The 70,642-nt window shown below is 41.3% G+C and overlaps 7 protein-coding genes across 13 annotated transcripts in view; 1 reads left to right on the top strand and 6 right to left on the bottom strand.

Annotated features, from left to right (window-relative positions):
- ccnjl (cyclin J-like) overlaps positions 1-3,257 on the bottom strand; it is a 21,457-nt gene extending 18,200 nt beyond the window's left edge. Inside the window, exons 1-2 of one of the 4 annotated variants that reach the window (XM_079510614.1) lie at positions 3,148-3,257; positions 1-71 (exon numbers count right to left, since the gene is read on the bottom strand). The exon at positions 1-71 is cut by the window's left edge and continues 41 nt beyond it. In XM_079510614.1, coding sequence (XP_079366740.1) covers positions 1-37 — 37 coding nt within the window. In that variant the 5' untranslated portion in view covers positions 38-71; positions 3,148-3,257. Of the gene's footprint in view, positions 72-773; positions 1,080-3,147 lie in introns of those variants that run through there. The other 3 variants (XM_079510612.1, XM_079510611.1, XM_079510613.1) reach the window with 3 other exon arrangements.
- Positions 1,949-3,983, bottom strand: c1qtnf2 (C1q and TNF related 2). Its single transcript, XM_079510642.1, has 3 exons — positions 3,789-3,983; positions 3,148-3,408; positions 1,949-2,995 (listed from the first exon to the last, which is right to left on the bottom strand). The coding sequence occupies exons 1-3, from the start codon at positions 3,814-3,816 to the stop codon at positions 2,352-2,354; spliced, it is 933 nt and encodes a 310-aa protein (XP_079366768.1). The 5' UTR covers positions 3,817-3,983; the 3' UTR covers positions 1,949-2,351.
- Positions 3,984-11,836: 7,853 nt separating this feature from the next.
- On the bottom strand, positions 11,837-21,909 carry slu7 (SLU7 homolog, splicing factor). The gene is made up of 15 exons (XM_079503533.1): positions 21,734-21,909; positions 19,741-19,907; positions 18,179-18,332; positions 18,014-18,094; positions 17,735-17,899; positions 16,507-16,569; positions 16,153-16,284; positions 15,731-15,828; positions 15,578-15,645; positions 15,147-15,286; positions 14,674-14,835; positions 13,823-13,927; positions 13,651-13,728; positions 13,102-13,224; positions 11,837-12,319 (listed from the first exon to the last, which is right to left on the bottom strand). Exons 2-15 carry the CDS (start codon positions 19,893-19,895, stop codon positions 12,140-12,142), a joined length of 1,704 nt encoding a protein of 567 aa, XP_079359659.1. The 5' UTR covers positions 19,896-19,907; positions 21,734-21,909; the 3' UTR covers positions 11,837-12,139.
- Positions 21,910-23,393: 1,484 nt separating this feature from the next.
- On the bottom strand, positions 23,394-27,694 carry LOC306939532 (large ribosomal subunit protein uL24-like). Its single transcript, XM_079524123.1, has 4 exons — positions 27,535-27,694; positions 26,198-26,369; positions 25,783-25,923; positions 23,394-23,568 (listed from the first exon to the last, which is right to left on the bottom strand). The coding sequence occupies exons 2-4, from the start codon at positions 26,363-26,365 to the stop codon at positions 23,440-23,442; spliced, it is 438 nt and encodes a 145-aa protein (XP_079380249.1). The 5' UTR covers positions 26,366-26,369; positions 27,535-27,694; the 3' UTR covers positions 23,394-23,439.
- Positions 27,695-29,957: 2,263 nt separating this feature from the next.
- LOC306920360 (platelet-derived growth factor receptor-like protein) lies at positions 29,958-34,699 on the bottom strand (the record flags this gene model as incomplete). Its single annotated transcript, XM_079497098.1, has 6 exons — positions 29,958-30,192; positions 31,132-31,271; positions 31,758-32,051; positions 32,435-32,586; positions 34,231-34,373; positions 34,532-34,699. The coding sequence occupies 6 exons, from the start codon at positions 34,697-34,699 to the stop codon at positions 29,980-29,982; spliced, it is 1,110 nt and encodes a 369-aa protein (XP_079353224.1). The 3' UTR covers positions 29,958-29,979.
- A 2,438-nt stretch (positions 34,700-37,137) lies between these two features.
- Positions 37,138-46,358, bottom strand: LOC306920354 (cationic amino acid transporter 2; the record flags this gene model as incomplete). The annotated part of the gene is made up of 11 exons (XM_079497083.1): positions 37,138-37,289; positions 37,409-37,517; positions 38,515-38,681; positions 39,066-39,193; positions 39,617-39,719; positions 40,101-40,237; positions 41,256-41,478; positions 43,432-43,568; positions 43,779-43,935; positions 45,136-45,291; positions 45,989-46,358. The coding sequence occupies 11 exons, from the start codon at positions 46,356-46,358 to the stop codon at positions 37,138-37,140; spliced, it is 1,839 nt and encodes a 612-aa protein (XP_079353209.1).
- Positions 46,359-54,058: 7,700 nt separating this feature from the next.
- The window catches only part of anxa6 (annexin A6), a 24,638-nt gene continuing 8,054 nt past the window's right edge, over positions 54,059-70,642 (top strand). For 2 of the 4 annotated variants that reach the window (XM_079499824.1, XM_079499821.1), the window contains exons 1-21: positions 54,059-54,178; positions 55,189-55,253; positions 57,720-57,804; positions 58,054-58,148; positions 59,726-59,839; positions 59,949-60,039; positions 61,212-61,291; positions 61,411-61,467; positions 61,760-61,853; positions 62,171-62,266; positions 62,400-62,458; positions 63,353-63,475; positions 63,724-63,782; positions 64,193-64,271; positions 64,861-64,942; positions 65,050-65,144; positions 65,654-65,767; positions 66,033-66,123; positions 66,389-66,468; positions 68,415-68,468; positions 68,572-68,665. In XM_079499824.1, the coding sequence (XP_079355950.1) occupies positions 55,251-55,253; positions 57,720-57,804; positions 58,054-58,148; positions 59,726-59,839; positions 59,949-60,039; positions 61,212-61,291; positions 61,411-61,467; positions 61,760-61,853; positions 62,171-62,266; positions 62,400-62,458; positions 63,353-63,475; positions 63,724-63,782; positions 64,193-64,271; positions 64,861-64,942; positions 65,050-65,144; positions 65,654-65,767; positions 66,033-66,123; positions 66,389-66,468; positions 68,415-68,468; positions 68,572-68,665 (1,645 nt within the window). In that variant the 5' untranslated portion in view covers positions 54,059-54,178; positions 55,189-55,250. Of the gene's footprint in view, positions 54,179-54,917; positions 55,027-55,188; positions 55,254-57,719; positions 57,805-58,053; positions 58,149-59,725; positions 59,840-59,948; positions 60,040-61,211; positions 61,292-61,410; positions 61,468-61,759; positions 61,854-62,170; positions 62,267-62,399; positions 62,459-63,352; positions 63,476-63,723; positions 63,783-64,192; positions 64,272-64,860; positions 64,943-65,049; positions 65,145-65,653; positions 65,768-66,032; positions 66,124-66,388; positions 66,469-68,414; positions 68,469-68,571; positions 68,666-70,642 lie in introns of those variants that run through there. The other 2 variants (XM_079499822.1, XM_079499823.1) reach the window with 2 other exon arrangements.

Here is a 70,642-nt window from a genome sequence, read left to right as displayed (position 1 = left end):
CCTTCCACCATTGCAACTCCCTTTCCATTTTTCCCATCCAGAGGAAGCTTTAAAGCGTCAAGTTTTACCTGCTGACACAAAGTGGTTTCAACTTAATGGCAGGAGTGATTAAATAATGACAATCAAGCGACTTTGAAAGTGTAAATTAATAGAAAGGAAGTGTAAATGAATTATAGAAGAAAAAAACATTGACCAATGACTAGGACACATTTCTTTACATGATTATTTCCCCCATAAATATTTGGTTAGGTTAAATAGACAATAAAAAACGCCAGCCCTACAAGTGAAGAGTGTAAACTGATATCGATCTCACAAAACATGTTGGGTTGAACTTTTGAAGATTTTCTTTGCGTGCTAGAGACTATTTTCTATGCATGCATGGGGACTTTAAATGGGGTTGTTAAATGCCCGCTCCAAAGATCTGCTCGTGGTTAATTCATTCTAGTCAAATAACCTAAAAAGCAAACGGACCAAAAAACATCCTCATTATTAGTATTATGTAGTAAAGCACGAATAAAGGTAATAAAGGTATTCACCATTGGTCATTCATGCGCGTATCTACTTAACTCGTATCTCAACCCACCAGACAGTAAGTAAATTGTAGTTGGTTAAGTTCGGTTGCTCAAGACAAGAGGCATATTTTCCCCCACCCATGCCATGATAGAGGCCAAAACATTCAAGCCAAATAAAGTTTTTTTCAACAGTGATGGTCCAGTTTTCTGATAAAGAGTACGTTTAAAAAAAAGGCCATATCTATTCCATGTGCCACTCACCACTCCGACGGGAATAACCCCAGAACCCCTTTGTCTCAGTCCGACATCCTGAATGAGAACAATTCCTCTTCGGTGAAGTTACCAGTCTTCTTTTATAGGGTAAAATTTCCACCGTAATCCTCTGCCAGGCTGACAAAAGGAGCCCACCAAGCGAAACCGGGAACAGGCTTTTAATTCCGTTGCTTTGCCAAACTGTTTACACTTTTTTGCCTACCGATTTCTCCTCGGCCGTTTTCCAGTGGAGCTGCGTTTCAACAAAGTGGCCTCCTCGTCTCCTCGGCTGCCTGCCTGCACCAGCTGCTGCGGCGTGAGAGTCCACCCGGACCTGGATGTTGGGATCTGTAGTCCTATACAGGGCCATAACTGTAGTCCTATACTCGGACCGGACGCGTGTAAAACTATTATTCATCAAAGTTAACTATGGTATTATTTATTACTATTATATTATTCTTTGTGATAGGATTTTCTACAAAAACAAAATTAAATAAATGTTAAAAAAAAAAAAAACGTTAATCTTTTTTATTTTTTTGCATTTGTCACTTGTAAGTTGTTAGTTTGTTCAGTAACCAAACCGGGGTCAATTGTATACTGTTCCAGTTACAAATGTATATATCTTTTGATTGATTGATTGAAATATTTATTAACAGTTTGCAGAATTACAGTACATTTCAAGCACAAACTCAATACAAAGACTGTTAACTGTGAGTGGACAACCCAATTAAGCATTACACTTGTTTACAAGAGGGTCCACCTTGTTCAATTCATCAAAACATTTAGAGACGTACAAATAGACACTTCTATAATATATAGAAGTGTCTATTTGTACGTCTCTGATGATGATGATGAATTCCTGTTCTGTTCTTTGACTATATTATAGTCAAAGAACAGAACAGGAATTCATCATAAGGGAGGTAAAAAGGGAAAAGAAACATATACAGTAAGGGGAAAAAGGGGGTGGGCGGTGGGGGGGGGAATTCAGATTTTACGGAGGCCAGTTTCGAATTGCAGCCGTCCGTAGGTGCCCTTTGAGAGCGGTTTTGAAGGAGTCAAGGGCTTTGCATGTCTTAATGACTGTTGGTAGGGCGTTCCACATTTTGGTGGCATAGGAGCGAAAATTATTTAGTCCCTTGTTTGTTGTTAGTAGTTAGTTTGTTTCATCACTTCAAATTTCACTTCTTTATTTACACCCCCTTTAAGTGTATCAACAAAATGTGTAAAAACATATGGGATTTTGTATTCTCAGGAGAACATTATTCTGCAAGACCAATATTACACCTTTTTATTTGTTCCAGAGACACAACACAGATGATAGCTGACTGCCACCTGGTGTCAGAACTTGTTACACACAGTTATGCTGGACATGTAAGTTTGTGTCAAAATGTATCTACTATACATTTTGTGTTTCTTAAAAAAATACAAAATACAAAAAAAAGTTGAAAGCTATGTTTAATTCATTTATTAAGTATATTTCCCACTTCCCCCATCCGGTCCTCTGTGACGGAGTGCGAGTGAGTGTTTCCTCTATAGTCTTCACTACCTGGGTGGCTGTAACTGGCTGTAACTAACTCAATTTTAAAGTTACTCACTGGTAGCTTTAGTATTCACTTTTCCATCTGCCCCATTGAGATAGTCCTGATCTGCATAGATAAGGAAACCAGTGAAGGTGCTGTCTGTCCAGAATGGGTCGAAGAAAAGCCCATTCTGTTCTGAGTAGAAGATCTGAAGCCAGACCTGATCTCCGCGCTGCAGGCGGAGAATGGTGGAACCGGACGACACATCTTGGTTCCCTGTGTTACCATCAAACGTCTTGATCTTGTACTGCCCGTTGTGGACTAGTCCGATGGCCAGGTGCTTGTTAGCTAGTGTGACATCATAGGTGAAGTAATACACCCCAGGAAATTCACAGACAAACTTCCCAGTGCTGGAGTTGTAGTGGTTTCCTTCATTCAGCAGGATGCGGGTGAACCGAATGGGCACACGTTCTTTGGGGTAACTCTTTGTCATCGCCACTGAGAAGGCTGAGCGGGCTCTGTTACCACAGTTACAGCCTCCCGGAGCACCTTGCTCACCCCTGTCGCCTGTCTCTCCCTTCTTGCCCCCAATTCCGGATCCCCCTGGGGTCCCATGAGGCCCCTTTAGACCCCTGGGTCCTGCCCTGCCAATAATCCCCTCACGTCCCTCAACACCTGGCTTGCCCTGGTTCCCAGGCCTCCCCGGCTCACCTGTGGACATACAGTAACAACAGTATGCTACAGTAAAAACACAACTACATAACAACGAACAAAAACAATACATCTGCCCTTGATATGAAGTAGCTTCCTTAACATGTGCAACCACCAAAGCAAGAATCCAGTTACGTATGTAAAATAAGTACCATGGTCTCCTTTTCCTCCTTTCTCTCCATCCTTTCCATCCAGGCCGTCCTTCCCCGGGGCCCCCATGGGGCCCATGGTCCCGGGAGTTCCTGGAAACCCAGGGTTTCCTGGTGACCCCTGTGGCCCCGGCAGACTGCAGACAAGCTGGGATGAGTGGATTGTGATGTTGCGTCCTTTATAGATGCCGGAGGAGTATATCGACTGGGAGGAGGTGATGGACAGCAAACAGAACAGCAGGCATATGTGGAGCATGATGGACCCTTATAGGAGACAAGGGTGCCCGTATGATTCTTTGCTAATATCTCTGGACTGGCAAAACATCTTACGAAATAATATTATATAATATTCCTATTGATACATATTATGTATGAATATGTTCATGATACAGGGAGTGAGTCCATAAAGTGGCTACTGGCTAGGCTACACACATATTGCCTAAACACAACAAAGAATGCCTTGTAGATAAAGTAGAAACAGCCAACTGAAACACATGATTAGTTTCACACTATGACTCCATTCTACACAGATACATTTCTAGTTAATGTATAGCATGCATCAGATTGTAGTAGGCCAGGGCCTGCTGACAGCTTGTTCTTGTAAAGAGAACATTCTGGAGATTTGTAACGATCAAGGTACTCACCAGCTGATAAGTTATAGGCTGTGGGCATTCTTCTTCGCAACTGCACAGCTTCTTTTTCCACATGGGAACACACAAAAAAGTTGCCTACATGGTTTTCCAATATTCAGACCACATAGCACTCGTGAGTAGTGAAGCATAAATAGAAGTAGAAATCTGGTTTGGGCTGAATCACACGATCCATAACATCCGCCCTTGTTTAGGCGAACACACTCGGCCAAGGAATGCCTTCACAATGATGTAATTACATTACACTCAACCCAGTGCAACAGTATTGCACAACTGAGGCTGACACATAATCATTTGTTCCTATAACCGTATATGAGAAAATAGGACATTAAGCCAATTATTAGATGAAAAGCATGAGATGTAATCATAGCTTCATGTTTATTTTCCTGTTATAATTTATGTAAAAGACAAACATGATATACTTCCAATATGCTATATTTTATCTTTACACACATTTTATATTAAATTGTTGATTTATTTTTCAGTTCAGCATTGGTAAACAGAATTTCCGTAGAGTGATTTAATAAATGTTCAGTTGTTTATTTTCTTTATGCTTCAAATAGCTGATTTGGGTGAAAATGCTTTATGGGGTTATACCAGATGTGTGTCTGATCAATTCTGAGATGCAGAACCAAGACCAATAAAAGCAGCCCAGCTGTCGGGCGAGGCAGTGCTTTGCATTAAAAAACAATCTACAGCATTTGGCTGGAACTTTAAACATTAAACACATGCAAACACAGACAAACTGCATAAACTGTTTTCTTTGTGTGTGTTTCATTGATGAGACACAGCAGGCACAAAGTCGAGAGATACCCATGAAATGATTCTCACCTTTAATTTGTGACTTATTGTCTGTTTGGCTTGTTTTAATGGAGAATCTTCACTTTCGTAAAATATTTATTCAGATTATCAGATATTTATCTGTGTGATCTCAAGTTAATTGTAGCTTACATGTAAACAGATGCATTTATTGTACATACATCTGGCTGACTGGCTCTAACCTCCATTGGCATCTGTGCATGCATGGTAAACAGGTAAACGCTGTGGTCAGTTCCAGCTTTTATCACCTGAGGCTGCTTGCCAAAATCAAGTCTGTCCTTTCTTTTAACGATTCTGAACGTGTCATTTATGCTTTTATCTCCACTTGTTTGGACTATTGTAACGCACTGTATGTCGGCTTAATAGGCCTCCATGGCACGTCTACAGCTTGTCCAAAATTCTGCGGCGCGTCTCCTAACTGGAACCCGCAGGCGTGACCATATAACACTGTCCTTGATCTCATTCTGACCTCGGACAAATCCAGAATCTCCAAGAAAGGTGTTATTGTATGCAGGCTTAGTGATCATTTCATGATATTCTGTACCCGCAAAAAACAAAAACCAAAGTCTGGCTGCCACAAAGCAGTCATATGAAGGGACCTCAAAACCTACTCTAGTGAGGTCTTTAACCAAGAATTGGAGAGTCTGGATTGGTCCGATGAGCTTAACAGCACACTTGTCGAAGAAGCTTGGCTTGGCTTCAAAACCAAATTTACATCAGTACTGAACTACATGGCTCCTCTGAGAACCATCAGGGTCAAAACCCGCTCGGAGCCATGGATGAATTCGGACATAATGACTGCAACGAATGCCAGAGACAAAAAATGCTCTGAATTTCTAAAATGCAAGTCAAAGCTTGCCAAGCGCTTCAACAGGGGTCTCCAAGCTCAGCTGGACAACCTAAAAACCCAACGAAACAGGCTAAGAAATAATGTTACTGCCATGATCAAATCCGCCAAAAGTAACTTTATTAATAATAAAGCTGAGGAAAATAAAAACGATCCTCGAGAGCTCTGGAAGATACTCAACAACCAACTAGGCTATAGTCAGAAACTGAAAACCAGGTTTTCAAACATAAACATTAAAGCGAACAACACTCTCATCACTGACAAGCTTGATGTGGCCAACTACTTGAACATCTTCTTTACAAACATAGCAACAACGCTGGTTAACAATCTGCCCTCCCACTCTGGGCTCTGGGTGTAGAGCACATTAAAACCTTCTACAGAAACCTAGGTGTTTGTAAAGACGATTTTAAATTAGTTATGGTAACAACTGATGAGGTACTTAAGAAACTGAGTGCCCTCCAACCCCACAAGGCCACTGGCCATGACAATATTCCCTCCAAATTTCTCAGAGACTCAGCCATCTCTATAGCTCCAATCATCACCCACATAGTAAACCTCTCCATCAAACAGGGACAGGTCCCCATAGATTTCAAACTGGCCAAAGTAACCCCCCTGCACAAGAAAGGGAGTAAATTAGACCCCGGCAACTACCGCCCTATTTCTATTCTAAGCTCCATCTCGAAAGTGATGGAAAAAATTGTCTATGAACAGGTTGAAAAGTATCTTGCCACTAATACATTATTGTACGAGTTCCAATCTGGCTTCAGAACATCCCACTCCACTGACACATGCCTTCTCTATTTGAGCGACCACATCAAACAAGAGGTGGACGCTGGCAAATACTGCGGCATGGTCATGCTGGACCTCCAAAAGGCTTTTGACACCGTGAACCACTCCATACTGGTTAACAAGCTAAAAGCAATTGGTTTCGATAGCACATCAGTGAGCTGGATGCAATCCTACCTGGAGGGGAGAGAACAGATGGTGGAAGTGAACGGAACACTGTCCCCCTCCCCCTCCCAGTGAGCTGTGGCGTTCCACAAGGAAGCATACTAGGGCCTCTACTGTTCCTAATATATGTTAACGACATGACTTCAGCTTGTGACTGCAACTTGTTCCTGTTCGCAGATGACTCGGCCTTGCTGGTCTCGGACAGGGACAAACTGCAGGTTGAAAATGCCCTCAGCTCTGAACTCGGTAGAATCTGCACCTGGCTCGCTGATAACAAACTATCTTTACACCTGGGAAAAACTGAATCCATTCTCTTTGGATCTAATAGTAATCTCAGCAAGGCAAATGGCTTCTTGGTTAGAGTGGGTGACAATGTTATCACACGTAAAGATGAAATTACCTACCTAGGTTCCATCCTGGAGGCTAATCTTTCTGGTGATAAAATGGCCACCAGCGTAATCAAAAAAGTCAACCAAAGAACAAGATTCCTTTACAGGATCTCCTCACTGGTCGACAAAAACACCTTGAAGACCTTAACAGGAGCCCTTGTACAAGGCTTCTTTGACTATGCATGCACCTCCTGGTACCACAGCACCTCAAAGGCCCTTAAAACTAGGCTCCAGACCTCCCAAAACAAACCGGTCAGGCTCCTACTTGGCCTCACCCCCCGAACCCACCTCACCCCTGCCCACTTTGACAGACTGGCATGGCTTAGGGTCGGCGACAGAGTACAGCATCTTGCAATGGGTCTGGTCCACAAGATTCGATACTCCACCAAGATACCCATGTACCTGTGTAGATACTTCCTTAATGTTAACGAAGTCCACACCCACAACACCAGAGGGAGTGCAACGAACCATGTTCAACCCAGATTCGGCACAAACAAGGGACTAAATTATTTTCGCTCCTATGCCACCAAAATGTGGAACGCCCTACCAACAGTCATTAAGACATGCGAATCCCTTGACTCCTTCAAAACCGCTCTCAAAGGGCACCTACGGATGGCTGCAATTCGAAACTGGCCCCCGTAAAATCCGAATCCCCCCCCACCCCTTTTTCCCCTCACTGTATATGTTTCTTTTCCCTTTTTACCTCCTTTATGATGAATTCCTGTACTGTTCTTTGTCTATATAGAAGTGTCTATTTGTACGTCTCTAAATGTTTTGATGAATTGAACATGGTGGACCCTGTTGTAAACAAGTGTAATGCTTAATTGGGTCGTCCACTCACAGTTAACAGCCTTTGTATTGAGTTTGTGCTTGAAATGTACTGTAATTCTGCAAACTGTTAATAACATTTTCAATCAATCAATCAATCAATCACCTGTCCTGGCCTCTCTTCACTGGCTCCCCATGCGTTTTAGAGAGGTTATTGTTTGTTTTCAAATCACTGAATGGGCTGGCACCGCACTATCTCTGTGATCTTGTAGAGGTTTATACCCCCTCAAGGTCATTGCGGTCTGTAGGCCAGTTGAATCTTAAAGTCACAAAAAAGGCACGACCTAAAGACCAGAGGTGACCGAGCTTTTGCTGTCGTAGCCCCCAAACTGTGGAATGACCTCCTCTCCCATGTCAAACTGGCCCCCACCATCGAGACTTTTAAATCTCGCCTTAAGACCCACCTTTACACCTTGGCTTCTCTGTGTTTTTGTTTGGCTTTGTTATGTGTGTGTTTTTGCTCTTTTTCTGTGTTAGCTTTACAGTGTATTTAGCTTTTAACTTTCTGTACAGCACTTTGTAAACCCTGAGTTGTGAAATGTGCTATAGAAATACAGTGGATTGGATTGGATTGCATTTTGTTTACTCATCTAGTAGCCTCGGAAACCCAGACGTTTTTATTTACCTACTGTACCTGTCTTTGTTCCCTTATGTATAATTACACATTTTATCTTACAGTATGTTAGCATTTACTGTGTTTTCACAGTGATGATTGGATGATAACGTTAAACACAATTTTCCTTAAAAACAATCCATATAGGCCTAAAAGGATCCTGACTGGCCATGGTATTATTCTGTCTGGGCTGTTGGTGGACAAGCATGCAGAGATGGGGGGTCAGATTGAAATGTATAGTCAGTTAATTCCATGGCAATTTTTGTAATGATGCAACCTCTTGGATTACAACCTCAATGATTACAACATGGGGAGGGGGGGTTAGAGGTCCAGAGGATGAATTTTGGATTGGGACGGCCGGGGCCTGTATTGAGAAAGAGGAACCACGAACCAGACTGACCTGCTCTCGAGGGTGGGGGGTAAAAATTGCAAGTGCAGTGCCCGGTGTCAAGTCTGTCAGATACACCGTTGTCCAGAACCAGCACAAAAGCCTCTGCCCGGGGCTCTTGACCTGATCACCCCTATATCTCCATATATGTAGCTGGCCTGTTCTGACAGGCCAGCACAATGTTTGTTATGACATCTGCATAGACTCCAAATGTGAGCACTTCCAAACTCCAATACTTATGGGAAAAAAAGACCTGCAAGGAATTTCTTGACCGGAAGTAGCTCATAACATAACATAACATAACATAACATAACATAACTGGGACCTCCGAATTAAACGGAAAGAAATAAGGTTAATTGATTGTAATAAATAGAAACTGTTTGCATGTGAGTGAATGCAGGTAATTGCTAAGGAAAGCTGCAGCCCTAAATCCTCAGTCAACTTGCATTATTTCAACATTGTGTACTACTATCAATCCAGTCATTCTAAATGAATGTCTGGATCACTCAAATGTTAAACATACTGTAAATGAGGATTAGTCTACTCATTTGCACAATAGTTTATAGAGGTCAAGGATTTCAATTTCCTAAAAAGCAAATTAATAGATACCTCCTGGTCAAGGACTCTCCAACATATCAACAATATATCTAAAAATCTAATAAATAACTTATGAAGTAATTGATTTGGAACGGAAAAAAGCAAATGTACAAGTTCACCACTTTTTTAACAGTCGTACGATACAGTATAATTAGACAGGTTCATAATTATAAACAGATTGAAAAGAAATCTATTTTAAATCAATTCATCAGAAAAGTAATAGATAATCGGTAGTTACGGTCAATTATTCCTATTTTCTACACTGACCATTATAGTGCTAATAGTAATCAAATCTAATTTCTTCTCTCATAGTTTAAGTCTTGGGTAATATTAGCCGTTGTGCTTCTTTAATCACTCAGTTTATCAGGTAAAAACCTTCCAATCTGTGGATCCATATCATAGAAGACACCAATTCACCAAACATCCCATCATCGCTCTCTTGTCAGGACTAGGGAGGATGTGACCAAAATAGTCTGTTCCTTGGATCTTGTCCCAGAATCTGTATGGTAACTGCAGAGCGATCTGCAGGATGTTTTAAAACAATGTTTCATTTATTAAGTGACAAAGACATGGCAGGAAATTCACTGTGGTACAGTATATCTCAGAAGATCTGAAAAAGAAAAAAAAATAATCTGCTTCTGACACTGCTTTATCAAGCAACAGGATTTATACAATACAGCAAGTTTGAGGTTATGCCACAGTTACCAGTCACAGATTACAACATTTTGGATTATAGCTGGTGGTAGTCTACAGCCAGTAAAAATCTAAAATATTACTACTCACCGTTTCTATGATCCCTGCTCCAAGACTATGAATTGCCTTCAGCTTTCTTTCGGGAAATGGAGGATTGAACTGAATCAAATTATTTGGGGGGGGTTCCTTATACCCGTTTAGGTTCCCGTTGATATTGTATTAACCTGTTATGCTGTTTTAGATATATCCTATCTGATTGTTGAATCATGATCTAGTATATTGACTTTGCAGTACACTACTCAGTCTGACCTTGATGCGTCTTTAAAGGTATATTCAGTGATTTCACTTAATTCAAATATCACTTTTCTTTTTTTGGGGATAATCCTCTATCGTGTGCGCTGACCATATAAGGAGTTCCTCCCTGTCCCCAGTGAGCCCCTGGGGTCAAAAAACCCTAGTTTCAGTTTTGGTGGTGGGTGAGAAAGCCTTCATCCAATCAGGATGAGAGGGGCCTTCCTCCAATCATGATCGAGTGGGGGCGCAGTGCACGTGCTGTTGGCCTGTTGCACTTTCTTTGATTGAAATATTTATATATAACAGTTTGCAGAATTACAGTACAGTACACTTCCCCCCACTGTAGAGTGTGTGCAATGTGCATAAACAATGACCACTCAGCCATACATTATCCCACTTATTACACAGCTACTTTAAATTAATAAATTGACCCAAAGCGCAACAAAACGAGGTATTTCCTGTGTCGCGCTGGCCGGCGTCTGCCCAGCTGCAGCACAGTCGGAAAACAAGGAAGTGAGTTGATCAAATAGAATCCATTTTCGGGTACTGCATCGTCTATTCCTCGCTCAAATGTTTTCAAAAACATTTTGGAGAGCAATGTTTAGCTGAAAATGACAGTGTGTGTTTACATGGCTGTCATAAATAAATGAAATAGCGGTCATTATCCAGAAATAACAGAACGCTGAATTTTCAACCAAGTATAATGTAAATTAATTAACTTGCCGTTGTGTTCAGGGATTCACCCTTATATGATACCTTAGCTTGTTTAATAATGAATCTTTCAGCATGTTGGTTAATCACAACTACCTCTGCCTTTCTTCTGCCCAGAGCCATAGAAGAGTCGTGACACACTTTGATTTTGCCACAAAGCGGGGTGCTATGGGCTATTGTTCCAAACATTGGAACTATCCCATTGAGATAGAATGAGCACTTCCGCATTCCATTGTTACAATGGGAGTCAACGCTAGTGTCGTCACTCTCATACTAGATCACGCTGCTTCTGCCGTCCTCAATTTTGCGGTTTGGATTTATATTGATATATATATATTGTATTTATTATTTGTTTAAGATCATTTGGGAGCTTTTTTGCCTTTGATAGATGTACAGTAGGTAGACAGGAAACAGGGAGAGAGAAGAGGTCGTCGGGATCTGGACTCAAACCCACGGCTAGGATTACCAGCCTAGGTGCCCGGACTACTAGGCCGGCCCGGGCCATATTATATAGGCAACCACAAACCCCAGGATTACCTAGTCAATACCCGTATTCAAATTCCAACAATTGTTCCAGCCACCGTCACATGATCGGAGAATAGGACAGCTTGTTAACTTGTGACACATCATTCTGATCATGAACACACATGAAACTACGATAAAGATACCAAGGATGTAACAGTGATGTCATGGTTATGTAATACAGAAGTAAACCACAGTGACATAACATCACAGACAAACCCTTGGCATTGGTATCATGCAAGTGTGACAGAGTCAACTTCTCTCCGCTGGAAGGTTATAGATTCCCGGCCAGGAAACTGAATTCCTGACCACCTTCTTGTGTACCGGTGGTTGGGAACCCCTGCTATAGAGTAGTTTGGATGCTGGTTTGGATATAGAAGAGATGGATGCTGGTCTTGAGTCTGCTTTTTAATGGAAATAAATGGTATTCAATATTTACAGTTAACATTTTCATACCTAGTTAGGTATAAACACAAAAACATGCAGCTCACTTTTCATACAAAAGTATATGTGATGTCATGCCAGCTACAAAACAAGCTGTTATTTAAAAGTCGGGGCAAAACCACCGGTCAGAATCCTACTGACAGATTGAGTTCAACTGGGTGCGGTGGGAAGGAAATCATCATCTGATAATCAACAGCTCTAAAAGCAGATGAAGGAAAAGAATACAGGAAGTGGATGCAGAAGGCCAGGTCACTGCATCAGGAAGGCGGCCATGGGGTCGTCTTCCCGGCAGCGTTTCATTCTGAACGCCTCCAGCTCCTCCTCGGTGGGTTCCTTCACCTCGTGAAGGCTGCTGTAGGGTCTCTTCCTCTCATCCAACTGCATGAGGGCCTCCACCTCCTTTATCCTCTTGTCCTCTGCACTGAGGGCCTGGGAGACAGAGAGAATGAGACAAACATCTTAAGCGTTTGCCAATATGACGGATTACAGAAAACATTGCTATTGTATCCTTCGACACTGTTAATGTAAAGTAATTCCCCAATAGCAGAACTTTATGATGTCTCCATTGCTTTCCGTTTAATCCATGTTATTCACATTTATTCCAGTAAATAAACAGATGAAAAACGGGGGCCGCTAATTTGAGGGTAGTAAATATTGTTTCATTGGCAGCAGGACTGATTAAAGTTTAACGTGCTGAACCGGTATAACTGCCGCCAACAGATTTTATTGTCACCACCTCAGCCTGTGTCCCCTATTCATTCTACAAGGATTTCTAAATAAAAAGGAAGAGGGATGTAATGTGTGTTTGCCATTTAGATATGGCTGTCATTTGTCAAACTTGCACACTGTCAGCTTAATAATGCAGTGACAGCCAAATCAGGAAAATCACATCCACTGCAACAATGTTCATACAATGTTGGGAGTGCATGGAGTTACAAATGGAGAAAGAAGTTTATACCACACGTATTCATACAAATTGTATTTATAACTTTCAACATTTTGGGAGAACATAAAAAGTTGGTAGATATGCATTGAATATTTACACACACACACACACACACACACACACACACACACACACACACACACACACACACACACACACACACACACACACACACACACACACACACACACACACACACACACACACACACACACACACACACACACACACACACACACACACACACACACACACACACACACACCTTCTTCAGCTTTTCCTTCTTCTTCTCTTCATCCTCAGAGTCACTGCTGTCTGAGTTGCGTTTCTTCTTGTTCTTCTTGCTCTTTTTCTTCTTCTTCTTGTCTTTCATCTTCTCTAGATGCATCTAGTGATCAGAAAACATTTGACTGTTATATTGATGACATCAGGAAATGTTTATTCAAAGCTGGACGACTGCCTTAGAGGATGAAAACACAGAAATTACATATTGTATGTATCCCAGCTTTTCATGACTTCCGCAGTTGCTCTACTTTGAAATCAAACCCCAGTAGAGTATTTTTGGATGTCTCTGTCTCCAGTATTAACCTATTTTTCTACTCCTGTTGCAGCTGCCAGGTAATCTGATCTCCTCTGACTAGATGATGATCTCATCTGACCACCAGACCAGATGTCTAATAAGATCTTATCTGTCCAGACGAGATGTCTCATCTCATTTCATCTGACCAGACCAGACCAGACATCTCATCCCATTTCATCTGACTAGACCAGATGTCAAAGGAGATGTGGATGATCATCTCCAGGTGTCTCTTACCTCCAGCAGAGTCTTTGGCTGTTCTTCCTCCTGTGGTTCCTCCATTCCCTCCTCAAATGGAACACAAGCGGAGGTGCTCTATAGACAGATTATTAATGATTAACTATTAAGTAATCATATATATATTAAATGGACCAGAATATCTTGTTTCAAGTTATGTAAATCAACTCACCGCCGTTCTGATCCCCGCCTCTCCTGTGCAGTAACTCAGTTTGACCATTGAGTGGCAGCACTTGTATCCCCAACAGCCATCCCTCCAGAAAGAACCCCAAATGAACTGCAGAAGCAATTAAAGCAAAGAATAACTTCACTGCCAAGTATGAGATTCCCTCTACTCCTTAAAAACTGCCATAAAAGAGCACCTGTCTTGGGACTGGACCTAGACATGTCTTCCAGCTTGCTAAAATAAATGACCCCTCCCCCCCAATGTTTTTTGTAAATATACTTTTACTGCTCGTAGTATTGATGGTTTCTTATAGTATTATTTGTATGTCTTTATAAGTCTTGATGAATCGAATACATTGGACCATAATGGAAACAAGCCCTCGGGGCTTTTTGTGTTATCCTTTCAGCATTATCGTTTAACTGTAACTCTGTACTTTTAGCAAACTGTTAATAAAGTATTCAATCAATCAATACAAGCACATTTCTGGCCACAGATAACACCAGCTGACAGTTAAAACGGGTGCTATGACAACGTATATCATTAGGTTCCCAAGTTGCATCGTTTCCAAGTAGGCCGGTAGCCGACTGCGACGGGCACGTAAGGTCTAGTGTGGCCAATGTTAACTTACTAGCTAGTGATATTTTACAGTAAAAACATCCGGCACAGTTATGCTGAATATGAGCAGGCATGGAATCGCTCTTGACTGGAAATAACTGTTGTGTAATGAAACACAGGCAATGACTTCAAACACCAGCAGCAGATACTGCACAGTGCACATGCCGTACTACAGAGAGCATGCGTACAAATGAGCAGAAATAAATGTTATCAAACCACACTGCAGTGAAGAAACTGTGTACCATGTGGTTGTTGACGACGACATCCTCCTCGTACTTGGAGCGAGCAACGGCCTTCTCCTGTCCTTTCAGCACGGCGCCGTGTCGAGAGTACTCCACGTAGTCCTCTGTCTGGGCCAACAGCAGCTCACGAGGAGGAGCGTCCAAATGCTCCTCACCTCCGTACTGGTCAACACACAAACATCATATCAGCACCACAGGATTGCAGTGGTACCAGATCATTCTGATCTTGTTGGCTTTTGGTACATGGAACTTAAAAGTACCAAACAGGACCTTGGGAGAGGGATTAACCGTAGTGTATATCACCGATTAGGTTACACACCTACGTCATTCAAACAACTGATGGTGAAATGAAAGGGGACAATTGCACAATGGACCTGGCTGTGAGTCTCTGGATATGAAATTGCTTTTGTGATTGATTAATCAAGTCATTCATTCATTATTGCTTGTGTGACTATAACTGAAGTAAGGTGTACCCTTTCCAAGATGGTCTCCTTCTGTTTTTCTTTGAAATCCTCCTTTTTAACTTTAAAGGACTGGTGCAGCAGCTCCAGCTTGGTGGGGTCAGCTTGCAGATGCACCTCAGACCCTTTCTCATACGCCTCCCAGGCAAACACTAACACACAGGAGGAAGAGAGGCAACCATTATGGTCGGGGAAATTAATGTGATCAACCGACATGCCATGACTGAATCATTTTGGTCTGAACAGAACTTGTGTGATGTTCTATCCAGACTCAAACACACATATTATCAATATTATATTATTACAAAACAAGCGGTGAATAACCCTGACAATGATTTAACAAATATCATCTGGAGAAAGAAAAAAACTATTAGGAACATCTGGAAAACAGCTAAAGCAACATGTGAAGGAGAGAGGTGACGGTTATCTTGCGGAGTACTTACATTGTGTCTGAGCCATGGTAATCGTGTCCCCAGAGTAGCGCACAAAGTTGTCTCCAGCAAACCCCACCCTTTCAAATGTAAAAGGTTAGGATAAAAATGAATACAATTTCTTTGAAAAGGTGTCGATTTATGATGTTTGTAACAGTAACTTACTCATCATCTGCCATGCCAGTATTAGAATAAGGGTTCTCCCTCATAGCTCTTGTCTTGGGATCATAATAGGCAGAATTGGGATCCAGGTTCCTCAGGTACTAGAAGACAAAAGACACCACAGGTTGACTTTAGGACTAGTGGGCATCTCTAAATTAACAAGACTGTTCCTTCAGCTTGAATGCATTATACTGTAGGCCTACTGTAGGTACAATTGGTCAAACATGCATACATAAGCTTGTTTAATATACTGTATCTCCAGGCTGAATGCCTGCACCAGTGAATATAGAGACTAAAATAATTATAACAAACTTAAAGTGTCCAGATTTTCCTCTTCTGCTATAATGGGCCTAAATTGGTTAGTATTTTTACCATTTGTTTGATAAGACTACATACAACTATAACAGAAACTATAGCTTTCTTACCTTAGCAATGTCTTCTCTGATACGCAGATTTCTGACTGTGATTCGTCTCTTGGAATCAAAGTTCTGACCGGGCATGTCGACGTCATCAGCATATTTATCTTCATCCTCATCCTCACTGTCGTGTTCCCGTTCCTGCACAGGAAGGATGAGAAATAAATCAAAATCCATTGGCCACATCCACAGGTCATAGAATAATAAAATATTTTTGAGTGGTGCAACCACTCCTATAACCAGCCATGTCTGTCCCCGTCCATTGCGTGTACCTAAGTATGTATGTTTAGGGTGCTGTGGCACCACTCACTTCAGACAGGTCTGATTTTTATTAATAAGAGACATTCTAGAGTGAAGACTTACTTGTTCCAGTTTCCCTGAAGCCAACTCATCCTGCAACTTCTGGGCCTTCAATGTCCGTTTGGCCTGAAACGAGAAACAAAATGTCAGTCATGTACCAAATCTGGAAAAGGCATTCAACTAGGGATGTAGTGTATATGATAAAAAGATGATCAATTATTCTTCTTACAATGATCAAGTGCTACGCTCAATATAAACAATACATTTGGTTTCAGGTCACCTACATTCATGTTGCAATCATAAACGCAATGATTCAAATTGTCCACTAGATGGAACTGTATATTGATGGGTTAAACTATATCAGGGTAGTGCTGCACGATTCTTGCTCAAATGTGAATCTTGATTTTCCTCCACAAGAATCGAGATCACGATTCTCACACGATTCTAATTTTTTCCATGAAAATATTTATCGTCTTTAGTCTGTAGTTGCTGAACATTCAAAATGTTGCACCTGGAGCCAACTACTGTGGCTAAAGTGCTTGACTTAAACCTCTCAAAGTCTCTCTCTTGTATCAGAAACATAAGAGTAACTGAAAGGAATTGGACAGCCAACTAGTGCTGAACGATTCTTGCTCAAATTTAGAAATAAGATCTCATAGGTGAATCTAGCTTGCAATCTTTTTTCGATTAATTGGGCAGCACTATATCAGGGTTCTCAATTTTCTAAACCACGACCCCATTTTATGAGGGAAATCTTTTGGTAACTCTGGACATTTATAGTGCAGTTTCAAATTCAAAGTGGGAATTCTTAAAATAAAAGCACAAATTGTCGACCTTGAATATGAATATTTATAATAGAAAATGCAGGCAACCAAATGGATTTGATTCCATGAATACACTGAGTTACAAGTAAAGAGCCACCCGCTCATTACTATTGAACATAATCTCTGCTACTATATAATTGATAGTAATATATTTGTCGCAACCCCACTCCCCCCCATTTCTTTATATAAAAAAAACAAAAAAACAGTCACCTTCCCAATATACTTGAATGACTATTGATTAATCATTTAACATTAATAATCATGGATCAAAATGATTCATTTAATGTGCATGCCTATATCTGACCCATTAGAATTAGCCATCTCGCGATGGCTAATTTGAGAGTAGATGAAGATCCTTATCCTTATTAATATTTTCACTGAATGTTTGCCCCAGAATAGAGACACTAGGGTTTGTGATGTAACTAGAAGGATTGGTGAGACGAACCCTGGGAAGTTCCTTTGCTTACCAGATCTACTTTGGCATACTCTTCCACAATGCGCTCGTGGTCTTCAGGGTCGTATCCGTTCCAACGATCCCTCTTCCCATCATAGTCCAAGTCTAATATGAGCTGAGAGTGCTCGTCTGGAGCCATTCCTGTACCCGTGTACTTTGCTCCGACTTTTCTGGGCCTCTGATGGAGACAAATGCAGAAATTGGTGGTGACATTTTTTCCACGATTTGATATAGTTCAATTAAGTTAAATTCTACTGCGATAAAAGTTGTTTTAATTGTTTCAACATTTTACCTCTAAACAGTCTTTCTTCTTATGAGTCATTGCACCACAGTTTTCACACGAACCCTTCCGGAATTTTGTGCTGACTGGTTTCTGTTGAAAGGCAAGAACTCAAGTTCAAATGCTATTCTAATACACCACTGGATTATTTAGCTGAGTCACTGTGTGCAAAGTTACCTCCTGCACCCCTCTCTTGTACCACTCTCCAATGGTGGAGTACTGTTCATGGAGTTCTTCTTGTGGCCTTTGATGCTTTAGGGTGGGACGCTTGGAAGGGTCGATATACCACGGCACTGAACTGATATACTGTGGAATGTGAGGGTTAATATCCCTGGAAAATAGAACAGGAAACATGTTTTCAGTAACATTGCAGCAGAGCACTTAAGACTAGAAATGCGGTCAAATATCCATGATTTTTGGGTGGGTCAATATGATTACTGGGGAACACCGAACACGCAAGTCGGGATTCTCGGGAACAATGTAGTTAGTATCGCGTAGACAACTATTCCACAATTTCCAATTAGAAAATTGTGGGAGGCAACAGGCACCAGTCTGGCCACGCGAGACTAGGAACGATGCAAGGGAATGTATGCACCAGAGGCGTATCTACAATAAGGCGAGGGCAGGCGTCCAGGCCAGAAATCCATTTCTGGCCTGGCCAAAATCCATACAATGAGAAAAGAAGAGGACAAAAACAAGACCTGAGAACTATTAATGGACAGCTGATTGGCCGTTGCGGTAGAGCGTGACCCTCAATCACCCATGGAATGTAAATGCATGCCTTTCAGCCTTTGTATACTACTCGTCTGGCAGGTATATCTCTTTGAAAACCTTTAGTGCTACGATTGTGCACGAGGAGACGACAATTAACACATCTTGCCTGCCCAAAATGTAATTCCTGGATGTGCCACTGGTATGCACCACCCGGTTATGCAATGCTCATCATTGTACCCATGGCTACTGTACAAGCAGGCAACGCATCGCAAGGTGATACCAAACTGATGACGTATCGTCACGTATGGCAAAGCGTGATTGTATTGCTTGTATTATTATAAACTGCAGCAGTTAATGTGGTCTGTCCGCTTTGTACATCGCTTTGTACAGCTCACAATGCAATGCATTGTGAGCTTGCAGATCGGCTATTTCCAAATGCCAGAAATGTACAGTACAGTATAAAGTGTTTTGTAATTATATCAAAATCTTCAAAGTAACTAGTAGTAACTAAGTCTACAAATAATTGTAGTGAGTATAAAGTACAATATGTCTCTGAGATGAATATTGGAAATACTTTAGTAAAGTATAGGTACATCAAAATTGTATCTTATGTACAGTACTTGACTAAATGTACTTACTTTACACCACTACTAAGAAGCAGGGACAAGTCTCAGAGTCATAGTGTAACAGTCATGAGTCTCAGAGTCATAAGTCCAACATCTTAACCACTAGACCAAAGGGATATCCGTCTGGACCAGGGGAGATATTAGACGTTTGAGGCTACCAGGCAGAGGCTCTGAGCCACTCTGCTACACTCACCTCCCTTTTGACCTCCTCCCACGGGGAAACCCGATCCAGGTCACGGCACAAATGTAACGCCCGGGATTCGAACTCGGGCCTCCCGCGTGAAAGTCCAACATCTTAACCACTAGACCAAAGGGATATCCCTCTGGACCAGGGGAGATTTTAGACTTTTGAGGCCACCAGGCAGAGGCTCTGAGCCACTCTGCTACAATAACACTTACTTTCCCTCCTCGTCCACCTCAGCTGGAGCATTTCCAAGTTTTCTCTGTTCCTCGAGTTCCTTCTTCTTCCTCCAGTCCTCTCTGGTCATCTTTTTAGGTTCATCATTCAGGGGCGTGCCATCGGAGGGGCCCTGAATCGCTTCCTCCGAATCCATGACGACTGGAACCTGCGACAGTTGATTGATTGAAATATTTATTAACGTCATGCTACATTGACTTCCTTATTGACATCCTATCTGCGCGTCAGTCCCTACGTTCCTGCCTCTGATCTGCTCTGTCGCAGATAGCCAGTTCCGGCGCTGGAGGCGGTACAATGGGATGACAATAAGGAAGTCAAGGAAGGAAGGAAGAGAGAATTTCAGAGCTGCCAAAGATTAAAAATACTTAACGGCTTCTGCGCCAAAGGAAAGTTACATTGATGTTTCCGTTGTCTCCTATATGCTTCTTTTGGAACTATTAAACACACAGCGCAGCGCAGCGCAGCAAAGGGGTATGCGACAGGAATCTGTCTGCGTTTTATAATTAGCATGTAGCATGACGCCGGTGGGACGGGACCCTCCGGGTGGACGATGAAAAGAGCTCAACTGGGGGGTCCCTAGCCCGTCTCCGGACCCCCCGGGTTGAGCTCCTTTGGACCCCTACCACGTAGGGTCCGGTATCACCGGCTTCAAGCGACATGGGATGCAATCTGATTTACCCTGACTTAGCCCTGTGCTGCGGTGTGGGTGTCACGCTGACATATTCCAAACGAAGCATATGAACGCTATAGGAGACAACGAACCATCTGACCCCCCCCCCGCGAACGGGGGGGGGGGTACAAACATTTTTAATGTTTGTACGACCGTTTTGGCAGCTCTGAAATTCTCTCTTGTTGACATCCCATTGTACCGCCTCCAGCATCTCGGTTGGCTAGCAGCGCCTCCCTACGCGCCTCGTAGGCGCAGCTAGCCAACCGAGATGTCAACAAGGAGGGACCGAAGAGAGAATTTCAGAGCTGCCAAAACGGTCGTACAAACATTAAAAATACTTAACGGCTTCTGAGCCGTTCGCGGGGGGGGTCAGATGGTTCGTTGTCTCCTATAGCGTTCATATGCTTCGTTTGGAATATGTCAGCGTGACACCCACACCGCAGCACAGGGCTAAGTCAGGGTAAATCAGATTGCATCCCATGTCGCTTGAAGCCGGTGATACCGGACCCTACGTGGTAGGGGTCCAAAGGAGCTCAACCCGGGGGGTCCGGAGACGGGCTAGGGGGTCCCGAGCGGGGCTAAATGTTTTGATGAATTGAACATGGTGGACCCTCTTGTAAACAAGTGTAATGCTTAATTGGGTCGTCCACTCACAGTTAACAGCCTTTGTATTGAGTTTGTGCTTGAAATGTACTGTAATTCTGCAAACTGAATATTTCAATCAATCAATCAAACCGAGCCGTTTGCCGACAGTAAGTAATTTGCAAAATAACATTGAGAGGCAATCTTGTAGAACAGTGGTCGGTAAGCAACACCACCGAACAAATACTACATTTGAAGCCTATTTATATAAATATGCATTATACTCTTAGCAGATTTTGTATTGACCTGTATTTTCGTTGAACTGTACCCATTCTACAAACTGTTAATACAATTTTCAATCAGCTAGCGCTAGCTAGCTCTGTCTGGTCCATAGCATCAAGGACCAGAGCTAAGATAGCCCTAGAATGGCTGTGATGTTACATAGCCATAGGTCTACTAAATTCCAAATAGTATTTGAAATTCATTCATTCACATATATGTACGTAATAACATCTCAGCCATTCTAGGGCTAAAATAGAGCTAAACACCAATACATTATTCATTCTCTATCACCACCACGTTGAGACCGAGTAAGATTATCTGCGTAATTAGCCATAGAGGCTAATGTTACCGTACCATGGCTTTTCTTTGGTTTGTTTAATGTATATACAGCTATGTAAATAATGTAATGTTCAACTCGAACACGCCGTGATTTTGTTTACCTTGATCCACAAATGGAAACGCTGGAACTTGTATCACTATCTTCTTAACGCTGCTAGTAGTCTCCGTTTACTGTGTTTACAAGAAGCTCACACAGCCAATGTTTTTTTTTTGGCAGGACACACCATCTTACTTCCCCTGCTTTGCCAATCGCAAAGGTGCATATTGCCACCTACTGGAACGGAGTGTAGTATGTTTGGGGCCCCAGACCCCAGACAGACAGTAACCTACTAATTACATTTCACATTCCTTATTTTGGTATTTGATTTTCATTTTAAACGTGCATAGGCTCAACTTATGTAACATGTAGCCTTTTTAGACATAGTCAATATCACCATAAGGTACATTTGGGATTTTTTCCCTTTTTTTTAAAAAAGTTGATATTTTCCATTTAACTTTATACTCATTGTATTAAATGGATGTTGTACTGTTAGAAATGCATGTTGGTCAAGCTCCCACACTTTTTATGAATTAACTGCAAGCAGACAATGTACATGCAAACAGTAAAATATGTCCACCCTGTCAGGGACAAATTCGAAGCAGACTAAGTACATTGTAATTACATTGTGATTATAAAATGTACATTTTCAGAAAGCTATTGTGTCCCTTTCTCAATAATATATTTGAGTTAATAGGAAAAGCATTTAAATAATAATGAAATGTTAAACATTTGTTTCTCTATAAAATGAGAGTGGCACTTAATAAATAAAATAAAATCTAGAAAAACAAATTTGTCAAAATGTCAATCAATACTATTTAGCCCTCATTGGTTTATAAAGGAATCATACAAAAAGCAAAGCTAACTTGTGAAAATAATTGTTTATTTTCAAGAAAACACACAAATGACAGGGCTGACAACGAAATGACAGGGTGGATCGTAGGCATGACAGGGTGGAACTTTTGAACTGTAGAACTAAAATAAAGTATGAGAAATATATAAAATAATCTAACATAAATAAAATACAAAATAATATAAAAACAATACTGCAGGCCTGCCGAGGGGAGCTGCATGTGTCTGTACCCAGGTGATGGTCGTTGATGCTCATTAATACATCAAGGAAGGCAATTATGTTTCTGCACTGTCAAATAGGTCTACATCTATCCTAAGATGCCATCAAAGAAAGCTTTTTTTACATGTTAAGTTTGTTAACTCGACCTAGGTTCTAAACAAGAAAGCATGTTTATAGTTGTTGCACAAAAATAGGTCATTTTACATGAAGTAATGCTACTTTTGCAATGTAGCCTAATTAAATACGATAAAATTAAAACATTATATATCGATAAAAATATTGTGAAAAATATTATCGAGACCCCCCAGTGCATCCCCATGCAGTGTCCCCCCAGTGCCTCCCCATGCAGTGTCTCCCCAGTGTCTCCACAGTGTCACCCCATGCAGTGTCCCCCCCAGTGCATCCCCAGTGTCCCCCCGAGTGCCTCCCCAGTGCCTCCAATAGCAATACAAGAGCAAGAATCTTAAATTAATCTAATTAAAATTTCCGACCCGTGCCCAGCACCATGCCAAAGCTTTTTCCTTACACTATACCAGCCTCTCTATAGTGTGCAATGCGCATATATATAGCAAATTGTGTCTAACATTTTTGAACAGCTGTAATAATATAAGCTGCTTTCAGTGTACTTCTGATGAAAATACAACACAGACAATTTAATTCCATTTATACAATATTTATTGAATAGCAAAAGATTTGTTTTACTCCTGCATCTTTTCAATGGTCTCCTCCTTGTATTTGCCCTTCTCCTTTCCATCAGCGCGGGACTTAGCCTTGCGCTCCAGGATCCTCTTGCGGTCCTTGTCCATTTTTAGCCTGGTGATGACCACCTGAAAAGTAGAATAGATATTTTATGAACAAATCTACATGAAAAACATTTGTACAATGGTGTTTTGTAAAAATAGCGAGCAAGCTCACAACTATGATAGATCAGCTTTGTTGATTTTGCTGCACTCCTACCTATATTACCATTCTAGTCTCGCATATTCATGCCCCAGATGCTGGGGAAAATAAATGTTTCATGAAGGAGCAACAGTGAGAGCAAGATGGGGCCATTTCAATTATTCTAAGATAAATCATTGGACACTTCCAAATACTGGGTTCTCATTCTGGCAAAACTCTGCAACTGTACATAAAACAGCGCATTTCAATACATTTTACAACATTTGAGAGCAAGCATTGTCCTCAATAGAATAAAAAAGTATCAAGTTGCACAACACACACACAATGAACAGTGTAAAACACAAATGCACTTAGAGAATAATAAATTACACCCAGGCACAGATGAGAACCCCACCTCCTCACCCACAAGGTCGTCACAGAGACACCACAGAGCACCCGCCTCAAGTCACCACACAGGCCCAAAAACGGTTCCGCACAAAACCAGTTTGTCTAATTCAAGGCTTCCTGTGTGAAGGCAAGATGGAGGAACCAGTGGAGGCAGCAGAACCATCTAGGTTTCACCACAAGTCACAAGATCCAGATTTTCTTGGCTAGCCGCACCTCCCCCACGAGGAGTGGACAACCATCAACTGCCCGAGGACAGGTGTGGGACGTTTCGGTGCAGCAAAGCAAAAGTGAGGTCTCAGACACTGAGACACAGCCCACTGTGAATGTGGGGATCCACTACAGACTGTGGGACACGTGATGACCTAAAACCATCCCTGGGCCTGGTCAAGCATTATATATTTATTCATTAGACAATATAGAACAAATGCAGCCAACATATTTCCACTTAGTGGGGTACAGATTTTCCCAAATTTGTCTATGTACTTCTACTAGCCTACATACTTAGTTGACCGGGGTCCCCCCGATCTAATACATGGTACACTCCTTTCCCCTCTACTGCATATATCATCCGCAAACAGCCCATAACATGTCTACGGTTGATTTTTATGAAACAAAAGCTCGGCAGATTGAAAGAGGATAATTCAAGCTTGGCCTAGAGCTGCAATGTTGGTGAGTTTAACGTCGTTTAATACAAGCAGATCGCAAACGCAAAATGGATGAGTAGGGAGTCATGGAGGGTATTGCAACACTAGATTCATCCCATTATTTAAAATTGCGGCTAGGGTTTTCCAACATTATGTAGTAGGCATTCTATGATGTGCTGTACTTGCCATCCAATTTGAACATTCAAACAACTTACAATAATGTTCCACATGTGGAATACAACCAAAGACTTATCTACTAGAGAAAGCAAGAAATCTGTAAGCATACAGCACATATCAGAATGCTGGCAGTTACGCTGACGGCTGTAGTTAAAAGCAAAGTATTGCAGCTTCACAATAGAACAAAGCTGATAAACCATAATTCACTTGCCGTTTTACTGATAGTTTTGTAAAACTGAATCATACTTTTGGGCTTGTGAAGTCTACCGATATGGAGAGCATACAACCCATTTTGTAATTTGAAGATGAGCAATATGGTAGAATCTTTTAACTCAACAGGAAGTGAACGATGCCAGGCAGAGGCACCAGCACTGCACAAAACGACTCCGCAAATCAACCATGGTCATACTTACTGTAATTTGCCTAAGCTTATTTTGTATTAAGACATGAAAGCAATATGGATGCAAAATGGAAATGTGTAATAGAAAGTTAATCTCAATTATATTACAATACATAATTTAATAGAATAACCAATTTTGCATTGTGAAATGTTCAAGTGATTTACTGTCTAGTCAGAGCAGGGCCGGATCTACCATATGGGCACTTTGGGCACGGGCCCTTGGGCACCAGGGGCCCCTCAAAAAAAAAAAAAAAAAGGGGAAAAAAAAGATTTATTTTTTTAGCTCCACAGAAAATGTCCCTGCTAATCCAAATGAAATAAATGGTGTCTAAAAAGATTAGTGTTTTATTGTTGGTGAGAAGGGCAGCTGAAAAGTGCAATTGTGTGTAAAGCAGCAACAATGCACTAGATTGGCTGTCACTCTGGGGGAGGGAAAGGCGACCGGAAATAGGCCAATATAAGGACATAAAGAGGCCCCACATAAAGAGGCCCCTCAGAGGTGTTAATCCGGCCCTGAGTCAGAGACACCTCACCTTGCTGGAGTGGATGCCGACTTGGACTGTAGTTCCATTGGCCTTTTCCCTCTGAACGCGCTCGATGTAGATGACATATTTCTTCCTGTAGACCTGTACGACTTTGCCAATCTGCTGGCCTTTGTAGTGTCCACGGACCACCTTTGGATGCACACACAGAAAGAATAAAAGGGTTAACTTAAGCCTCATTTACAGCACACTGCAGTACACCTGTCTGTCACTTGCCAAAACAGAGCCGATCTAAAGTAGCCTGGAAGCCAGACAAATCTGCCAGTGGAAATAAAAACAAACAACCCTATGCCATGCCCAAAATACAGACACCAGGTTGACAGTGGTTAAGCAACTATGACAACAAAACATATCTACATATTCCTGCTCCATGAATCAATGTCTCAACAATCCAAAACATCCTCACCTGGACCTCGTCATCTTTGCGGATGGGCATGGACCTCACGTTGTACTTCTGACGGAGCTCCTTGGAGAGGGGGGAGGACATAATCTTCCTACGGATGTGTGAGGGGGCATTGAAGTGCCTCTTGCGGTTCTTGCGCCGCGAGGATGAAACCAATGGATTCAGCTTCATGATGCTGCAAAAGAAAGAAAATGGAGTGTGTTCATTAACAATCACATACAATTTAGCAGATACTTATCCAGAGCAATTTACATGTGCACGGCTGAATTAAATGGCATTAACTTACTTACAATTTAGGCATTTAGCCGAAAACGTGACATGGGCACTCAAGTTGGGAGTTAAGTAAGCTAGTGCAAACACTTTTTTTTATAATGGGATGAATCTAGAGTTGCAATACCCTCCATTGACTCCCCACTCATCCAATTTGGTTTGCGATCTGCTTGTCTTAAACGACGTTAAACTCAGCAACATTGCAGCTGTAGTCCAAGCTTGAATTATCCTCTTTCAATCTGCCGAGTTTGTTTTTCATAAGAAATCCAACGTAGAGATGTTATGAGCTACTTTCTGTCAAGACATGCTCTGCATGTGATTCTTTTTCTAACTGTTGCAGTTTGGAAGCACTCGCTTTTGTTAACGGGTCGCGCTGCTGCCTCCTGCATTATGTGCAAATTCGAAACAGGTGGTACGCAGGGCCATTCAGTGACATAAGACGAGTGCTTCCAAACTCCAGCACTTAGAAAAATAATCATCTGCACAGAATTTCTTGACAGAAAGTAGCTCATAACATCTCTACGGTGGATTTTTATGAAAAACAAGCTCGGCAGATTGAAAGAGGATAATTCAAGCTTGGACTACAGCTGCAATGTTGGTGAGTTTAACGTCGTTTAAGACAAGCAGATCGCAAACCAAATTGGATGAGTGGGGAGTCAATGGAGGGTATTGCAACTCTAGATTCATCCCATTATAAAAAAATCTAGCGTTGCAAATTGCGGCTACTTTTGGTCATGTAAAATATTGAAACTATGGATTTTATCAGCCAACGAGTTGCAAATTGTTATTAGGCCTTTAGCAAAAGGACTGGACCAGGCACGAGGACTGGACCAGGCACGAGTAGCCAGCCAGTCACAAACATAACAGAAGTTAGAGAACATAACCAAACTCCAATTCCACAACTTGTGGGGTAACCAGCTTTAAATATTATAATCTAACTGGACTAGCACGGTGTGCTACATCATGGTAGCATAACAGCACAGCTAGCTAGTAGCACTAGAGAACCTTACAGCTACTATTAGCACGGCTGCTAAGTACAACACATTGCACTATTGTTAAGTTTTGTTTACCGTCTTGTTTACTAGTTTGTGAACGAGGGCCTCTCGAAATTATCTCCGGAGCTTTTTAGCGCGTCGGACCGTCCCAAGCGCAATGACATGCGGGTACAGACACAGACTGACAACTTAAACCCTCCCAGTTATATGACCACTCTTCTACTTCCTTAATTGCTTCTTTCATTTGCCCGCCCCATTACATGCTTAACATTTTGTCTACAAGAAGCTCACACAGCCAGTGTTTTTTTTGGCAGGACACACCATCTTACTCCCCCTGCTTTGCCAATCGCAAAGGTGCATATTGCCACCTACTGGAACGGAGTGTAGTATGTTTGGGGCCCCAGACTCTATGCCCCAGACAGACAGTAACCTACTAATTTTATTTCACATTCCTTATTGTCTCCACCAGGCCGAAGGCATGGGGAGAGAGTATGTTTTGCACTCCGTCCGTGTGTGTGTGTGTGTCCGTCCGTCCGTCCGTCCTTCCTTCCGTCCGTCCGTTACCAGCTAATCTCCGGCACCGTTAACCCGGTCGATGCGAAACTTTGCACACACACTCCCTGGATGCCAACGATGAACCTCTGCCCCACATTTTCCAGAACGGCCTGTTATAGCGCCACCATGAGGCAGCTTTTCACATTGTTTACCTAAAACTGCACCGATCTGCGTGAAACGTTGCATGCACACTCCCTAGAGGCCAAGGACAAACCTTTGACCTGCATTTTCCGCATCTGCCTTTTATAGCGCCACCAGGAGGCCGACTTTTGTAAAACACATTTTTGGATATTACTCCTCCAGATTCTGTCCAAAAATCTCAAAAATCGTTCCACAGTATCTCTATGGTCATGTGCTCAAGTCGGATCTGTCCGATATTTCATATTCCATCCTAATTGGCTATAATTGGCTTTCACAGTTTGCAAGATTGCCCCGTTTTGAACAAAAGCCTCAAATCATGAACGCAGCATGCAATTTACGTCAAATCTTTCACACATTTTCTTACTAGGCTGAGGAATATATACCACCCTTTTCACATTGGCCTGTTATAGCGCCACCAACAGCTTGATTTTTGCAAAACACATTTTTGGAACAAAATGCCTCAAATCATCCAATTGCCATCAAAGGCAAACATATTACTTATTTATATTACTCCTAAACATTTTGCCAAACATCTCACACAGTCCTATCCTCCTGGTGGAGACCTGTGCCCAGAAGGGCACTTTTTCTAGTTTTGGTATTTGATTTTCATTTTAAACGTGCATAGGCTCAACTTATGTAACATGTAGCATTTTTAGACATAGCACACTGTATATTCCACTCTTAGGTTCTTAGCTTACCGCAAGCTGCTTACGTATGATTCATGACTCTTCTTTTTTATGTATATAAAATAGCTCAAAGCTCTATTGCTGATTACTTAGGTTAGAACTCGCCGCAGAACTTAAACCAGGATGCTTCGACTTCTGCCGTCTCCCTGAAGCCGACCCTTTATATATTCTCCAACCAGGCTTGTCACGATGACTAAGCCAGTTAGATCTATCCATATATAGTTCTACCACATCTATCTGATATCAGCACTAGGTCGGCTCGGGCCCAAATATAGGGATTGTCATATTGGACATATCATATATCATATAGCCCCAGTGTCCTAGTCGGATATCCCCATATATGGAGAGTGGAGACTAGTGTATATCCAACGAACACTTTCCCAGTTCGGTTAATATGAATGGAAGTGAGAGTCTTCGTTACAGATGTATTAGCATGTTTTTGTTCTTGCTTACTGTAAATCGCTCTGGATTAAGAGCGTCTGCTAAATGCCTAAATTGTAAATTGTAACCTTTCTCTGAAAGTACTGAGATCAAACATACGTTTTAGAGGGAGCCCCAAGACAGCTAGTAGCAAATTACAAACAGTTACAAACAGAAAACACAAATGAATTAAGACAACATTTTAATGAAAAATAAAAGTCTTCTCGGAGGGCAGATCTCCACCAGGCCTGGTTCATAGAACCAGAATCCACATAAATGTCAATGGCAATGTGTACACACACAGGGTACACAGTGATATGGATAAAACACAAAATAAACAAAGCAAGCATGTTTTGTATAAAATCATTTATTTATACAAGTTCAATACAAGTTTAATATGCACAACACATTGGGGCGGGGGACGCTCATCTATTCCAACACTTGCATTGTCATTGTTGATGCCTGGCTACAAAAGTAGGCCTAAAGGCTACCAGAACATTATGTAGGCCTATATGATTTAGACAACCGATTAAAAGTAAAATGGTCGAATGTCCAGTGCGTCTGGCCTACATTGTCTTTTTCATCAATGTCATGCCCCTCAACTGGCCTTCAAATAATGTACCCTGGTTTACAAACACTCTCTCTCTCTCTCTCTCTCTCTCTCTCTCTCTCTCTCTCTCTCTCTCTCTCTCTCTCTCTCTCTCTCTCCCTCTCCAGATCATGGTTTCTTTTTCTTAGGCTTGGATTTGGCTACCACTTTAACAGTGGCAGATACAGATTTTGACCCTTGAAGGTTCTGTGCAGTGCAAGTGTAGATTCCCTGGTCCACCTCCCTCACCCCATCCACGAGTAGAATAGACTGAGACTGTTGTCTGGCTGCACCCCCACCTACAGGCCACACATTGTCCTGCGTGTATGGAGGTCTGCCAATCTGCAATACAACAAACAGGTATACTCAGCATGAATATTAACCACTTACCACCCTATATATACTTTGTTGACTGTGGTCCCCCAGGAGTCTATCCTTGGTTTCCCCCCCTCCGTTTTCTTCTCTATAACCAAAAATAGCACCAAGTTGCCAGTGCAGCGCGTTGTGAGCTTGTAGATCTGATATCTTTGCTGGATGTTCACCTATTAGGCCTATACCCAGCCAGAATAGAGACCCTACAGTTAACAAGTAATTTAAAGGGGCATTCCACACATTTTCAACATTTTACTATGTAATTAATATACCTTAGAGCTGTTGTGAGTAAATAATAAAAAAGTCCCCCCCATTCTGTTTCCTAGAACTGGAGGTATGAAAAAAAATCATTAATATGGTGAATCACATCTTGATGATCAAGATGTGATTCACCATATTAATGATTTTTTTCATATTAATTACATAGTAAAATGTTGAAAATTAGTGGTATTCCCCTTTAACTAAACTCATCAACCAAGTTTGTGCTTACAAAAATTAAACTAGCATAAAAATAAACAAGTAAATCATTTGTGGCACACTTTCCAGAATCAATGTATTACAAGGTGTGCTTTATATAATAAATACAAATTTGTAATAAAGTAGATTCAGATTAAAATCCAATCAAAGCAAAAAAGGGATCTATAGGAGGGATCTAACAGAAATAGCAATATACTGTTAGTATGTGGTCCATATGTCTGCGATGCATCGATCCAATGCATCACAGACATATGGACCTTTAAATGCAGAGTTAATAGAAATCCTGACCACATTAGCAGTGAACCGTATGATTGGTCAAATGGATGTAATTTTATTCTCTGGCATGGTTATTGTTCACAGTTGCATCCAATAATAATACAAATGACTAGGACAAGTAGCAGAGTTGCAGAAGTCATGCTGGAAGTACAGTACCTGCTGTCCAGGGTAGTCCCAGGTTATGTCTACAACCACACCCTGCTCCCCTGTCACTGTGCAGCTGACCTGCAGGTTCTCTCCCTCAACCACTGAGGTGGATGACGCCTGTATCACAGGGGCAGGAACAGCCATGGGGTCTGGTGAAAACAACAGTTCAAATTATGCCAAAGCCTGAACACCTGAAATTAGGGCTGGTAATAGTATATATTATATCTACATCCTTTGGGATTTTGGATATCAGTGAATTGTGAATTTGTGATATGGCATAAATGTTGTCTTTTCCTATTTTTAATAGTGAGGTCACTTACCTGACTGTTCTAGCTGTTCTATTATATGCCTTTAACCACTTAGTTATTAGGCATTACTGATGATTTATCAAGTCAATATATTGTGAAAGCACATTTGGAGAAAAACACTGTGATATTTGATTTTCAAATTTAAATGAGGTAGCTGACCACATAATATGTCACCAAATAATCGCAATATCCCCGGTTCGGTTCCATCCAGTGACCTGTGTTGCATGTCTTTTACCCTCTCTCTGCCCCCAGTTTCCTGTCTTTCTATGCTATCTACAGTATACAAAGCAGAAACTGCCTAAAGTCAGTGAAAGTGTTATAACTCACAGTTGACATAGATGAGCATATACTTGGTGGAACTCTGTCTGAGGTTGCCCAGGCTGGCCACGCAGAACAAGGCCCCAGCATAGTGTGGGCGAGGCCGGTGGATCGTAATGCCCCTTTTGACGTTGAAGGTGATCTCTGCCCCGTCCACTGCCACCTCTTCTGGGGGAAACTCACGGTGAAGTGTCACCTTAGCATCCGGGGACGTCACCTGGCAGGGGAGCACCGTCGGCCAGTTGGTACGGAGTTGAATGACCTCATAGTAGTTGGATGATGGCACAAAAAGCTCCTGTGGGTCTAGGCAGCACAGGGCGTTACAATTAGTGATAAGATATGAGATATCCCTCCTCTTGGAACAGCACGTTTGAACTGCAATAAAGGTTATTCATCCCACGGGGTAGATGCATCCTGGGATGCAGGAGCCCATGTTTTTAATGCCCCCCCCTTTTTTTCCTAATTTATAATAATTTATAATAAAACCCCCCAACAATATAAATGATTCCAATCTTTAACTGTCAGTCTCAAAATGTCATATCTTTATTGCCCCAACCTTCTGCACAATCATAAAGTCCTAGAAAATTGTTTTTGTGTGCCCTCTCGTTAATGCAAGAACAATTATAAGAAAAAGTTGATGGCGTCTACATTGAATTCCCCCCTTCCCCCCTGTGCGTTCACCTCACCAGGAAAGAAAACGAAGACCTTGACAGCTTTGTTGTACTCCTTCCTGCACTCTGTGTCTTCACAGTACATAGGGTAACAGGTGTACTCTCCTGTGTCTGCTCCTGTACTGTTGAATAATGTCAGTGTTCCATACCTCTCATGTTGGACAGTTCTGTGGAACAGGACACCAGACAAGATGAATAAATAATTATTATTATTATTATACGGCAGGACTTGCTGCTGGCCATAATCATTCCAGGAAAACCCTTCAAAGACTATTCGTGATCATTTAAAATCCAATTCAATCATTTATTTCAGACCTATAGGGGGGAGCCATATCACAATGAAAACACAATAAAACAAGGGGAAAACAAATTACAGAAAAAGAAAACCTTCCACAATGTTCAGTTTTTAACACACAGACATGTGCGCCAATGGTTCCACAGTCTAGACGAGAACAGAATGGACAGAACTGCGTATAATGGTTGGTTTTAACAGCATTGTTGATGTCATTACTACTCATTAGTCAGTCTGACTAAGATGCCCCACACATAAATCTATACATACGATTACGTAGCACAGCAGAGCAGGTGGGTTCATTAACAGAGGTATATGATGCATGTCAGAAGGAAGGAAGTCCGCACACTGATTCTTAGCTCTGCATTAGCTCTACAAATTGAAGAACAAATCGTTCAGTAACAGGTTGTGTCTACATGTGTCTGCACATCTACATCACCCCGCCTTTATTTACCATTGCTGAGTGGGTGATAAGGACAGGGAGCTTGTGCTTATTCGCTCACATCTTCTAATACGACCAATCAGTGCTAGCTAAAGTGCCACCTTGTGCTGAACTTGAAAGGGAACTTAGCAGGTAACGCACATCGGCTGTTGGGTGCTGGGCTTCAGTTCACAAAGGGTAGAGCCCGCACACCAAATTAGGTACAAAAACGTCTTTATTTGTCTGACAATGTTTCGATCCTGTTTTGGATCTTCATCAGGTCATCCCACAGCAGGATTGAAACATTGTCAGCCAAATAAAGATGTTTTTGTACCTAATTGACCTATAGCTAAGCCCCTCCCCATACTGCTATGGTCCAATCACAGCTAAGCATAACATGGGTTAGACCCGAGTGGAATAGTAAGAGTGGCGACAGGCTTTGATCTCGCCGCAAAGCGGGTGCCTATGGGCTATAGTTCCAAACATTGGAACTATCCCATTGAGATAGAATGAGCACTTCCGCATTCCAGTATTACAATGGGAGTCAACGCTAGTGTCACCACTCTCTTACTAGATTACTCTGGGTTAGACAAACCTCTCCACCAATAGTTTTCCTATGTGATAAAACAGTGTTTTAAAAGAGAAATGCCATGCACATATTTTTCCAGTGCATATGGCAGGCCTTGTTGATGGATTTGGAAGAGATTTTGAAGGTCTGGTTCCAAAAATGAACCAGTATTTAATGTGTAAAATCCATGATATTTACATTGGAACGAATGAGCCCGGCTGGAAAGTGGGAGTGTAGAATTTGCATCAGAGGAAAAATGGGCTCAAAGAAGCAGAAATTCAGAGTAGAAAATAACTGTTGGTTGACAGAATGGCTTAGCAATTGTGAGGCAGGCCATGTTTTTAACCAGCTACCTTAGTACCTTCCACCAGCATTGCAGCAGGACTAATATTTTGCAGTTCTATTGAGAACAACAAATAAAATGCTAACTCATGTGCACAAGTTACTAACTTGAGCACTCAAGTAAAAAAAAAAATCTCTCTCAATGGCCACTCTGGGGCTCCGTATATGAACACTTTTGCTATACCTACTTTAGCCTCCCTTCATCGTCTTCCTCCAGGTATGGTGGAACGCTCCACTGGACTGGCTTGCCCTTGCACCTCAACTCCAGGGTGTCTCCTACCCGAACACTTAGGGTGTCACCCACCCTATGGAACTTCCCCTTGTTGAGCACCTGTATACCATGCATCAAACATGTGAATGTACATGTTTGGTATTGGTACCCTTCCAAATTTACAGTAATTGGCACATGTTTGCATAATCCTTTTCATGTTATTTATTTGTGATTAAATGTAGCGCTGCGGCTGAACTGAAAGGGAAACCATGTCGCACCTGTGTCAAGAAGGTTTGTCTCGTAGCTGCCGGTGTCACTTTGATCTTGGGTTTTGCTGTGACAGCCCCGGGCTGTCCTGGTTTGGGTGTAGTGGATTTGGGCTTTCTCCCTGGGGTGGGCTTAGGGTCTTGGGCATGTTGCTGACAATATCCTAGAGTTAAGTACATGCTATTTGGGTTAGAGAACAGTAATATGCTGTATTTTGCTTATAGAGTAGGCAATATATGGTTTAAAGTGCCCATCAGAAACTAGCAATAACCACCCAATGGTCTGACAAAGAAGAAGAAATCAAGGCAAGGGCACTGTATTATGTGTACTGCACAGTATGGTATATGCAAAGCTTATCATTGTGTACATTTGTCTATGAGATTGCAATGTCTGGAGTGAGCCTTGCTTAGCATTAGGCCAACAGAAAATGTGCCTACTGAACCCTTTGTATACCTCTAGGAATGCACAAAGTCAAAGTCAAACCACTAAACAAGGGAATCAAATCACTTACCTAATTCCAGGATTATAGCACAAAAGAACAGAGCACTCAATGCCAGCCTCCAATTTTTTACCCCAAATAATTTCACCAAAAGCATGACTGACATATGGATTTGTATAGCGGCCTATGGATTATTAGTTCATGTAGTTCAACACACTTCACTAGAACCCGCACTGGAGAAACAAGGAGGATGGAAGGAGAGAGAGAAGTACAAGGGAAAAAGAGGAGGAGGAACGCAAAGTTGGTAGTCAGCTGTTTCAAAGACTCACACAAAATTCCTCCTCCTAGTCCTGAGAGTGGCATTAGTACCCCAAATTCCTCCTGGCTGGCTCAATGGAGCCTTTCAACCATCTCTGGACCAATGACAGCCCAGGGATGGAGGCCCCTCCGTCTGGAATAGCACGGGCCTGTTTGTTTAGCTGCTGAAGTGGAAGTGCTCTCGCACCATGGCTCTCCAAAAACACCCCACGTAGTACCTGGAGGAGTACTGTGGTGTGCGGCTTTTACGAACCTTGGCAAGAACATTTGTCACCCATTAAAGCCAGTAAACAAATGTCCCTTTAATATAAGATAACAAATCGTGTGGATTTGATCCCATCCAAAGTATTAAAACAAAAAATGATAAGCTTCATACATTTCCGTGCTTACATATATCCATCTAGTCATATATGTTGAAACCTTATGTAGTGCATTTAGAGGATCACAACCAAGGTTGTAAAATATTATGAATGTCTTGAAACATTGATTGAGGTGGCTCTTTACTGTGTAAAGATAAGAGTTCATGAAGTTGGATCCTGTGGAAGACCATTAACCAACACCCACCATAATAATCAGCATCGTTACACTTTGATCCTTCTTAACAGGCAACGTAGTAATGTATTTATACAATTCTGAACAGAGTGGATGTTTGCTGAATTATAGTCCTGAATTATTAGTTTTCTTATATTACTACATCTGGTTCAGGAACTTTTGATGGAGCAACTTTTGCTCTTGATTCTTGAATGACTAGCTTTGGCTAAGCCATGCTTATGAACATGACCCACTGATCAGCTAAACCCATGAGAAAGGTTCTATTGTTCTCAGAGAATCCCTGGGAGGTAAAGCGGCATTCTGGGTCTTTATCCCAGGAATGAAACTGGTTAATACAATCAATGTGTTAATGGAAAAATTTGTACCAGATTGCATCTTATTGTTTTTAATTACCGTAAGATATACAGACATTTTTTACAAATGTAACATTTATCTACAAGTATTCTACAGTTTTCATAGTTACACAAGTTAAAACAATAAAACGTTAAAATATTATAATTTGGTAAATCACCTCACCATTCTACTGTAAATCGACATTCCATATACCTACATATGTTGAGTGGTGTACTTCAGAACAAAAATGAATTGTCATTTCATTTATAAAGCAAGATTTAAATAATATATTTTACATTTGTAAGTTGAAATGTAAACGTGTTGTCAAGCTGTAGTAAAATTATAATTACCCCCCCCCCCCTCCCCAAGTGGCAAGTGCTATTGTGTTATTTTTTTTAAATGCCATTCCCTAGTTCTTGACTTATATTAAATCACACTGTACAAATTAATGTAGGAGTTTAGTACAGTGCCTTAGAGATGATGTTGTTTTGTAGGACAACCCAGAAGTTACTCCCCAAGGCAGATTACCAATCAAACCTTTAGATAAATTACGAGAATTAGCTCTGTAGCAAACAGATATAAACGCATTTTTCTCAACAAGCTAATCTTTACAAATAAACACACTTTTGAAAGTGAAAATGCATCACATAATATATGTCACATACAGTATACAACATGATCCATACATATACAGTCTATTCAAGGACAACAGTGACATCTTCTCATTAAAGAAAACCTGGCAAAAATCATAAAATACAACCACAGACCGTATCACTGTGTAATACAGTAACATTGGGGAATAATACAAGGCGATAGGTAGACTCTGTCCATCATTATGTACATGTAATTCTGACACTGATGAAAACTGAACAAATTTGGCACCACGGACCAAATAGAACAGTACTGTGTGCAATTCCAGTAGCTGTAACATCTCAACCTATCTTTCTTTCTCTGTTCTTTTATCCACCAACAAGCCTAGAATTTCTCTTCTTTGATGACGTCCTTGTCCGATTTGGCACTGATAGTTTCGATATTGGCACTGATAGTTTCGATATTCACGTGGCTGGCCATGAGGCGCTTTCTCTGAACACTGTTGCGGATCCCATAGCCGAAATAGATGACGAACCCTACAGACCGACATAAGGATTCATTAAATTTCACCATGTAATAATATCAATGAACCTTCAAACCTGCTCAAGCAACGGCTCGTTCTCCCAGCCATTGTAAACTGACTGCATGATCTTACCGACAAGCATCCAGATAGCGTAACGTATCCATGTCTCTCCTCCTAACTGGACCATCAGGTACATGTTGATGAACACACTCAGTACTGGAAGTACAGGAAGAAATGGAACCTTGCATAGAAAAAAGGGACATATAGCTCTTGTAGTCAACAATCTCACAATCATCTGTGTATTGTATTGCATCTCTGTTAGGTGATAACACCCAAACCCCACCGCAAGACTAAACTCTTAGGGCATATTATATGTAGATTCCATTGGATGCTCCAATTATGTTAGTTAAAAGGACATTTCACTGCTGGAAGAAACTGCAGTATTTGTAGTAGATAACAGTAGCACAATTTGAAATTTGCACCCTATATGGCCAAATAATGAAGTCTGTGTGTTTGACTGGATTGCTGAATTCCTACAATGACCATAATGCTTTGATGCAATACCCCTCCTTGTGGAGAGGGGGGAGAGCGCATGGAGGTATGATTTGTAGTCCAGGAAGGAAGTGAGACCACATTTTCATAAAATATAACGCATATTACAAATGTGAAAACCTCCGGAAAGTGTTTCTTGTATCCTAAACATCATTACACCCACCATAAGAATGGACCAACGCGTTTCGGCTACAAGCCTTAGTCAGGGTCCCATGAGGGACCCATGGGACCCTGACGAAGGCTTGTAGCCGAAACGCGCTGGTCCATTTCTTAATGATCTTTGCCATGACATAAAATAAAGGCTTTTTCACTTGACTGGAACAGAGTGCCTTGGACCCCTTTTTTATCTTTTCATGTTTGAACCCTCGCCAACGAACAACCGTTTTCAGTTCACAACAAACAAAGGATCATGGCAGCGCTTCCTTCCTCTATTCAACATCATTAAAATAAGATCTGGTTGCAAAAGTGGTGAAGTGGCCCTTTAGCCTCATTTTCAGACCAACACACCCATGGGTGCGCAGAGGAGTGCAAAAACATTTGGTAATTATACAACGTGGGCATAAAAATAACAATTGCCTCAATTGGAAACTAGTGATGACACCTGAACACCCCTTTTAGTACCACTTTGCGATGTGTGCCAGCCAGGTGCAAGAAAGGGCCCATAGATTTACACTTTAAATACTTACCATGAAAGAGGCCCTGACTCCACTCTGTGGATGTCTCCAGATAAAGAAGACGATGGTGACCAATGTGAGCAATAAGACGGTGAGAAGTACAATGACCCATGGCTTCCCCTCGGACACAGCATCCAGGGCTTGGGTCAGGAGCACACAAAGGACAATGATAATAACAACTGCAAAGAAAGAGAGAGGGAGATCAGTGAAGGAACATTTGAATAAGCCCTAGACCAGTACTTTGAAAACCTTTTGTGTCAAAGGCACACCAAGGTTCAAATCAAAATCTCAAGACACACATGTATTCATATCCATGCAAAACAGACTCTATTACACGTGTTATCACTCTTATCGCTCTGTAAATGTTTATTCAAATCAAAATCTCAAGACACACATGTATTCATATCCATGCAAAACAGACTCTATTACACGTGTTATCACTCTTATCGCTCTGTAAATGTTTATTCTTAATTCAATAAAAAGTTGGTACACCGTTTGGGAAACACTGGCCTAGACTCAGAGATGAACAGCAACATGCTTGTGTTGTGTGTGTTGATACTTACTAGAAGATACAGTCAAGATTGTTACTGTTCTTGTGGTGACTGCAGTGGGTGCTGATGGAGGCTTCAGACAGTTGTTGTTTGATTCACCGATCTTCACTTCTTTCGTTTCATTTTCATCCGCTCGATACCTTGATGGCAAAGATTACAAATGTATTTTTAATACATTTATTTTGGTCTAGCAGACGACTGGAACTTATTTTGGTAGCACTTATTATTAAGCCCATGTTTATAATGCATTATATATAATGCATTATAATCTGCTTATAGACACTGTATAATCATAGTTATAACAACTCAAAAATCCTCCTAATGCAACAAGTATAAAGCCTTTTACTTGTATGGTCAATAAACGCATTGTAATCGGCACTGTATAATAACAAAAAACATCGCATAATGCATTGTAGTGTGAATAAGTAACTACAGTATAAGCGGTGATTGATTGCTTTAAGTAAATGATAAATAGAATTAGTAAAGAAAGTAAAGAAAGTAAAGAAAATTACTAATTACTATTACTAAATCTATGCTAGAACAATGAGATTTGCAGTACCTACCTCAGTATAAGAATGCACACCGCCACAAGAGTGTAAGCAAACAGAGTCCCAATGGACATCATATCCACCAGAGCTTTCAGGTCAAACACAAGGGCCATGATGGCTATAAGATACAAGGAATACAGATCATCATCATCATCATCATCATCATCATCATCATTATAACACCATACAACTATCTTGGTGGAACATTAGACGAAAATAGCAGATCTACAAGCTCACAACGCCTCGCTACTATTTTCGGCAAATACTTTGGTGTAGATGGAAAAAAAGAGCAGACCAAGTACAGAGTGAAAGTATTGACGATGTAAGTGGTTAAATTGTGGTTAAATGTCTGAAAATACATATTAATTACACACTATGACACAATTTCATACAATCTGTAGTGGGGGTTGCTTCATCTCTATCTCAGCTAAGGGATCTTTGGCTTGAAAAGCGTTGAAGACCCCTGCCCTAGCCAGTATAAAAACAAAAACTATTGTACCTGCCACAATCCCAGATGAAATAGTAGCTATAGCAGGACTCCCCTTGGCACTGACTCTGGTTAGTACTGTGAAAAGCAGGCCATCTCTTGCCATGGCAAACAGCACACGAGGCATAGGGAACATGGAACCCAGTAGACTGGAGGAATACACACAACCTTTTGTAAGATTTACCAAAATATATATATTTTAATGAATAAAAATGTATTTTAAGTTAACCAATCTGTATGGTAGAGTATTGTATGTTAATACAATACAACTAGCTGCACATCTGCAGTGCTTGGAGGTGGTCTTTCTACTCTTCCACTAAGACATTTAAGGTAGGACCTAGCCTTGCGTAGCAATACTAATATCACTGCGTGGATATTAGTCTCGTCCCTCTCAATGTTAGATTTGTTTTCGCAATGTCCCGCCCCATATTTGAATACTGGGCCCTGGTTGCATCCAGACGAATCTGGTTGGCCGTCACCATTTCGTCCGTGAAGTCCTCCCACAATTGAGAGGGGCCAGACTTAATCTGCCTGGGGCAATATGCATTGCAAAGGCAGATGAAGGCAGCTACGCAAGGAAAGGTACCAGTAGTGGAAGAGGTACACATTATGTACTTCTACAATACCACAATGTAGACTCTGTTACAAACAAAAGTCCGGTATTCAAAATGAACTTGAGTAAAAGTACAAAATGATTCGCATTAAAGTACTGAAAGTAAAAGTACTCATTATGAAGAATGTCCCAATTCACAAGTTTCTAAAATAGCTATTTTCAAATAGCCTAAGTATAATACATATAGGGCTGATGTTGTTGCAGCTTTAAAATAATGAACATAAGGAAAAGGGTTTCACTCAAGGGTAGCTTTCTTACTTTAGTTATTCTTATGATGACATAAAACATATTCATCCACCTGGCCTTCATCAGTGCGTGTCAGCTTTAAACTAATATAAATACAAATATTCAAATGCATTTGATTCTTTACATTTTTCTAAATCTTTAAATGCTTTTCCCTTCAGAAAAGTAAGCGAACAGACAGACAGACAAGACAGACAGGCTGACTGGCATAGAACACGGGCAAACAGAGACTGCAGGCTGGCAGACAGACCAGTGCGCTGCACTGCACAATGACAGCCAACAGCAATGCCGGCACCACCTCCATTTCTCACCTGGTAGAAAGCGCACAGAGTGATCCCACAGCCACTACGTATTTGGCTGGACCCCAACCGATGTACTCAAAGGCTACGGGCAGGGGGCTCTGCACATTCAGCTCGTAGTATGGCTGCATGAGGGTGAGGGAGGCTGACACAGCAAAATAGGCCACGAAGCAGATGAGCAGTGAGATTACGATGCCAATGGGAATCGACTTTTGTGGGTTCTTACACTCTTCACCTACAAAGACAAGACACAAAGATGATGTTGTACATTTCCTGTTTGATCAGAAAAGGGATGGATTGATTACAGTTCTGAGAGCAATTAGAGATTATGATTGCTTTTGTTTTTTGTATTGCATTTGTGTGATGCCAACAGGTTAATTTCGTTTAAAATAAAATCCATCCATCCATCCATCCATCCATCCATCCATCCATCCATTCATCCATCCAGCAATGTCCGACACGTACAGTATGCCAAGAAAGCAGCATAAATCTGATAGACAGTTCGGGTCAGAGATGAACACAAGCTTTTCTGTTCATGTGAAACTGTTACATATTCATCAATACACTGATTTAAGACCCGGTTTTATGATGCTTGCCAAAGTAAAGTTGAAGGAAAGTGGTGTGATGAGGTTACAGACCTACTTATACATTACAACTGGTCTGTTTCCTGGTCATTTCAACCTTAATTGAGGTCACGTTAAACAAGTCCCTAACAGAGCATGTGTCACGGGGATAGCCGTGACGCATCCCTGACTGCATTTCACAAAGTTTAATAGCCTCATATTAACCTTGAATGGTAGTGTATGTCAATACAATATACCTATAAGTACATCTGCAGCAGTGGCTGTAGTAGGACACTACACCATAAAACTTAAAGAAACCACCCTGTTTTTCCAGCACCGAAGTCTGACGTCAATATCGGTAGAAGGCGCTAAGTCCACAGGTTCATGTACATTTTATTTGCATTGTAATCCCCATAGGGGGATTTTAGATCGCCTCATATAAGAACTGTGTTTGAAAAATAAACAAATCATCCCGGCCGTTTCAGTTTTCACTCATATGGATATGAAGAATCAACTGACAAACTCTAATGTTACTGTTGAATTAGTTACATTTTTGCTAGAAACAGACTGTATGAAATATGACTGACTGACGGTCGTAAACGATACAGACACCTCCCCGACAATATCGCCTGTTTGTTTATTTTTGGACCACAATGCTTATATGAGACGATTTTAAGAACCCAATGTTATTCTCCATAGAAAAAACTTCCATGAACCAGGGGATGAGCGAGTGACGTCAGGACTTCAGCGCTCTATGGTTATGGTACATCACGATTGGGGTGTGGCCAGGTGTGACTAGCAGTGCAAGTAACATGTAGGTGTGTGTGTGTGACTGATTAATTATGATGAAATATTATTTTATATATTAATATATAGGGTAGGCTATATCCACACAGAACATGGATGTTATTGGGCATACCAACCTGTATGAATGAGCCTGTATCAATCAACTATATTAATAGTTTGATGGGAAATATTTGGAGACACATGTTTGTATTGTTTATTATCCGCCACACCCCCAGTGTGTAAAGACCTTTAGAGTGGAGTTATTTTTGTCAGGTGAAACCTGACTAATGAAAGCTGACGATGTAAGTGTCCTAGTCATCAATGAGTAGGAGAGTAGCGACACACTTTGATCTCGCCACAAAGCGGGTGCCTATGGGCTATAGTTCCAAACATTTCTCCTATGGCTGGAACTATCCCATTGAGATAGAATGAGCACTTCCGTATTTCCATTGTTACAATGGGAGTCAACACTAGTGTCGCCACTCTCTTACTATATTACTCTGGCCAATGGGAGCCACCTAAACGCCGTCTAAGCCAATGGGAGCCGCCTAAACGCCGCCAGCCAATCGCATAGTAGCGACCTAGTCATGATTGGCTGCCTCCTAAGCTATGACACGGGCACGGTGGAAGTTTGCAATGCCCAGACCACACTCTCAACCATAGACATAACGGTATATAAACACCCCAGTGGAGCGGAGTGCCTTAGTGATAACACCTCCTAATGTTATGAGCAAACTGGAGACCAGGAAAGATGCACAACAGAGACAGGGTTTGTTTCACCTGACAAATATGATTATGTAATATTTCTTGTTAATCCATGATCCCTGTGGTTCACATACCAGTTGTAGCAATGCAGTCAAACCCAACAAAAGCATAGAAACAGGTTGCAGCTCCTGCCACGGTTCCGTCAAAACCATAGGGGAAGAATCCACCGAGACCAAACTCACTTGATGTGGCATTGCTAATGGACTGGTTTCTGGACGGGAGAGAAATGTTAGTCGACATTTAAAGCTAAACTTAAACACATTCAACCTGGCATCCCTTTTTGGGTATGTCATTATACTATAGGTGAAAGTATTTGGCTGTAATAATCTCACATTGTGAGAAGAATAATGGACTTAAGTGGTTAAAGCTAAACTAAAAGCGAAACAATGATGTGAATGTATTGCTTTTAAACATGACTTACACCGTTGCGTTAAACACAGCCTCTTCAGTGATCTGCCAATTAGCGATGTCTCCCTTGATGAACCCAGAAATCACAACAAATACCAGCACCAGGATGTTGACGGCTGTGAAGATCTTGTTAATTGTTGTGGACTCCTTCACACCGAAGGCTAGCACACCTTTAGTAAAACAAAAAAAATCACACCCGTGTGAACTGAGTGGTGTAAGGTATTATATAGCCTGATCAGCTGTGGTCTGACGTAATGTCTGACGTAATGAAATCACACCCGTGTGAACTGAGTGACCATAGCAACCATGCTAATTTCTTTGGTACGAACAAACACGTGGACACGTGGACACGTAAACTAACAAAGCCAGTTGTTGGAGTGGTTTGCACCACTCAAAAGAAGAAAAGGAAAAACACTGCTGCTGATCTGGTGGTTGGTGGGGTGGGTGGAAGAGGGTGAGCAAGGTATCTGTATACATGTATGTATCTGCATATCTGTATCTGTATACTGTATATTTCTATGTATCTTGTTTTATGGGCCCCCCTTGAAAATGAGATGCTGCATCTCAAGGGGCTACCCCTTCAATCAAAATCTGAAATCTATCACCACAATGTCAACTAGTGATGTGCGGGTCAGAATTGACATCATCACTACCAGCCAGTTGTAGCTGTCACTGATATGGTGAAAATTGTAAATATCACAAACCCACATATCTGCATATATTTAGAACAGAGAAAATACTATGCTCATTTAGGTAAGGATATCGAAAGGCCTAACCGCACGCGGATGCCACGGGTGAGTCTTAAAAACACAATTCCCGCAGCCATTATTAATAGCGTATTGCCAAAGATTTATCGCGCGTAACACTTACACACACGAAAAACACACGAAAAACACACGAAAAACCCGACCACGAGTATCACAGCGCCTGCTATAGGCCGTTTGAAAACGCTTGTCTTCCCCAGAAACGGCACCTCAATGTTGTTTCTGAGATACAGGGCTTTAAATCCAGGGATTAGAATGGAAGTGGATGCGCGCATCTTCAAAATGGCCACTGTCCCACTTAATTGGTCTGTTGTGCTAACGAACGGTAGCTAACGATTTGATCGGATAAAAACATGGATTAAAGAATATGAACCCTGGAAAACGGAGATAGGGTACAAATTTATACGCTTTTGGCGTACTCCGTGTTAACCCGCGGCCACGTATGTCGGACTATTGGTACGTCGGACTAAAACAAATTAAATTAAAAGATAATTTTTCCGAACTGTTGGTTTATTCTTGGATGACAAGTTGACCCGCGCATCAAATATATCAATATTCATGTGAACCGACAGTAAAACTGTTTGACTACCAGTTATGTAACATTACCTGCTAATAGTATAATAAGACCAGCAGCAAAGAAGTCTGGGTAGGGTGCCAGGCCGGGTAGGCCCATGGCGAGATGCTTCCCAAAGAACTTGGCCATGACACCCCCTATCAGGTCATCGAAAGTGCCACTCCACGCCCGTGCCACACTGGAGGTCCCTGAGGAGATAAAGGGAGGACATAACAATAAAGCAATCAACCACAAGCGTGGGCATTTAATGGCAGCCATAAATAGAGTAAAACTGAGAATGTATGTATGTCAGATTACAAATGATGTACTTTTGGACATACAGTATGTCGTGATCGTTGTAACATGGATGCAGTGAAGTTAATGAGCTGTGTAACCACATACTAAGGTCCATTTGCTAAATGCTCCGTTGTGAACATGATTCATCATAAAATTGCTTTTACAACGGGTGAAAGGTTACAGGATATTATTAGAGTCTAGTGTTGATGGTTGATCATTTATGAGGCTTTAGGTTCATGGTGAGTCAAGCATGTTCTCTAAAGAAAAACTAAAAACGCAATTAAATCCGTAGCCTGCACTTTTTTTGTGTTATTGTTCATGAAAATAAAGTAGAATGACATTATTGTAACTATTAAACATAATACACCTTTTATTATTTCTTACACTATAAATATATATTTTTAAAGGACTGGGTGGCTCCGACTCAGTAAAGAGGCAATCATATACCTGAGCTATCAAAAAAGCACCTGTAGCTACAGACAGCCATTAATCATCATTCAAATTATATTTAACAGCACAAGGCCAGTTGTCCTGTTAAATATTGTTTGATTGATGATTAAGTGATTCTTTTACTCTCCTCAAATAAAGTGATCCCGTTATTAAACTTGCCTATGACGTAGGAGAGCAGCAGATTCCACCCGGTGATGAATGCCAGCAGCTCTCCAACGGTCACATAGCTGTAGAGGTAGGCCGAGCCCGTCTTAGGAACCCTGGACCCAAACTCTGCATAGCATAAACCAGCGAATATGGAGGCCACAGCGGCGATGAAGAACGAGACGATGATGCTGGGGCCAGAAGTCTCTCTCGCCACCTCTCCAGACAGGACGTACACCCCGGCACCCAGGGTGCTGCCCACACCCAGAGCCACCAGGTCCAGCGTGGTCAGGCATCGTTTGAACGTAGACTCCTCTCCCTCGGGCTCCAGGGGTTTCCTCCGAGTCAGGCTGAACAGGAATGACTTTAACATCCCACAAGGCATGACTCCTCTTCTCCCTCTGGGGGTAACCGGGGTGCTATGAGAAGTGGTCAAAAGAGGAAAATAAATTAAAGTGGAAGCTACAGGTGGGAGTGAGAGACTGAAAAAGAGAAGGAACGGTCGGGTGTGAATGCCAAGAAAAGAGTGGGTGGGGAGGGTGGGGAGTGGGGGGGGAAAGAGAAGGAGGACGGATCACTGAATGTGTCAGTGAATAATTGTCAGACCATCCGCACACTCAAAGATCTTGTTTTGTTCAAACACAACATTCATTTATTGATTGATTTACTTTACTTCTTAGATAAAGCAGCCTTTCGTCAAACATGATGATGTTTAAATTATCTGCAATTATCCAGGGCAATCACTATATAGTATACTGTGTACTGTATATACCATATAACATTAACTGTATATAACTAATCAATTCATCAGCCATCTGGCTTTATTAGAGTTAAATCAAGGATAAAGATTTATAAATGAGATTTGCTTACCTTCCGAATTATCCCCTACTAAAGACGTGTGCTAGATCCAATTTATAGAGATTGTTACTCCACTAATTCACATTAGACTTTTATATGTACTTTCTGTTATCATCTCTCTGATATGATAGTGCTGATGTCTGTTCTTTTTCACACAGCACCTACATAACGCCCTACTTCACTCCCTGCTCACTTACACTAAGTGAGATTAAAACCCACTAATTCCACTATTGCTTTTTTTTAGTATTCAATTATGACACATTAACAGATACTACATTTGTATAGCATTTTGTCAAATACTAAGTAGCCTATAAGTGCTAACCTCCTCAGACTTGAAATGTTCTAAGAGCTGCGTTCAGGTGTAGAGGCATTCTGTCTCATTCAATGTGACAATGTAACTTAAATGCAGTTCTGCTGTCTTTGGTCAGGTGTCCTTGAAAATGCATGAGGTGGGACATTTGAACCTGAAACAGAAAACGACAAAAAAAACATAAAACATCTAATTATGATGAATAGGTGTTCCCTTTTGTGTGTTTTATATCCTGTGATCATTTGCAGTTGGTAGTAATTCTACCTTTTATATGTCTAGCTATTATTATTATTACATTTGTTTTGGTGCTGAATAAACTAGTCATATGCTAATTAACTTCTCCAAATTCTTTCTTTGTATAAAAGGGTTAAACATGTGGTTAGGATTACATATGCTTGAATGTATTAGCACTATCTGTGAACAACAGCTTTGGTAATCTTTTTTATGATTATGCTTTTAAGATAAACCAAATAGTAACCTTTGAGGCACACATGCTTCCTTGACTTTGGGATCGTCCTTCACATAACGGATTAGTAACAAAGTATTAGAGAACTGTGGTACATAGCTCAGTGAAATCAAATAAACCGTTTGCTAATGTACGCTCAGTCACCAAATGAGGCCTACATGATGGGATACATCGAGTATGCCATTTTTCATCTTCAAATACATTGTTTTCAAGAACTGTATGAAGTCTGTGTGTAAGTACGGTATCAGCTATACAGTAGTTTGAGCCCTACCTTATTAAAGGAGTCATTCACCCCCAAATATTCTCATTTTCTATCAATTACACACCCCATGAAGCCTTGAGTTTGTGCCTAAGCTATAATAATTTGACAATAGGGGTCTCGACTCCGCCGGTCATCAAATTATTGGCTTAGGAATGCGACAAAAACTAAATAAATCTCCACGAACTCAAAGCTTCATGGTGTGTGTAATTGATAGAAAATAAGTAATCCTTTGGGTGAACTACTCCTTTAAGGAACTGGTCTTAACAATCTGATCAGCTGCCATTGAAAACACAAACAATTGCTATCACTATCCAATCCAATCATACAATACATTACAATGATATACTGTACTACTATACTATACTATACTATACTATACTATACTATACTATACTATACTATACTATACTATACTATACTATACTATACAGAGCGTCGCAGTCCCGCCCCCTCGAGAGACCCGGAAAATAAATCCCCGTTCATTTTCCTCATAGACTTTTCAGAAAGTATTTATTTAAAGACGTTTACGCCGCGGACAAAGCCAACTCTTGTCGTGACAATTCATGACAATAAACAAAATGTTTTGGGCCAAACAAAGAATTAGAAAGTAGAAAAAAACGGCAGGTTACAACACTTTTTTTTGTTGTTTTTCTTCTTTGTAATTATTTGTTTGGTCCAAAATATTGTGTTTGTTGTCATGATTTGTCATGACTCAAGTTGGCTTTGTACGATGCTTAAAAGGTCTTTAAATAAATACTTTTTGAAATGTCTATGGGAAAAATGCATTGGGATTAATTTCCTGGGCCTGGCGTCGTCATGAAAGGGGGCGGGACTGTGACGCTCTATACTATACTATACTATACTATACTATACTATACTATACTATACTATACTATACTATACTATACTAGTTTCATCTGCCTGGCACTTGGGCATCGAGATTGAAGATCCATATCTCCAGATGAGAGGGTAATCGGAGGGAAGCTCTCTTTCGAGGAGAAGTAACATGTCTACAATAAAGGACTTTGTGCTACGAACGACACGACACCATGGTCGAAATGACTCAATGGAAGAGTAGGGACTTGGGAGACCACCTTCAACCACTGCAGATTTGTTATATTGCAACATACTCTACCATACAGATTGGTTAAATTAAGATTGTATTCATTAAAATAAATTCTGGATTGTACAACTAAATGGTAAATGGTCTATGCAAGGCACCTGCTCATTGGGAGCAGTTAGGGTTTCAGTGTCTTGCTCAAGGACACATCAACATAAAGGCCAGACCACACCAGTGCAACTAGTCGCAACTCCTTGAATTAAACAGTTTTAAGTTTGCAAGGAGTTGCGACTAGTTGTGTTGGTGTGGACTGGCCTTTTAAGCCAGGAGGAGCCGAGGATCGTCCAGGTTTCAAAACACTGCATTGTTAGATTATGGTCAACAATTTTCTATTTATAGTTTCATTTTGATTTGCCACATAATGTCATCGCTCCTGTTGAGTGAGCTAATAAAATTGGCCTCGTCTTGACTCCACAAATGACACTTTGTTTTCTGAAAGTAACTTTCAATCATAAACATTAGAATGAATGGTCATTGGGGTATACTATACAAATACAGTATGCTTCCCTGCACCACCAAAAGAAGACACAGTGGCATGTGTGTTATTCAGCCGGAGTGAGCCCAACCATGACCTTATTATTAGGGTTATCTTGACGTTTGTGCACTAGCTAATGCTTACTTGCATTACTTTTCAGCCTGTCTATCAGGGTGTGTGATCTCAGTAGACCAATGGCGCTACTAGATAATGAATCTTAGGAGAACAAAGCAGCTTTCATAGCTTACACATGCAGCAGGCAACTCACATACTCTCATTGAGATAGCTTTCCGCTTCTTGTCTCCCATCAGGGGAATTCAGCTCACCTAATCCCTCCTGGCATCCGCCTCAGCACACAGGCGAGTGAGGCTGCTGCACCCTGCAGCTGACCCGACTACCTAACCAAGTACCTTTGACCAGCGCTTGTCCGCTATGTTTCTACAGATACCACTGGCTGAGATACACTATCCTTAAAGCAGAATCGATGTACAGTAGCTAATACTAAACCAACTTATGGGCAGGTGAAGCGTGAAGACCATGGTTTATGACCTGTGAGATCAAATTAAGGCTTGAATCACACTGAAGCTCAATCAATATACAATCCACCATAGACTGTAAGGATATCCACATGCATACATGCCATTTCTTGGGGTTTTTAAGGGATAGTTTAAAAATAAAAACACTGTTTTACCTTGCTCAATAAAGGCAACAATTTTAATCTCAAGGCTCTGGCTGCATCACAATGACTGAAGAGGTTCCAAGACTGAAACATTGCGGTTAATATTGCTTTCTTTATGCAAGTGAAGACAGTGTGCAAGAGTTTTGTATTGTTTGATCTCTGTACATGTATACTCCACCAATGCACCTGTCACACAGATTTTATTCAGATGTGCAAAAGACCTTTGATTACCTTACCTGAATAGTGGAATCTGAAATAACATTTTAGAAAGAAAGAAAGAAAGAAAGAAAGAAAGAAAGAAAGAAAGAAAGAAAGAAAAAGCTGTATTGTTATGTAGACAGATAAATACTTTACCTTGTCTCTTACCCCAGGAGAACTCGGGCTTGGTAAATACATCCACTCTGTTTACTCTGATGAAGGAAACATAATTTTGACAGCGATATATACAAGGCTGGCCTGTGTGACCCTCCCACTCAGTGGAATTAGTCACAAAGTGGCCTTTCTCACTCTGGGCCAGTTTTCACCATAATGTGCTCATTATTTGACACGGGCTACAGCAAATCCTATGCGGATGTCAAAAATAGGCTACTTCTGTTCTCGCTTGCTTTTTTTCGTTCGTTCGTTCGTTCTTTCTTTCTTTCTTTCTTTCTTTCTTTCTTTCTTTCTTTCTTTCTTTCTATTTGGTACAATAAACATTTGCAGCTTAACCAATATGTATATAATGAATCATATTGCACGATTAATAAATGCATTTGTTAGATGAGAAGTGTAATCTAAACGATTACATGAAAGTAACCTATTCTGCCTGCCTGCATTTTGTCTGCTTTACAAGCTTGTGTCCAATATGGCTCATTACATTTTCAAAGCAGCAGAGGTCACTGTTGATGTGAACTGAGCATTAATGTATATTCCTCTATATACTAGCATTGCTATATCAGCACATTCAGTCCATTTGGGTTGTTAGCTGACAGTAGGTTCTGAGGTTATATGCTAGTGATGAGTCTGACATGCTTCCTACTAATCAATACAGAGTACAGACCCATAGAGTACATGTGGTTTCTCTGCTCATGTCCCAGGAGGAAACCTGTAAATCGGAGGCAGATTGGGTGGGAACCTAGACATTGTGGGCTCCCCAATGTTAAATCGGCTAATTCCCCCACAAAATGTAAAGAAATAAAAAATAAATGTATGCTGTGGAAAATGGAAGGATTACATCGACTTGGAACGCCTCGGGATCCCCCAGGAGGAAATTACTAATGTTTCTCTGAGAGGGACATCTGGAGCTCTCTGGAGGAGCTGTTGCCCCCGCGACCCAACTACAGATAAGCGGTTGATAGAGGCCATGTATGCAGGAACAAGAGCCAAGGTGGTGCACCCCAGATGCCAGGCATCATGGTAACAGTGAAGAGTTTGACATCCGGGCCGGGGTAATCCTCTTCGCACTCAGCGAGGCCATCAGTGGATGAGAGCAGGATCTTGGCTTCACTCTAACACCAAGGAGGTCGAGACAACACCCCAAAGTAGTCCTGAGTCCTGACAGACCTGGACTATGCGGACGACATCAGCCTGCTCTCTGACAACGTGGAACAAGCACAGGAACTCCTGAACAGAGTAGAGTTGGAGTGTGCCAAGGTTATTATGCTAAATGCCAAGAAAACGGAGGTTATCAAAGTACCAACGAACTGGCCAGATGTATGGAGATTAGAGAACCGGGATGACTGGAAGCGACGGTGGAGGGCTCGTCTGAGGACGACTAGAGAGATGGATGGATGTGGAAAATGGTCGAATTCTGACCATACCAGCATGCATTTATTCTTGCATTATTCAATAATAACCTTATTCACTAATGTAAACCTGATTTGAACATGCACAGTACATGTGTTTGTATGGGGAATGCGTTTGTATATTATACCATGACTGATGGGAGATTAGTTTTGTGTGCCTTACTGACACAAATATAATTGTGTTCCTAACTTCCTATCAGATAAATTGTCAGTGTGTTTAATTACCTTGGTCATTACATTGGTCAGACGTGGCATGTTGAGAGCAGGATAGCAATGCAGACCTCAACTGTGGCCGGAATTGGATTTAAGTCATCAACCGGTTGCTGTATGCTTGCTGTATCTCGGGTGGCAAACACCTGAATATGGGGCGCGAGATACAGCAGCATCTCATGCCTTGCTGTCTCCAGCCTGCATTGCAGACTCATCATCATCATTCGAGTGCCCTCGAGATCTACGACACAAGCTACAACACCAAGTTCATTCACAGTCAGTCCTGTGTCCCTATACTCAGAACATCTGGAAATGTGAGTGGTCTTGTTCCTCTTGATGGGCAGGGTAGTCTCCACAGAATCATATCCGAAATGACCTGCTCTTTTGCTCAGTGGCAGTGTCCACTGTCCAGCAAAACTGAATCTTCTTTGTGCCACAACAACTGAGATGGGAGGGATGCTTCCACAAATCTGAGCTTTAGTGGGATAGACCCTCCATGAAAGATTCTGGACGCGCATGCGTCAGGAGTCAGGTTGTAGGCCTGCAATAGTTGGTCCATGGCTTGGTGAGGCAGGCTACTTTGGGCAAGATATGGATCTATTCTCCACACATGCGACATCTGTATGACACAAAAATGCCCCATCCAGTGTTCAGTATACTGCTGCTGCAGTACCAGTCCCCTCTCCCTGTTAAATGGGAATTAACCGTGGCATCATAGTAACTATCCCCTTGTTTGTAATAAGGAGTTTGAGCGAGTTGTGTCCGAAAGTTCCTTCCTGTAGAAGTTGTTGATGCTTGAATGCCATGGCATGGTTTATGCTTCTGAAGTATCCATTTGTCTGTAAGTATGTGTCACTCTACCTCTATGTAGCCTCGGTCCCAGGCTTACTGACCTCTATGTCATGCTATTCCTCACCCTCTACTGGAATGGGCGTCTGAGAAGACAGAAATAGAACAGTTACAATCTCACACTCGTGCCAGTATGGCTCAGCCTCAGCATGCATTGATCTACCAAATTCACATTTCACAATAAGAGGGCAGCAGTTCTATCGTTAAAGGACAACTTTTGTTTTTTTCAACCAAAGTTCATGTTTTATTAGAGAAAGTAAAAGATGAGTGTTCTTTTTTTCCTTCTTTCATTTGCTGCTTTCTTTCGTTTTAGGGATTTTAGCTGTTTTTGACATGCAGGGGGCAGGGGCATTCGAGCATCTAGATGATAAGAGCGCCCCTCACTTCACATGGGTGTGATTTTTTATTACTATAGTCCTAATAGACCCCAGGAAATTACATCTGGCCACAGAAGATCTTTTGTGGCGAGACGTAATTTCTTGGGGTCTAGTAGAACTAATAGTACAAAATGAAATCGCTATAACATTTTGTAAAAAAATACATGCTCGAATGCCCCCGCCCCCCTGTCAAAAACAGCTAAAATCCCTAAAACGAAAGAAAGCAGCAAATGAAAAAAAACAAAACACTAATCTTTTACTTTCTCTAACCTAAAACATGAACCTTGGTTGAAAAAAAACTAAAGTTGTCCTTTAACTTGATTGGTATGCTACACAATAACAGCTGAAGTTATTGGCAGTGCACTGTCAGACTGAATACTGTTTGTTGTGAACTTGTTGTGACCCTCACCTCAGTAAATAAATGTGGGGTGAGCTGATCAGTGAAGTTTTACAGATGTGCGCAGGAGCAGCAGAAATGTTGCTGTGAAAAACAGAAAAAGCATCTGGCATTCAAATTCGAACGCGTGGTCTAGTGTACTGGGCACGTTTCAGTTATGTCCGGATGGATCGCATCATAGCATAGTAACAACATAGGGTTCAACACATTTTCAATTCCCGTAATGCCCTTTCCGTTATTGGACACGCTGCTTTAAGAGAGGCTGTCTGCGTTCTCTGCGACACCACGTCAGAGGACACAACGGGACAGCTGCTGCGGGACTTGAACCGGCTGATGCGTTGGTTGGAGAGGAGCACAGTCAGCAGAGAGAGAGAGAGAGAGAGACGCAGTGTGTCAAATACACAATTTCGTGCAAAAGGTAAGCTCGATTTGTACTTCATTGCCTAGCTTCAAATTTAAATCGTTTAGAATTAATGCAATTCCCCGTTTAAATCTGCTGCTGCAGCTGCAGATGTAGTAGAATAAGTTTTAATAGTAGGCTACGTCACGTCATTATTGTATAGTGAGTAGGCCTACTTATTAGCCTACTGTAGTCTGTAGATTAGGCTACCTTTAAACCGACTACAGTGGTGAGGATTGTTATTTAATTAGGCTATATATATTATTTAAAGTGAAAATGTTGAGTATGGGAAAAGTATAGAATGTTTCATGTCTAAACATATAGCCTAAATATGTTTAAGAAAAATAACAGGGACATTATAAAGTTGGGCTAATATGGTAGCCCATTATGTAATTGGGGTGCAGATAGCCTATGGGTGTGGTCCTATACTCCCCACTCTTATAGGCTACAGCAGACTAGACATTAAATCTATCATTAAATTACACTGCAGGCTATTTTGGGAGAGTTTCATGTTGAATAAACTATATATATGTTTTAATAATGTTTTAAATACCATATTATAGAAATTAAACGCCTCTCAATTTACTCATATGATAACTGTGGAGAAAGTGAATGTTACTAGGCCTACTGTGAAAAGTGAAAGTTGTGTTGTGTCTCAACATCTTTAATAATGTTTTGGAATAATAATTCTGCTTCATAGCTTTGTTCTTTCTGTAAAATTTGTGATAACCATTTTCTTTAAATCCTTTTACCATAGGAAAGGGTTAGAACTATAGGGAGAAGTGAGTTCCCATGTTCATGGAAAACATAATGTCTTGACCAGGATTAAAGCCAAATCTTTCCACCAACTTCCTTTTAGGGCAAATGTGAGGTCACCAATTTAAGCTAAATGGACTCCTTGTTTCTGCATTGTGGCGTTATATGCATACGTAGCTGTCCTCTCCGCCTAAAGCCATAAGAAGCAGTGATAATGTGTATTCTTAGCTGAACGTGTACGTTTATTGAATTTATTGATTTCCTTCTCATAGGTTATAAACGACTGATTCCTGCAAGCACAGTGTTTATAGAGAAGACCATATAGACCGTAGGAATGGTAAGTGAGGCCTCTATCATTTCACATTGTGTCAAATAGATATACTCACTTATAATACACTGAGTGGATGCAGCCATACACATAACGTGTCTTTAGACATAGACTGTGAAGGAGATCCATCGTCACACTGAGGTCAGTTGAATGCTAGTCTTTCATCGGCCAAAACATGAACCTTGGAGCCATGTGATTCCTGTCATTGCTACCTGTGTACACTACTGTACAGTATGTGACTGAAAGACTGCACAGGACAGGATCAGTCCACAATGACTTTGCAGAATAGCAACTGAAAACTTGTGGCAAACATCCAGCTTACTGTAACGTTGTCTTTTTCCAATACTTCTTCTCTTGTCTGATAGAACGTTCACAGAGGCTTTATGGTTTTTCTTAGTTTTGCCCTTTTCGTGGAATGACAAAGAAGAAATAGTCAATTCTTAGACAGTGTTTCAGGTAGAAAACATTGGCATCAACAATGACAAATATATTTTATTCAGGATTAGGTGTATGAGTATGTAACATGACACAAAACGGAATCAGTCTGAAATGCCATTTGAAAAGTCTGTTTACTCCAAGGCTTGTTGCTAGGGGCTTGTATTTGTGGCCCTGTTGCTACGGGGGTGAAGCTGTCCAGCTGTCACAAGGATAGTGACCGACTATCTGAGCATGTGCAGGGACCCCCTTGGCTGAGTAGACAGGCCACGCCGTCTTTGGCTGACCGCCCCAATGCAGCAGGAATGTCTAGTGGCGCTTTTCCAAGGCATAGAACCAGCTCGACTCCACTCGATTCAAATCCAGTAGCTTCATTTTCCTGAGACAGCAGCTGCAGTTCCAGCTTTTAGTGTGTGGGTTGGGTTCTCTCAGACTCTCACTCAAACTCAGTGAATGAGTTTGTAACTGAATTGAGTCATAATTATATAGTACACATCCTGAACTTGTAATTAGCTGGACATAATCATAATCAAGGCTCAGCAGTTTTTATACCTCCTATCGCATGGCGATATTTTATGTTTGGTCAATTTGCAGATCATTTGTGAGTATTTGTGTACTCTGGTGCTGCTATGACAACTGATTTTCCCCCATGGGGATCAATAATAATAATAATAAACTTTATTTATATAGCACCTTTCATACATAAATGCAGCTCAAAGTGCTTCACAGGGCAGAACACAAAAATAGAATACAATAAAACACAAGCAAATAGTTAAAATGATAGAACAATGTAAATGAACAAAATAAAAGTGTAAAAACATAGAAGAATAATAATAAAGGTCTGTCTATCTATGAAGCAGCATACAGTGACCAGGTATCTCTGTGTAACATGACTCCCGGCTACACGCACCCCCAGCCCAGTAACAACACACACACACACACACACACACACACACACACACACACACACACACACACACACACACACACACACACACACACACACACACACACACACACACACACACACACACACACACACACACACACACACACACACACACACACACACACACACACACACACGCGCACACACACACACACACACACACACAAATACACTTGACGGCCGTTATGTAGCCTAAGTTCAGTCAGACAACTCACAAATAGATTTACCAATATTTATTACAGAATGAGTAATGAGTGTGCATATGATATTTGACTTGGCGTTCGGCTCTGCTGGATTTCTCCCTGCTCGGCACGGTTAAGCAACAACATAAAATATTAAGAGCAGGGAGATAGATATACAATAACCCCCCATGCGGAACATAAATAGCAGAGCCCACCGGTGGTGCTGGGGTGGTGGTGGGAAAAAACATCACATACAACCAGGGACCATATGCAGAGGAAGGCAGGAAGAGCATGCAGACTGGTGAGCTTAAGTAGCCCGCCCAATTGGTCAGCTGACTGCCGCATCGGCGAATGACGTGAGGGACTTGCACACACTTGTACACCCACATAGTAATGCAGCATGTTAACCCCTTGAGTATAGTATGCGCCTTTGAGCATGGCATGAACCCCCTTGAGGTTGTCTGAATGAACTAACTCCGCAAGCTACGTCTCATTTAGCATATACACCTGACTTCAGGGTCACATCACATGACCTCATGAAGTACAGTACCACTGTACCAGCATTCCTTTCCTATGTGGAAAGTATAGATTGAAATTCCTTGGACTTAATGGCCTTTTAGTGAGATAGTAGATACATGCATCCTTCGACTGTAGTCACACACATCGTATTATTAGGTGCTGGGCTGAGACAGTATGACAGTATAACAGACCAAGATCACATTGCCCCCCCCCCCCCCCCCCCCCCCACACACACACACACACCTTCATTTATAGATAAAAGCTGACATTTTGATCCTGTTACAGTAGAGTATTTTAGTTCTATTCATTACAAATCTGAGATTTACTATGCATTTTGTATTGCGGTGCATGGGCCACTTAGACAAAAACCTTTTGTTTGTGTTTTTGCAGGGTTTCCGAGGCACAATAACAGACGCTGAAGATTTTGATCACAGCGCTGATGCTGAGAATCTTTACAATGCCATGAAAGGCTTTGGTGAGTATCTCATTGCTCTGTGATGGGTTGTCCAAAGACACAAAACCATGAGTATCTCTTTGCTCTGTGATGGGTTGGTGAGTATCTCATTGCTCTGTGATGGGTTGGCCAAAGACACAAAACCATGTATCTCATTGCTCTGTGATGGGTTGGCCAAAGACACAAAACCATGTATCTTTTAATCTTAATCTATGTGCTTGTTAATGTCTCTTGTGCCTACTAATTTTGCCTTGCCATCATTTCCTTCAGGCAGCGATAAAGAGACTATCTTGGATCTTATCACTTCCAGGAGCAATGCACAGAGGCAGGAGATTATTGCAGCTTACAAATCCAGTTTTGGACAGGTAAATAAATGCATCACTACTTGATTTTACTTTACATTACATGCCCAGCCTTTCTTTGCCTACTGAGGCGTGTCTTGGGATTGATACACCTGCTGGTCCCAATCATCCCCTTGGGTATATAAACAGGCTGGCCGAGGCCATTCTCTCTCTCCTACACAGGCTACATTGCCTGTTTGCCTTATCTTTGTTTGCGTTGGTTTCAGTTCAGTTGCTTTTTGCACTTGCACGTACAGTACAGTGTCACACAGCCATACACACTTTACACTACTGATACCACTGACTGTTCTCATCGTATACGTTTTGCACAGTTCATGTAATGTTTGAGGGGCGCTAGCCCAGCTTTGAGGGTTTGTGTCACTTGTCTGAACCCAAAAATTGCCTGATTGGATTACCCCATGGTGGGCTGAGCAAAGTACATATTGAAGATAAAAGTGAGGGCAGAAAAGCGAAGACGCCAAAAGTGATTGGCCGGAATGACATTTGTGATGATTTGATTGGCTGAGCACTTTTTGTCATGATGAGAGCCAGTTCATGACAATTATATGGTCGACCAATCAGTGCAAGCTAAAGTGTCTCCACATAATGTCACCATGAGTGCCCTCTCCATGGAAGGTTAAACTGGTGGCTATGCTATTTTTCATTGTCTTTTAGCCCCGATAAGTTTCCTCAGTCCCTATACACTCATTCTGTAGCTCTGAGATGAGCTACAGAAGCTACAGAGCTACAGAATCTCGGAGCTACAGAATGAGCATAGAGACTGAGAAACTGAGGGAACGTATCGGGGCACGGGGCTAATTGTCTTTGTGACTAAATACCCCCTCCTTGCTGGTCTGTAGGCATGCACTCAAACACCTACAACTTATCCAGAATATTGTAGCGCACCTGGTCTTTCCTAAATTTTCACGTCTCCCGCTTCTGTCTGTTCACTGACTTCCAACTGCTGCCCGCACCCAGCACAAAATACTGGTGATGATGACCTACACAGCAATCAATCCAACCACATAATACCCTTACCACACAGCTAAAACAGGAAGTGTGCATGGTCTCTTCCTTATTGCCAATGACTGATCAATCCTGGCTCCCAAACTGTGGAATGGTCATTCTCACTCACTCTGGACTGCAGACTCACTCCCCATTTTCCGCCCTAGTCTTAAAATTCACTCCTTCACAATCGACCTCAGACCTTCTCAAACTACTTGTATAACTTTGTGTTGCCTATTTGTAGATATATTATATTCAGACTGTCAGACATGTTGGTGTTGGTTCCTTGTTCAACGCAAGGTTGGATGTTTACCAGGTATCATGATTTGTAGCACTAAAATGTACGCTGTTCTAGTTTGTTGATTATGATTCATGCAGTTTAGCCCTACTCTGACCTTTTTTAGTGTGGTTGTGCAACCAGACTATAGTAATTGCCCGACTTGCTAAATGTCTACACTCTACACTGTAAATTGTACGATAATATGTTATGTTAATCTATACTTGCTACAGTGAGTAATTATAGTATAACATTTCAACTTCCGAGGGTACAGTAGCTCTCAAGGGCACATATGTAACCATGTAATGTCACTGTGCAGGACCTGATTGATGACCTGAAATATGAGCTAACGGGCAAGTTTGAACGTCTCATCGTTAGTCTGATGAGACCCCAAGCATATCACGATGCCAAGGAAATCCATGATGCCGTCAAGGTATTGTTAGTTAATATTTATAGTATCATAATATATTTTTCTCATTATACTCACTTGAGCAATTGGAAGCAAAAGCCATTTCACATTAAATTTCATGCTATATTTCCAGGGAGCCGGAACCAACGAGAGATGTCTGATTGAAGTCCTGGCCTCCAGAAACAACCAGCAGATACATGACATGGTAGCAGCTTACAGGGATGGTGAGCCATTGTTTTTTTGATTTGGTATTTTTTAACTGTTTTGGTATTTTTAATTCATACTGACTTTATAGTGACTTGTTTCTGGGTGTCAAATAGGTGAATTATCAGTTGCTTAAATCTGCTATGCATAATTTGTACGTCTTACCCGAGATTTAAACACGGGTCTCTTGCATGGGAGACCAAACATCTACCGCTCCTATCCACATTTTTCATATAGCCCATAACGGGCCATAAGTCTTTGCGTTTGTGTGTGCATAAGTTCCTCTTTCTCTTGCTGTGTTGCCAGTTTTGCAAGAGAAACAAGTGGCCAGGTCTATGAAAACAAGCACAAATGAAAATAGCTGATCTACAAGCTCACAGCGACACAATGTGAGGTTGTACATCCGTCATTTAAAAACACATTGAGAATAAATCGAAATATTTTGAATATTTTTTAAACATTTTAATAAAAAAGGCAGAAAATATGGATGTCTGTGGACAATTACATAGTATTCATCTGGGTTTCCTTGATGTGAAGAAATGTGTAAGCAAGCCCAAATAAGCAACTACTATACACTTAAAAAAAACATCAACCAGCAACTACCAATAATTTATTTGCAAGTGACTTTACAGAAAAAACAAGTCAAAGGTTGCGCTTATAATAAGCAGACATGGCAACACGGCCTGAAGGAAGCAAAGCACACACACAAGGAGCCCCAGTACGTTGGCGGGGAAAAACGTGGATAACATGAAATCCCTGCATGGTCAGGGGAGATATTGCGCTATGAGCTTCTGGTGGTACTAGTTGTCAGCCAGGAAGTGTCTTACCCAACACCAGGGTATACCATTCATGTGCCTTTGTTTGGCCACATTTTCAAACATTTTCACACTTGTGTGAAGTGAGGGACGCTCTTATCATCATACGTTCCATGCTCAGCCAATCAAATCATCACATTCCGTGATGATTTGATAAGCTGTGCATAGGAGGGGCTAACGCCCCTCAAAAATACAGAATATAGCTGATCGACAAGCTCACCATGCAACCAGCACTACAAGACGGTGGTTGTACTGCAGCAGCTCCCATGTTGTGAATGTGTGTCATTTTTGAATGTGTGTAATGTTTTGCTTCATTCATGCTCAGCGAACCTGACCAGGATAAATTTAAGAACTAACAGTGCTGTGTTTGTCTCCAGCCTATGGAAGCGACATAGAGGAGGACGTGATTGGAGACACTTCAGGACACTTTAAGAAGATGCTGATTGTTCTGCTTCAGGTTTGTTCAACTACAAGACAAATGTGGACTTGTTGTCGTAATGCATGCAGTCATTGACTGGAGTTGAATGGTCTTGTGTGTGTCACTTGGTTGGTGACTGTTGGCATTCATTATTCAAGGGGACCAGAGACGAATCAGGAGTGGTGGATGCAGACTTGGTGGAGCAGGATGCACAGGTTAGCTAGCGTCCAATATGAAAATTGACTCAGTAGGACATGGCATAAGAAATGTGCCACTGATCGGGCCAGCTGTTTGCAAGGACAAACACTCAGACTCTTATAAACGAATCTGCCGAGTGGCAATCGTCATCAACTGTAAACCAGAACCGGGCAGCGCTCCGCCTCCTGCCGGGCCACGTCATAATACTTATACTTGTAATAAGTTCATTTCCATCCCTGCAAAAAGAAATACGCTTTGTTGAAGACCAAGGGATCTCCATACATGATTCTTTCTCTCTCCCCTGTTCAGGACTTGCATGCCGCAGGTGAAGAGCAGTGGGGGACAGACGAGGCCAAATTCATCATGATCCTGGGAAACCGCAGTGTGACCCACCTCAAGATGGGTGAGAACTAAACGTGCTCTGGGTTGAAACTACCATGGAACTGTGGAATGAAACTACCATGGAACTGTGGAATGCAGGCATACGCACCGTGAACCTGAGGCCATTGGGGGTTACATGCCACATCAGCTGTCACGCTGTTTAGTTAAACTGTTACATACGCAAGGTTATTTGTGCTAACCAAATATTGTGGGAATGTATGAACAGAACGCCTCAACCACTATTCCTACTGTTTATTTGGTTGTATTATGCATTTAAATTAGAATATGGTACAGGATGATTCGACTCACAAATGGCGTCTTGTCGTTCTGTTCTTGTAGCTTTTGATGCCTACGAACGTATTGCAGAGAAGACTATAGAGGACAGTTTAAAGAGTGAGCTGTCAGGAGACTTTGAGAGGCTTATGCTGGCCGTGGGTAAGAAGAACCACACCACCTTTTATCAGCCAAATTCACTCTCTGCATTTATCTTAGGACTAGCCGATGTTCATTGGGAATGTCAAGTTACCTATTAATGCAGCCAGGCTTTGTGTCATGTCCTTTCCCACAGTCCAGTGCATACGGAGTGTTCCCATGTACTTTGCCAAGCGCCTTTACTTCTCAATGAAGGTGAATATACTTAGTGACAACAACAGCATGTTACTTTATGTGTCAACAGCATGCATCACTTTAGTTCAGTGTAGTATTTTCTTTTCTTTCTTTCTTTTGCCTATGTAACCAAAATAGCAGGCGTTGTTTTTACAGCAACACAACACGGAACTTAGTAGCCTACTGTATGAATTAGGGATAAATTGGCCTAAAACTCCTGTAGTGTGATCCTGACTTAACTTGATTGTCAGGCTTAGGTCAATCAAACTTAGGTCAATCTTGGAATACGCACGCAGCATGCTCTGATGCACACCCTGATGGCCAGTACGCCACTGATCACATAGCCTTGCAAAGTCAGATGATCACAGATCTCCACTTACTGATATATTTGTAACATCTCAATTCAATGAATGGGCTAAAACCAGGCGGAAACTATTTTGAAATATAATATAAACAATAATAACATTGCAGAAACTATGCAAATATGTTACGGTGGTCCCTCATATTGGGACAGTATCAGGATTGATTGTCAAGAAAGCAGTAGGTGTAGGTTTGTTAGCGCTGGGTTTCTCCATTGTTCCAGCCCATACATTGAATGTTGTTTTCCCCAGACCATCAGTAGGCGGATATATCTGATTGTCTGGCTATGTGAGACTACTGCTCACATGGTATACAACAATAGTGCATATTACACATAGGAATACATTAATAATGGAGACACTTCATTGATATTTTTACCCTTTATTTTCTTCTTTCTACCGGCAGATTGTTTGTTTTGCAAACGGATCAAGTGATTGTTTAAACTTTAAACAATCACTTTAAACTTTAAAGTGTTTAGTCTATTTATGGTTTTAACACTGACCTTCCTCTACTTGGTTCTAAATGGAATTTATTCTCTCCCCCTCATGTCTTCAGGGTCTCGGTACGGCTGACAGCACTCTCATCAGGATCATGGTCTGTCGCTCTGAAATAGACATGTTGGATATTCGAGAATGCTTCCGTCTCCTATATGAGAAGTCTCTTTATAACATGATTAAGGTTGGGAGCCAGCTACTTCTATTGTGTACTATTCACAAATTAAAACTATTCACAAGATACTGTGAAGGCTGATGTATACTTTGTTGCAAGTCCCTTTGATGCAAAAATGACATGTATCCAACAGAAAAGGCATTAAGAACTATTTTTCAAGTTGTAAATATGTAATTCTTGTCTAGCGGCACTTGTTAAAAGGGTTGTTTAAATAAATTATATTTGTATTAATGTGTATTTTTCATTCAACAATTCAGGATGACACATCGGGTGAATACAAGAGGTCTCTACTCAATCTGTGTGGTGGAGATGATGAGTAAGTTATGGCTGTATGCAGCAGCCACCACAAGGTGGCAGTAGTGCACTAATTATCCAATAACCTACCATCATGTAGACTAGAGGGCTCTTGTGCAAAAAAAAGGGAAAAGAAAAGAAAGTTACAACATGACAGGAAACTTGCTGTTTGAAATACTATTCCTAAAAAGGAGAGGTATCCATTACAGGACCACATCACACAAGAAATATATAATATAAAGATAGGCCTGCCGGCACAGAAGCAGCTAGTTTGGAATATTGGATGTGAGTTTGGTGAGGTTATATTTTGAAAATAGGCAGGCTGTCTAAGGCTGAGCGTATAATGCATACCATAACTAAAACATTGCCCTATTATATTTGACTCATTGCTGCGTTTAAAGTTGTCTCCTATTTTTGTATTGATCATTACAGCTTAGCTGGAGAATTCTTCCCTGAAGCAGCTCAGATAGCCTACAAGATGTGGGAACAAAGTTCCATGACCAAAGTCCAGGTTTGGCCCCATCTGTTGCCCACCATAGATGTGTCATTGCATGTTCGGCTTGGCGATGGCATGCATCTTAATTACTGACCATGCTATGAGCTATTGATTGCGGGGCCCCAGAGTTGTGGCAATAATGCGACAATGCTCACACAGCAAAGGCTTTGTCTAACTGCAGAGGATAGGATCAGAATGCTGTTCATTTTACAAATCGGAGCACTGAAATACCACCGGTTCTTGTTACGATGCTCTGTCCAAACTGGACCCAAGGGGCCAGGGAATGTCACAGAGATCTCAGCATTTTAGCGAACAAAAGGCTGCCTCACAAAATGTTTATCTGATTCAGTTGTTCTTCAGTCCCCCTGCACCCCCCCTCTGCCCCCTGACATTGGTGTCAAGGCATCTAACCTCACCAGGGCTCACTCCCCCTCAAATGTCAGAAGAATATTGTTATAAACCTTTGTGAAAATGCCAACCTTTGCATGTGTATCGCTGGCGCCCTCCAGAGGCATTGTATCACCGCATTTTGCTTTGCCTCTCCGCATTGTGTGCACCTCTGTATTCATATCAAACTTCACCTTACATCCTTTTTCTGTCCCAGATGAGACCAACCATCCGTCCTGCTGCAGGGTTCGACCCCGCCGCTGACGCACAAGCTCTGAGGAAAGCCATGAAAGGATTTGGTATGATGGCATTTAAGGACATTCAAACCTATGTATTTACCTATTATTATTATTATTATTATTATTATTATTATTATTATGATATATTATCTCTTGGTTGGTAACAGGAACTGATGAAGATGCTATCATTGACATTGTTGCACAGAGAAGCAATGCTCAGAGACAAGAGATCAGACAGAGCTTCAAATCCCTATTGGGCAGGGTGAGTGAGCAGCATCACTGGTGCCATTATATGAATATTATGTGGTGGCAGGCAGTATTAACATGAGCATGATCATATTGGTCTTTTGACCTGTACATGTCTATGTCAGTAATATGGAGAGCAGGCGGCGATCCGAGCACTCAAAAAAGTATAGAAATGAGGAGAAAAAAAATCAAGGTACTTTATTAATAATATTAAAATGCCAATTGAGCACCTAGTTGATTTTCTTTTTTCGCTTTTCAATAATATGGACCACTTGGATGCCCTAAAGCAGAAACAGAATAGTCCATTGTCCAGCAAAATATATATATCATATGATTCAAAATATACGCAAACTGACTTGTGCTCAATTTGTCAATATTTCAAAAATGCAGTGTTTTAGATTTATGATCAATATATTTATTATAACAACATTAGTGAAACAATAAATAATATAATATTTAATTTATATATATATATTGTTTTAAATGAAACATCAGCCTGTCAATTGCTTTGATCTATCCTCATAGGACCTGATGAAGGACCTGAAGTCTGAGCTGTCAAAGAACTTGGAGAGACTTATCATTAGTCTTATGTTGAACCCAGCTGAGTTTGATGCCAAAATGATGAGGAAAGCGATGGAGGTAAAAACTCAAACAACAAAATGATTTAACAAGGCCACTTCATGGCCTAGCAAGAAACCATAGCACCCTGCTATTGTATACAACAATTGCTATAATTGGCATCTGACAAAAAAAAGACTTCTTACATATAGAGAACCAGCCTTAGTAGCCTTACCACTTTACTTTACTCAGCTGTATGGCCTCATTCTTGTACACCAATATGGTGAGCATCTGCCTGCCAGTGCACTGGCTTGTGTTGTGTTGTAAAACTCTGATGTTGTGACAGGGGGCTGGTACAGATGAACACTCTCTGATTGAGATCCTGGTCACCAGGAGCAATGAAGAGATTCAAGCCATGAACGCTGCATATGAGATTGGTGAGAACTGAGAACTTTTCAGTTCCTCTGTGTTACCATTTGTGGTCTTTTATTCTGTTACTAAAGGACTGACTGAATACATCATTGTCTATACACTTCTTCGGCCATAAACCTAGACAATTTTCCAGTTAATAGCTTTATTTTTTGATTTCTCATTTGTTTACATTTCCTCCAAAGACCTTAAAACGCTATCAAACTCACTAAATAATTGGTACTCATTATGTGCAGTACATACATCAAATCATCGAGGATTTTTGTTTTGTAGGCTATAAAAAGACTATGGAGGAAGCCATTCAGTCAGACACTTCAGGACTTTTCTGTCGGATCCTTGTTTCTCTGGCTCAGGTAAAACGTCTTCCTTGAGGGAAGTGGAAACGTATGTTAACTAACTTGTTTTTTTGTTTCCAGTAACCCACTCACTGGTTGCAATCAGGTTCTGCAGTACAGGGAATAGCTGTTACTTTAAGTATGAACTATTTCATTTAGATAGTATTCACATTACTTAATTTCAAAAATAGCTGAACTAAAACTTACCAATGCATCACACCATACAATGTTAGGTTGTATATTAGCCCTGAAACATGACTGTCATGATTATCATGACATAGTCATGGCGCAACTGCAGCCTGTTTTACGCAATCGCTAAATTTACAGTCCAAACGTGTATATAAACATTCAGATTTCAAATATAAAGTCCTCGCCACATGTGCCACGGGTGTTAGAGATTTGCTGGTACAGCGATTAGCATTGCTGCATCCCGCGTTGTTTAATAAAAAGCTTTTTTATCCGAGCGCCCCGGCTACTTTTCTCAAACAGGGTTCGTTTGGGAAATTCACAGTTGCACACCGGGAGTGCACTTGCCTATTAGTCTGTATTGGCAGTGCGGTCAGCATGCGTATATCGAACACACCGAGTGCCACACTCCTCCCGACCGATAGGGGCGCGTAGTTGAAAGCCAATGGCAAAAAAACAGCTCGGATAAAAATGCTTTTTTATTAAACAACGCAGGATGCAGCAATGCTAATCACTGTACCAGCAAATTTCTAACACTCGTGGCACATGTGGCGAGTACTTTATATTTGGAATCTGAATGTTTATGTACACGTTTACAATGTAAATGTAGCTGTTGCCACAGAAATGGGCGACAGCGTGACATCAGGCCATGACGTCACGTCACCCTATAAAGTATGGCGAGCAGACTCAGCAAAGTCAGTCAGAAGTCAGAAGTCAGAAGAAGAAGTAGAAGATCAATAATGTAACATACTACAAGTAAATATATCATACAGTAAGTATAATAAAAATCACACCCGTGTGAACTGAGTGGTGTAAGGTTTTATATAGCATGATCAGCTGTGGTCTGACGTAATGTCTGACGTAATGAAATCACACCCGGATGTGATTTCAAAACTGGCTGTTTTTGCGCAGAGAAAATGACCACGGTTGCTACGGTCATCCAGTTCACCCGGGTGTGATTTAATTACGTCAGAAATTATTTTGAACATAGCAACCATGGTCATTTTTTTCTGCACACAAAAGCCAGTTGTAGGAGTGGTTTACACCACTCAAAAAAAGGAGGTACCCTAACTAAGATACTGGGCTCAAGCTATTCAACTCCCTCGCCCAAAGCCTAAGGCAAGATACAGATCCTAAACTATAAGACCTCCTCAAGGAGTCTCTTACACAGCCCACTGACAGCTCCCTGCTAATACAGGAAATCGTCATTACAGTAGCGATCGCGTAAAACAGGCGGAAGTTAAGCCATGACGCTTGTGAAGTACGAGCGTCATGTGAACCATGGCTAGGGTTGTTGAAGTAGGAGCGTCATGTGAACCATGGCTAGGGTTGTTGAAGTAGGAGCGTCATGTGAACCATGGCTAGGGTTGTTGAAGTACGAGCGTCATGTGAACCATGGCTAGGGTTGTTGAAGTACGAGCGTCATGTGAACCATGGCTAGGGTTGTTGAAGTAGGAGCGTCATGTGAACCATGGCTAGGGTTGTTGAAGTAGGAGCGTCATGTGAACCATGGCTAGGGTTGTTGAAGTACGAGCGTCATGTGAACCATGGCTAGGGTTGTTGAAGTACGAGCGTCATGTGAACCATGGCTAGGGTTGTTGAAGTAGGAGCGTCATGTGAACCATGGCTAGGGTTGTTGAAGTAGGAGCGTCATGTGAACCATGGCTAGGTTGTATATGAGCAATTTAGTATTAGGATTTAGGGCTTAAGAAAATGTTGTTGTTTTTACAAATTGTACCCTGTTCAATTCATAACCAAAAATGTTTTACTCTGTTCAGGGTACACGAGAGGAGGGGCCAGTAGACGCTGAACGAGCTGATGTGGATGCTCAGGTGACTTTACAGTGCAGCATACTCACTGTTTCATTATCTTTTTAATACTGAATAGATTTTAAAGTAGCAATGGTTGCAATTGTTCTTTTATTGAACTCCACAGGAACTGGCAGATGCTTGCAATGCAGACTCTGATGAAATGGAAATCAAGTTTATGAGCATTCTGTGTACCAGGAGTTTCCCTCATCTTAGGAGGGGTAAGTGCCAAGATTCAATTCAATTTTAAGGTTTTTTATTAAGCATAGTAGAGGGGTTTGGACAGGGAAAAATGCAGTACATGTGATATGTTATGCTTCTTTTTCTTTTATATAACAAAACAAAACAAAACAAAACAAAACAAAACAAGACAAGACAAGACGAAAACAACCCCCCACCCTCCCACTTGGAACTTTGACACCTTCTTCTTTCACCTTGTAGGTTTTCCTTTTTTTTTAATAAAGTAAATAGTAGCAATAGCCAGCACAGAGAAGTAGAAAAGAGAAAGAAATAGACAGAAGTGAATAGTGACTCCATGATGTTGTAGGAGAGAGTGGTTGAAAGAGATAAGGGGTACTGCTGTTTATTTTGGAAGTAGATAGGAAGAAAGAAAGAAAGTAGGAGAGGAAAGGAATGAAAGGGTCAAGAGGGGAATGAGGTTGGTGTGCAGAGTAGGAGGGGAACATCGTGGTTCATAACAAATGGCCTATGGGGTGTTCGAAAGACTTGACAAATTCTCGAGATAGGTTATTGTCGCACCCCAGGAGGAGGCGAATCCTCCTGGAGAGCAACGTAGATCGTATTTAATTTTCTCGAGATTCAGGAATAACATGGCATCTTTCAGCCAGTGGTCTGATTTAGGGGGGAGTGAAGATTTCCAGTCTAGGAGGATTCTCCTTCGAGCGAGTAATGATAGGAAGGCTATACAGTTATGAACCTTTTTGTTACACTTAATATTGTTAGAGAGTACACCAAAGATTGCCACTTCAGGACAGGGAAGTAAGGGTATACTAAACATTTCTGATAAGGATCGAAATATGGCAGTCCAGTATTGTATTAATTGAGGGCATGACCAGAACATGTGTGTTAAGTTAGCTGGGGATAAGTGGCATCTATCACACTTGTCGTCAACACTGGTATACATTCTAGCTAGTTTAGCTTTGCAGTAATGAGAGAGGTGTAGAATTTTAAGTTGGATTAAGTTTAGCCTGGCACATGAGGTACTACTATTTACCTGAGTAAGGGCGTTACTCCACGTCTCATCCGTTATGGTTTCACCCAGCTCCCCTTCCCAGCCTGATTTGGTTCTATTGAGAGAGGTGGTCCTTAAATTAGAAATAATGTTATAGATATAAGACAAAAGGCCTTTTACTTGTAACGGGGCATCTAAGATGGATTCAGTTCCAGATTTGGAGGAGATGTTAGGAAAAGAAGGATTGTGTGACTGGACGAAGTGACGGATCTGGAAGTATCTAAACAAATGAGAGTTGGGTAGATTGAATTTGGATGCCAGTTCCCTGAAGTTAGCAAAAATACCGTTGACATAAAGATCCTCCAGTCTAACGAGTCCTGATCTAGACCACAGAGAGTAAGTTGGGTCTGACATTGCAGGAGTGAACAGGTGGTTATTACGTATCGGGCTATAGGGAGAAAGTTCTCTGAGGTTGAATGAGGATCTGAATTGGGACCATATTTTCAAGGTGTTCCTAACGATAGGGTTGGAGGTATAGCGGTTCTGGGAAATGGGTAAATTGGATGTAATAAGAGCCAATAGAGATGTGCCCAAGCATGAACTGGCTTCATTTTGGCACCAGTCCAAATCAGGGTTGTGAATCCAACTGACCAACTTAGATATATTAGCAGCCCAGTAATAGTACTTAAAGTTGGGGAGGGCAAGTCCCCCATCAGGTCTGGATCTTTGTAGGTATTCTTTTTTGATTCTCTGAGATTTTCCTCCCCATATAAATGATAACATGAGTTTGTCCAGGTTACGGAAAAAATACACAGGTATAAATATTGGCAATGCTTGAAACAAGTACACGAAACGGGGTAGGACATTCATCTTTATACTATTCACTCTACCTGCCAAGGATATATTCATGATCTTCCATCTATCTAGGTCCAGTTTAAGTTTTTCAACAAGAGGTAAGAAATTATCCGTAAACAAGGAATTTGTAGTCTTACGGATGTGGATTCCA

Source organism: Electrona antarctica (assembly GCF_951216825.1).
Source record: "Electrona antarctica genome assembly, chromosome: 1".
Taxonomy (NCBI): domain Eukaryota; kingdom Metazoa; phylum Chordata; class Actinopteri; order Myctophiformes; family Myctophidae; genus Electrona; species Electrona antarctica.
The sequence above is the reverse complement of the archived record's forward strand: the minus strand, read 5'-3'. Positions and strand labels throughout refer to the sequence as shown.

What these genes read in the sequence shown, in the direction of transcription:
- c1qtnf2 (XM_079510642.1), bottom strand. Translation starts at nt 3,816, where the DNA reads ATGCCCACAGCCTATAACTTATCAGCTG. An exon ending in AGCCTATAACTTATCAGCTG is followed by an intron (nt 3,409 to 3,788) that starts GTGAGTACCTTG and finishes GTCTCCTATAAG; the next exon opens with GGTCCATCATGCTCCACATA. An exon ending in AGGAGGAAAAGGAGACCATG is followed by an intron (nt 2,996 to 3,147) that starts GTACTTATTTTA and finishes GTATGTCCACAG; the next exon opens with GTGAGCCGGGGAGGCCTGGG.
- slu7 (XM_079503533.1), bottom strand. Translation starts at nt 19,895, where the DNA reads ATGGATTCGGAGGAAGCGATTCAGGGCCCCTCCGATGGCACGCCCCTG. An exon ending in GAGGTGGACGAGGAGGGAAA is followed by an intron (nt 18,333 to 19,740) that starts GTAAGTGTTATT and finishes TCTATTTTCCAG; the next exon opens with GGATATTAACCCTCACATTC. An exon ending in AGAAGGAAAAGCTGAAGAAG is followed by an intron (nt 12,320 to 13,101) that starts GTGTGTGTGTGT and finishes TCTGTCTCCCAG; the next exon opens with GCCCTCAGTGCAGAGGACAA.
- LOC306939532 (XM_079524123.1), bottom strand. Translation starts at nt 26,365, where the DNA reads ATGAAGCTGAATCCATTGGTTTCATCCTCGCGGCGCAAGAACCGCAAG. An exon ending in GCAAAGATGACGAGGTCCAG is followed by an intron (nt 25,924 to 26,197) that starts GTGAGGATGTTT and finishes GTGCATCCAAAG; the next exon opens with GTGGTCCGTGGACACTACAA. An exon ending in TCGGCATCCACTCCAGCAAG is followed by an intron (nt 23,569 to 25,782) that starts GTGAGGTGTCTC and finishes TCTACTTTTCAG; the next exon opens with GTGGTCATCACCAGGCTAAA.